The 72089-nt window shown below is 42.6% G+C and overlaps 3 protein-coding genes across 4 annotated transcripts in view; all 3 read left to right on the top strand.

Annotated features, from left to right (window-relative positions):
- The window catches only part of LOC140134963 (nicotinamide N-methyltransferase-like), a 13202-nt gene extending 10128 nt beyond the window's left edge, over positions 1-3074 (top strand). For both annotated transcript variants that reach the window (XM_072155817.1, XM_072155816.1), the window contains exons 3-4: positions 1118-1325; positions 2429-3074. In XM_072155817.1, the coding sequence (XP_072011918.1) occupies positions 1118-1325; positions 2429-2858 (638 nt within the window). In that variant the 3' untranslated portion in view covers positions 2859-3074. The remainder of the gene's footprint in view (positions 1-1117; positions 1326-2428) is intronic.
- Positions 3075-24315: 21241 nt separating this feature from the next.
- Positions 24316-32422, top strand: LOC140065889 (nicotinamide N-methyltransferase-like). Its single transcript, XM_072113450.1, has 6 exons — positions 24316-24454; positions 26623-26682; positions 30121-30244; positions 31512-31672; positions 32094-32292; positions 32407-32422. The coding sequence occupies exons 1-6, from the start codon at positions 24316-24318 to the stop codon at positions 32420-32422; spliced, it is 699 nt and encodes a 232-aa protein (XP_071969551.1).
- Positions 32423-46031: 13609 nt separating this feature from the next.
- Positions 46032-51573, top strand: LOC140065661 (lymphocyte antigen 6E-like). The gene is made up of 3 exons (XM_072113241.1): positions 46032-46125; positions 49917-50045; positions 50761-51573. Exons 1-3 carry the CDS (start codon positions 46068-46070, stop codon positions 50964-50966), a joined length of 393 nt encoding a protein of 130 aa, XP_071969342.1. The 5' UTR covers positions 46032-46067; the 3' UTR covers positions 50967-51573.
- The last annotated feature ends 20516 nt before the right edge of the window (positions 51574-72089 follow it).

Raw genomic sequence — 72089 nt, 5'->3', positions numbered from 1 at the left:
GTAGTAAATAATTTAAAGGGGTCTGAATACTTTCTATAGCCACTGTACCTACATAAAAGGGGTATCCCTAGAATATGAGCTTCTGATTAAAAAAAAAAACAAAAAAAAACGTAATGCTTTAAATAAATGAATATAACAAAACTCATTGTCATTAGTCACAAAATGGAGCTTGAATAGTTTGATTTCATGATTCATAAAATTTTATGGACTTTTTAAAGTAGGTGGAATTATCACCAAGATGGCCATCACTGGAAACTACAAGTCCCATGATCCTTCAGTTCTCAAGAACAGCTTCTACGTCTTATGCTCTGTTCCCAGTGATGATGTAACAGAATTTCTTGCTCTGTTACCATAGAAATGACGTGTGTAACTGCCGTCACTGCACATTATCACACTGAGATGACGTGGAGAAAATCAACGGACTAATTTAAGGGCCAGTAGCATTTTAATTTTTCTTATTACAGTGTATGTCAACAGCATTTTCTGCTAAGGGGAGCAAAATTTTAAATAACAACTAATTAAATATTAGCTTATATTTTAAGAGCCTATTTGTATGTGACTTATGCTTATTCCTGGAATACCCCTTTAAGTGTTAGGCTTCACTCGGTACATTGGAAAGGGCTTTTCTATACAGCCCAGTCCTCTTACTGCATCAATTATTTGCATGTTTTCTATGTATGTCAAACAAATTTGAATGTAACAACAAATGTTAAGGAGGATATTAGGTCTTTAAGATTCAACTCTAGGATATTGTATTTCTGGGGTTTTAATGTTTTAAACATTACAATTACTCAATAAATGATGAAATTTACAAAAAGTAGACACCTTCATGGACTTTGTCAAGTGGATTAGCATCTTCTCAAACTGTTTTTGCAATGAGTCACGGTTAACACGTTTTTTTGAACTCAACATTGCTTTGGTATCTTTTGGAAAACTAACTGTAATTGTCATAGATCTGGAACAACCTAACATCTTCCTTTTCGCTGGTCTTTATCTCAAAATGGTCTTTACCCGGGTGAACATTTCTCTTTCCATTATGTGTAATAGTTTTTGCTCTGATTGATATTTTTAATAATATAATTTATTAATAGATTTTTTTTACCTCTTTTCTTTTAAGGTGGAGTAAAGGGAGATACACTGCTTGATTTTGGCACTGGACCCTCCATTTATCAGCTCCTATCGGCTTGTGAAGTATTTGATAAAATCATTGTCTCAGACTTTCTGGAACAAAACCGGGCTGAATTCCAAAAATGGCTAAAGAAGGATCCAGATGCTTTTGACTGGACTCACATTATCAAACATGTTTGTGAGCTGGAAGGAAACAGGTATACCTTTTTATTTTACAGTCTATGGCAACTTAACCCCGTTAACTGCCATAATAGTATGTCAGGGGGTGGCATGAGTATTATGGAGAGGGCTAACAGGATGACTGGCCTGGGGCATCTGCAAACCGCCAAATTGGTTTGGATCGACACTCCTCCTGATGTTATCGGGGATTGTCACATTGTTACAGATGCTTAGCAAAACTGCTATATACAGTAATATTGCAGTATATGGTAGGAAGGATCAGACACATTGGGGTTACAGTACATTTAAAGGGGCTGAAAAACTTAAAAATAAAAGAATACATTTTCAATTTCAAATCCCCTCCCTTTACCCACAGCTGATATAAAAATAAACAAGTAAAATCGTAAATGTGTTGGTATCGCCAAAGTCCAGATCTATCAAAATATAAAAGGGTTATTCTCAGTGGTCCTTAGAAGAAATGGCGATGTAGCAGCGCTCCGTTAAAAAACAAGTGTTTCTTTTATTCCACCATAATCAACAAGCGACTTATCGCCCTCTCTATAAAGGTCTTATCAAACTTGATAATGCCCTCCTACAGAGGGTGAAACATCGCTTGTTGATTTTATAATGGATTGCTGCTGGCTATGTCAGAACTTACTTACTTGTCCCGTATTTTAGGGTATGATCCCGCTTTTATGAAGTCCTGGGACATCGGCATTGTTCTAAAAAAGAGTTTTGTAAACCTATTCAAATGAATCAATCCACTGACGGCACAATCGGTGGGTGGGGCCAGGTGGGAGTGTGTGCATATATTAGCAGGAGGCGGAGCGAAGTGGCACTCGGGTGACTAGCCCTGAGCAACTCCAGCTCATTTGAATATCTTTTTAAAGTCTTTTTTTAGAACAATGTTGATGTCCCATAACATCATAAAAGCGAGATCATCCTGACAGATGGGACAAGTAAGTAAGTTTGGGACATCTACCATCAGTTAATCTTTATTAGAATACAAATTACACTGCAATTTGGGGAAGCATTGGAAGTGTGTGATCGATGTATAACTTTGTGTCCAGTCCATTATCCTGTTCCCCTCTTCGGTTTTCTAATACAAATTATGTTGTGTAAATTTTTTTTCTTTTTTCAGGGAAGATCCTGAAAAAAAGGCTGAGAAGCTCCGCAATAAGGTGAAAGAAGTCCTGAAATGTGATGCGCTCAAAAAAAAACCTTATGATCCAGTGGTTGTGCCACCAGTGGATTGTCTCTTGTCTTGTCTCTGCCTTGAATGTCCATGCAAGGATATAAAAACACTTTGTGAAGTTCTGAATAATTTTCAGTCCTTGATAAAACCTGGAGGTCACCTTTTACTTTTAAGTGGACTGAACGCTACTTTTTATTATGTTGGGAAAACTTATTTTGGTGCGTTGACCACAAGAAAGGAGGAGCTTGAGATGACAATTAAAGTAGCTGGTTACAATATTGAAAAAGCTGTGTATGTTCCAAGAGCTGACAAATCAAGGATGGACGTTGCTGATCATGACACTTTTTATTTTATTCATGCCCGTAAACCATTGTAAGGACGAATTGGAAATTGTTAAGTGTTTGGTTGAGTCTGAAAACTCAAAAATAAATCCAAAATAAGTGTTGGATACATTTAGCAGAGAGATGATGTCAGATAAACAATCCATGTGTAATAATAACTACAATCTAGCATAACACTGAAGATAAAATATTGCATACTGGAAACAATCTACATCTTAAATTAAACAATCAATTTTTCTTTTTAATTTAAATTTTAAAAAGACAAAAAAAAACATATTTGAGTGCTCTAAATCTTTCATTTGTGGCCTTTATCTTTTCATAAGTTATTGGTGTTACACATATTTATACATTCCAATACACACAAATTAGTTACCGCAGGAAGGTGTGGAGAAGTGGACGCAGCCAGCGGGGGAGTGGTCCAGCACGGGGACAGGAACCCACACTAGCTGCACACATGAAAAGGACCTGGCGTAGAAATAAGATCCGCCATAGCCATACACCAAATACATCAAGAGGCCTAAGCAACGTGACGTTATTGGATGGAGCGAGCCATGATGTGGTATTCAGGTCTGGGAAACAAGCAGGCCCGTCCATAGCTTTAATGCCTTCATCTTGCAGGAACTTCTAACACACTCCAGCCGCAAGAGGTCTAACATTGTCCTGGATTAGGAGGAATCCAGGACCAACCGCAGCAGTTTATGGTCTCACAAGGGCTGTCCAAAATGCCACCACACACCATTACTGACCACTGCCAAACCGGTCATGCTGAAGGATGTTGCAGGCAGCTTATTGCTCTCCATGGGGTCTCCAGATTTTATCACATGTGCTCAGTGTGAACCTGCTTTCATCTGTGAAGAGCACAGGGCGCCAGTGGTCAATTAGCCAATCCTGGTGTTCTCTGGCAAATGTCAAGCATCCTGCACGGAGTTGGGCTGTGAGCACAACCCCCATCTGTGGACGTCGGGCCCTCATACCATCCTCATGGAGTCGATTTCTAACTGTTTGTGCAGACACGTGCACATGTGTGGTTGCTGGAGGTCATTTTGCAGGGCTCTGGCAGTGCTCCTCCTGTTACTCCTTGCACAAAGGCAAGGGTAGCGATCCTGCTGCTGTGGAGGGTTTTGATGCTCTGCCGGGCCCGCAAATCATTGGGCAGAGGGGTAGGGATAAATCAAAGGACAGTGGGATCATGCCACCATACAGCAAGTTTACACAGGCTGCACACATTTGTGTACAACAGCCGTAAGTTTGAAGACGATAAATGAATAGTAAAAGCTTTAAGAATTCAATATTAGAAGAAAAAATAGTTGTGTCCTGATAATCATTGTGGCCAATACCTGCTGGGTTCTGTCTTCAAAGGGATTGTTCCTATATTAGTGAGTCCATCGACTAGTCCCATATATATGGGCCAACACCAGTATACATGTAATCACAATATATCGAAACAGAGCTGGTGTCAAAAAACCACTGCAATATTTGAGATATAAAAACCAAGTTTTTATTGATATACTCTAAAACACACTTAAAAAACACACCCAATGTGTGTTATATCTCTCCATTGACTAAAATAAAGTCACATGGACTCCTATCAGCTGCCACAAAGTAAGGCTATCTGTAAACATGGATTGGCAAAGTGCAAACAAATGTGCAAATGCCAAACAGATTATTATAGCAAATAAGCCCCAACACTCCGCATGCGTGCGGGATCCGGAAAGCAGACGGGGCCTGACCACGAACGGAGGCCAAAGGCTGAGAGGCTCCAGTCCCCTCCCCATTGGTGAGTATCCCTGAATTGTCCCATTGTCCTCCTCCTCATCCCCGTTCGCCCCATCTGTGGCAGCTGGTCCCAATGTCATGAATTCTCTATCCTGTCCATATACTGGAGCAGGGGTGACTCATGTCACCATCTTGATCTCTGTTGTTCTGGTCCAATCATGTCATCAATGTTCCCTCTTGCCTTCTTTTGTTCACTGACATCCGGATAGTAGGTTTGTAATACTGATCGGCAAATATTGTATTAGGTCAAGGATGCACATCATCGCCTAGAATCATCAGTAAGGTCGTCACTTCTCGAACCACTGGTCAAATCATCACTTCTATGCTGCTGAGGAGCTCCATCTGGTATCAGGTTCGACCTTTCTGCTCAGAATAAGGATAAAACATTATGAATATTCAATTGCACACAAGTAAGGCAGCTACTGACATACCTGATTAACAAAAGTAAACATGTTCCCCACCTATGTAATAAATGGTCACGAACATTACTATATGCGATATTTCTGCATTATATGTAATAAACAGATCCCTCTAGCGCTGTGAATATAATCATATCTATTACCCTGTGAAGTGTCTTTATTGTGAAGAAGTATACTGTAAGAAGGAAAAGGCGTGAACTGTGTACCCAAGTGTGTGCTGTGAAATGCTAGCGAAATAATAAAGGTGAAATATAATGTGTGTGAGATGTGTGTAATGACATTGTTAATATTATGGAGGCACTATGCGATTTTGAGGTAGACTGAGAATGCTGGATAAAAATCATAGCAATGTACCTTTAGAATACAAATGCCCAATAAATCAAGTGAAAACATCACAATTCTGCACTGATTCTTCCAGCGTTCTGACTCCCTCTAGAGGCAAGTATGCAGATTACTTGATGAACTCCCTCTAGGGCAGTGATGGCTAACCTATGGCACTGGTGCCAGAGGTGGCACTCAGAGCCCTTTCTGTGGGCACTCAGGCCATCACCAGAGAGGACTCCAGGCATCTTCCTGCAGTCCCAGACGGCCCAGGACTTGCTGTGCACAGAGCTATATTAAAGTGACAGCTCAACCTGGGACTATTTTCTGCTTTATTGGTGTCCTCAGTGCTGGTATCAATGAAAACTGTGACAGAGAAGGGAGTATAAATCACAAATTAAGTTTCTGTGTTGGCACTTTGCGATAAATAAGCGGGTCTATGTTGTAGTTTGGGCACTCGGCCTCTAAAAGGTTCGCCATCACTGCTCTAGGGGTTGGTTCAGAGCACTACAGACATATCCTTGAACTTCCTCCTTTGGTCAATTGATCTTCTCTGTGGGATGGTCTGTAAATCTCATTCCAGAACTCAAACCAGCGCTACAGTATCAAGTCTATTCCATGTGCTCCAGCCCATCTGTTTACTACATGAATCTGAGTCTGTTTATCCCAGACCTCAACATTTGTGACATCTACTCTGCAACTTGTTTGTGACCCTGACTTGTTTCTTGCTCTGCTCTCTGTTTGAACTCCCATCCTCGGCTTGATCCAGTCACTATGTGTCCAGCTTTGTACCAACTGCCACATACCTGCAAGTCTCTGGCAGCCAAATCCATCCTGCCTCATAGCAGGCTCTGGTGAAGCCCAGGGGGGCATGTTAGGCTCTGCACACCAGTATTTATAAGTACCAGCCAGCAAACTAAGGAGTCCGCTAGTGCACTAACTGCTGCTGACCTCCTGCAGAAAGTACTAGATAGGTGGATAAACAGGAGTAAAACCAACTACAGCTGCTCCAGTCCCTTTACAAGCCCCTGGATTCACTTCTAACGACCCAAGTCTGGCACCTTCCATAAATATTGTTCCTACGCCCCATCAACTTTGGGTTCTACTCCCTGCAAAGTATGATGGGGATCCCAAGATTCATTGTGGGTTCCTAAATCAGTGTTCCGTTCATTTTGTGCTGCTTCCAAGAAACTTTGTGACAAAACTAAAGTAGCCTTTAATATTTATCTACTACATGATATGAAAAATTGGCCTCAACCCACAGGTATAAAGGTATTTAGGTATAAAGGTATTTATATTTATCACTACTATTACCCAAAAATCTCTTTAGTTTTGGAAAAGGCCTCCAGAGGGTACCCAAGCCTTCAAATGGCTTAAACAAGCCTTCATCGCTGCTCCTATTCTCACCCATCCAAATTCAGCCATACCATTCTCCCTAGAAGTGGGTGCATCGTCATACAAGGAGACATGTCGAAAGATTATCTTCCACAATGTCAGTCACATATATGCCTTTTGGTCCTACATGCCTTATCCAGGGGCATAACTTGAGCGGGTGCAGAAGGTTTTAATTACCCATATGAGAAGATAAGTACTATAATCCATATATCATAGTCAGGAGCCTTACATAGACTTTGCACTGGGGCCCATCAACTTCATGTTACATCACTGGCCCTACCCATTGGTAGTGAAGTTTGAGGCATATGGCATTCCACATTTAGGCCATGCTAACTCTCCGTCCCGGGTGATGATGGTGCTCCTGCTGCATAGGCAACTTCTTCCTTCTTGTGCTGTTGCTAAGTTCTTAATGTCGGATGGGAATTGCACCAGTAGGGCCTCCACCAAAGTACACTTGTATTCCCTTATTTTTCTCTCATACTGCTGCAATAAAGGATGCTTTGCTATCCTTGTAGCATGGATTTAGAGTAGTGGTCACCTACTATTCAGAACTGTTGACTATCCAGTTGTTGTTGCACAGGCATTGTGGCATATATTGGCTTGTGTAAGAAAGTCTGCTGAAAGACAAGGATAAACTTGTCTTTCCCTCCTTACCCCCCAGCCATGCTTCAGTGAGGGGAGCCATGTGTGTACTGCCCTGACACATGTTCCTCCTCTTCCTGTTGTTGCACAATAACTTCCTCCGTCTTGGTATTAACGGCTTTGTGGAGCAGGCAAATGATGGGGATGGTTGCACTGACAATGGTGACAAGCAATGCTGACCATACGCATGACACATTGAAAGTAGTGCAGCAGGCAACAAATGTTCATCATGGAAAGCTAGTCGTGGGTGGTCAAGTGCCACTGATTACTACTTCAACTTGACTGGGTATTCTTGAGCTGGAATTGAACTACTGGCTGCTGCTGCTCACATGCTTTCCAGCATATGTAAAGTTGAATAATACCTAGTTGGTACATCAAATATGAGTCCCTCTGCTATGCAGATAAGCAAGCAGCAGGGCGTGATTGCCGAAAATGCGCACACATGTGCCCCACTTTGTCGGGCTTGAGGTTCACTAGCAGCAGCCACTCATCTGTTTGCAGTCCACACTTCGTGGGTGGTCTTTTACTCAGACAAATGTGTTTCCGCACAGCCTGCTGCTCTTTCCCCATGGTTTTGCTAACACTGGTAGTGCAGGCTCAGCGCTGAATAGAATAAAACAGTAGAGGAGGAAGCAGTCCGGCAATCGTGGGTGGTGGCAGAAAAACAGCCAAAGCGCTTCATGCCCTGCTGCCACCACTACATTCACCCAGTACCTTCAAACGGCACGGTCAGGTGCGGGTACATGGAGAGGGCTCATGGGCCCTGTTAATACCCGCCCATCAGCCGCTGCAGGGCCAATAACTGGAAGGAATCATAACTGATTTAATAAACCATTCGCAGCTTCACCATAAAGAATGAGCCCTCTCCATAGCCGGTAAATCTTTGCTGCATATTGCATTGCATATATTGCATATTACTGGTAACACCCGCGATCTTGGTGGCGATCGTCACTCCCCATGACGTAATCGGGAAGCGGCGATCAGTTGCCATGACAGGCTCGGGTCCTCCAAAGACTAGAAAAATCCCCATATACTGCCATACTCTAGTATGGCAGTATGTGGTAGGATCAATCAGACAACCATAGGATAAGTACCCTAAGGGTCTGAAAAACAGTAAAAGTAAAAATAAAAAAAAGTTTAAAAAAATTATAATTAAAAACCTAAAAATTCTAATCACCCCCCGCTTTCCTAGAACTGATAGAAATAAATAGTAAAAATCATAAACACATTAGTTATCGCCACTTCCAAAAATGCCCGATCTATAAAAATATAATAATGATTTTTCACTGTGTTTAACCCCGAAACGGGAAATAGCGGCCGAAGTTAAAAATGGCACTTTTTTGCCAATTTGAAAAATATAAAAAAAATTCAATAAAAATGTACAGTCCGAAAAATTGTAGATAAAAAATGACACCACCCACAAATCCGTACACTGAAATATAAAAAAGTTATTAGCGCCAGAAAATGGCAAAATCCCCCCAAAAAATTTTGTACAGGAGGTTTTAATTTTTGTAAATGTATGAAAAATTATAAAACCTATATAAATTTGGTATACCTGTGATCGCACCAACCCAAAGAATAAAGTAAACATGTCATTTGGGGGCGCACAGTGAAAGCTGTAAAATCCAAGCCCACAAGAAAATGGTGCAAATCACCATTTTCACTGTATTTGACATTTTTTCCAGCTTCCCAATGCATGGCATGGAATAATAAATACTGTCACTATGAAGTGCAATTTGTTACTCAGAAAACAAGCCCTCACGTGTAAAAATGAAAAAGGTTATATAGAATAAAAAATGGAAATGAAAAAACAAAAAAGGGCCAGGCCGTTAAGGGGTTAAGAAGTGTCCGTGCCACATATGTGTCACATGTGACCCTTCTGTGTCTCCGCTGCACTACTCTTCAAGTGGCACAAATTTCGTCACTGAAATGGCCGTTCTGGTGCTCAGTGCAGTTCGCACTGATTTTAGTAAATGTGCCCCCTTGTTCTGTGAACCCGCTTTTGATTTTCTACCACTGGAAATCAGCAGAAGACACAAGGCGTGTGGACTGAGCTGATATCAGTGCAGGGTTTAATTTCAGGGAAATAACCAAACATTACAATTCATGTTATTTTGGCTGCAGCTCTGCCACTTATGGCATCAGATTAGAGATGAGCGAGCACTAAAATGCTCGGGTACTCGTTATTCGAGACGAACTTTTCCCGATGCTCGAGTGCTCGTCTCGAATAACGAGCCCCATTGAAGTCAATGGGAGACTCGAGCATTTTTCAAGGGGACCAAGGCTCTGCACAGGGAAGCTTGGCCAAACACCTGGGAACCTCAGAAAAGGATGGAAACACCACGGAAATGGACAGGAAACAGCAGGGGCAGCATGCATGGATGCCTCTGAGGCTGCTTAATCGCACCATTATGCCAAAATTATGGGCAACAGCATGGCCATGACAGAATGACAGAATGAAGCTAGATAGCATGTAAAACATCCAATAATTGACCCTGACACTATAGGGGACTATGCAGAGGCAGCGGCAGCAGGCTAGAGAGTGGCATGGCGACATACTCTAAATGGACTCAGGCTTCAAACCAATGGGTGGCAGAGAGGAACCAAAGGAGGTGAGCAAGAAGCGCTCAAATAATATTGGTACATGATAAAAGTTTGCCAGTATATTTTGTGGATTACACAGCAGGGTGGCGACAAAGTTAACATGGAAGCCATGAAAACAACCCAAAATTCTGCCTGACACAGCTCGTTTGATAAGGGGACCATGTATGGAGGCAGTGAACTAGTAGTAGATTAAAGGTGCTGCAGTTAAAACTATGTTAGTTGGATCTTGGCATGGAGCTGGCGCTCCGCTGCCAGGCGAGCTTTCGCCAATCCAAGCCCCTGTCTCTAGGCTACTCCCCAAACAGCACTTCTAAGAACCTTTTGTATAAGATCAAGTGTAGTAGCGTTCTTATAAGTTTAGGATATGGCGGGTGAGGGGAATGTAAACAGATGCGCAAGAAGCGCTGAAATAATATTGGTAAATGATAAAAGTTTGCCAGTATATTTTGTGGATAACACAGCAGGGTGGCGACAAAGTTAACAACTTTGATGTGGAATCCATGAAAACAACCCAAATTTCTGCCTGACACACCTCGTTTGATAAGGGGACGATGTATGGAGGCAGCTATATGGACGACTTTTGGAGGTAGCAATGGAGACAACGTGTGGAGGCTGCTATGGAGACAATTTAATTTGGATAGTGCCTGTATGTGGCAGTCCAAAAAAGTTTTCAAACCAGAGGAGCAGGTAGGTGGCCCTCCAGAAAAATGAAATAGATTGAGTGCCTGTATGTGGCAGTCCAAAAAAGTTTTCAAACCAGAGGAGCGGGTAGGTGGCCCTCCAGAAAAATGAAATAGATTGAGTGCCTGTATGTGGCAGTCCAAAAAAGTTTTCAAACCAGAGGAGCAGGTAGGTGGCCCTCCAGAAAAATTGAATAGATTGAGTGCCTGTATGTGGCAGTCCAAAAAAGTTTTCAAACCAGAGGAGCAGGTAGGTGGCCCTCCAGAAAAATTGAATAGATTGAGTGCCTGTATGTGGCAGTCCAAAAAACTTTTCAAACCAGAGGAGCAGGTAGGTGGCCCTCCAGTAAAATGGAATAGATTGAGTGCCTGTATACGGCAGTCCAAAAAAGTTTTCAAACCAGAGGAGCAGGTAGGTGGCCCTCCAGAAAAATTGAATAGATTGAGTGCCTGTATGTGGCACTCCCAAAAATTGTTTAAAACAGAGGACCGGGTAGGTGGCCCTCCAGAAAAATTAAATGCATAAAGTACTATAGCTAGAGCCAGTGGGCCCTGTCAAAAAATAGCCAGTTTCCTCTGCTTTAGTGTACAAAGAGGAGGAGAAGGAGGAAAATGAGGAGGAGGAGGAGTGCATAAATTATTCAGGTTGAGCTTCCTTCACCTGGTGGAGATTGGAAATTATGAGAAATCCAGGCTTTATTCATCTTAATAAGCGTCAGCCTGTCAGCGCTGTCAGTCGACAGGCGTGTACGCTTATCGGTGATGATGCCACCAGCTGCACTGAAAACCCGCTCGGACAACACGCTAGCGGCAGGGCAGGCAAGAACCTCCAAGGCGTACAGCGCCAGTTCGTGGCACATGTCCAGCTTTGAAACCCAGTAGTTGTAGGGAGCTGTGTGATCATTTAGGACGATGGTATGGTCAGCTACGTACTCCCTCACCATCTTTCTGTAAAGATCAGCCCTACTCTGCCGAGACTGGGGACAGGTGACAGTGTCTTGCTGGGGTGACATAAAGCTGGCAAAAGCCTTGTAAAGCGTACCCTTGCCAGTGCTGGACAAGCTGCCTGCTCGCCTACTCTCCCTCGCTACTTGTCCCGCAGAACTACGCACTCTGCCGCTAGCGCTGTCAGAAGGGAAATACTGTTTCAGCTTGTGCACCAGGGCCTGCTGGTATTCATGCATTCTCACACTCCTTTCCTCTCCAGGGATGAGAGTGGAAAGATTTTGCTTGTACCGTGGGTCCAGGAGAGTGAATACCCAGTAATCGGTGCTGGAATAAATTCTTTGAACGCGAGGGTCACGGGATAGGCAGCCTAGCATGAAATCTGCCATATGCGCCAGAGTACCAACACGTAAGAATTCACTCCCCTCACTGGCCTGACTGTCCATTTCCTCCTCCTCCAACTCCTCCAACTCCTCTTCTTCTGCCCATACACGCTGAACAGTGAAGGACTCAACAATGGTCCCCTCTTGTGTCTCACCAACATTCTCCTCCTCATCCTCCTCATCCTCCTCCACCTCCACCTCCTCCGATATGCGCTGAGAAACAGACCTAAGGGTGCTTTGGCTATCAACAAGGGAATCTTCTTCCCCCGTCTCTTGTGACGAGCGCAAAGCTTCCGACTTCATGCCGATCAGAGAGTTTTTCAACAGGCCAAGCAACGGGATGGTGAGGCTGATGATGGCGGCATCGCCACTGACCATCTGTGTTGACTCCTCAAAGTTACTCAGCACCTGACAGATATCAGACATCCACGTCCACTCCTCATTGTAGACTTGAGGAAGCTGACTGACCTGACTACCAGTTCTGGTGGAAGTTGACATCTGGCAGTCTACAATCGCTCTGCGCTGCTGGTAAACTCTGGATAACATGGTTAATGTTGAATTCCACCTCGTGGGCACGTCGCACAACAGTCGGTGAGCGGGCAGTTGGAGGCGGCGCTGCGCTGCCCTGAGAGTGGCAGCATCTGTGCTGGACTTCCTGAAATGCGCACAGATGCGGCGCACCTTCGTGAGCAAATCAGACAGATTGGGGTATGTCTTGAGGAAACGCTGAACTATCAGATTTAACAGATGGGCCAGGCATGGCACATGTGTCAGTCTGCCGAGTTGCAGAGCCGCCACCAGGTTACGGCCGTTGTCACACACAACCATGCCTGGCTTCAGGTTCAGCGGTGCCAGCCACAGATCAGTCTGCGCCGTGATGCCCTGTAATAGCTCTTGGGCGGTGTGCCTTTTATCGCCTAGGCTCAGCAGTTTGAGCACCGCCTGCTGTCGCTTAGCGACGGCACTGCTGCTGTGCCTAGAGCTACCGACTGATGGCGGCATGGCCACGGATGGTAGTTCGGAGGAGGAGGTGGAGGAGGGGTGGGAGGAGGAGGAGGCATAGTAGGCCTGAAAGACCTGGACCGAGGTAGGCCCCGCAATCCTCGGCGTCGGCAGTATATGACCAGCCGCAGGGTCAGACTCGGTCCCAGCCTCCACCAAGTTAACCCAATGTGCCGTCAGCGATATATAGTGTCCCTGCCCGGCAGCACTCGTCCACGTGTCCGTGGTCAGGTGGACCATGTCAGAAACGGCGTTGTTCAGGGCACGGATGATGTTGTCTGACACGTGCTGGTGCAGGGCTGGGACGGCACATCGGGAAAAGTAGTGGCGGCTGTGGACCGAATACCGAGGGGCGGCTGCCGCCATGAGGTTGCGAAAGGCCTCGGTCTCTACTAGCCTATAGGGCGGCATCTCCAGACTAAGCAATCTGGAGATGTGGACATTAAGGGCTTGGGCGTGCGGGTGGGTTGCACTATATTTACGTTTCCACTCCAGCGTCTGGGGTATAGAGAGCTGAACGCTGGTGGATGCTGTGGAGGATCGTGGAGGCGACGATGGGGTTTTTGTGCCAGGGTCCTGGGCAGGGGGCTGACTATCAGCTGACACAGGGGAAGGAGCAGTGGTGTGCACGGCCGGAGGTGAACGGGCTTGGTGCCACTGAGTGGGGTGTTTAGCATTCATATGCCTGCGCATACTGGTGGTAGTTAAGCTAGTAGTGGTGGAACCCCTGCTGATCCTGGTTTGGCAAAGGTTGCACACCACAGTCCGTCGGTCATCCGGTGTTTCCTTAAAGAACTTCCAGACTTCTGAAAATCTAGCCCTCGCCGCGGGAGCCCTGGCCACGGGAGCTTCACTACGTGACACATTTGGCGCTGATGCACCTGCTCTGGCCCTGCCTCTCCGTCTGGCCCCACCACTGCCTCTTCCAACCTGTTCTGGTCGAGGACTCTCCTCCGTCACAGAAGCACTGTGTTCACCCGGCCTCTCAACCCAGCTTGGGTCTGTCACCTCATCATCCTCCGATCCCTCAGTCTGCTCCCCCCTCGGACTTCCTGCCCTGACAACAACTTCACCACTGTCTGACAACCGTGTCTCCTCAGCGTCGGACACCTCTTTACACACTTCTTCCACTACGTCAAGAAGGTCATCATCACCCACAGACTGCGACTGGTGGAAAACCTGGGCATCGGAAAATTGCTCAGCAGCAACCGGACAAGTGGTTTGTGACTGTGGGAAGGGTCCAGAAAACAGTTCCTCAGAGTATGCCAGTTCAAATGGCAAATTTTCCTGGGAGGGGGCAGACTGGGGGGGAGGAGGCTGAGGTGCAGGAGCTGGAGGAGTGCCGATTTCGGTGACATGGGTGGACTGCGTGGAAGACTGACTGGTGGACAAATTGCTCGAAGCATTGTCGGCAATCCACGACATCACCTGTTCGCACTGTTCTGGCCTCAACAGTGCTCTACCACGAGTCCCAGTAACTTGAGACATGAACCTAGGGAGTGTAGCTCTGCGGCGTTCCCCTGCTCCCTCATCAGCAGGTGGTGTCTCACCCCGCCCAGGACCACGGCCTCTGACCCCTGCAGTAGTTGGACGCCCACGTCCCCGCCCTCGTCCTCTACCCCTAGCCCTCGGGTTAAACATTTTGAAAATGAGAGTTATAACTTTAATTTTTTTTTTACTTTTTTTTGTGTTTTTTTGTGTTTTTTAGTTTTTTTTTGTGTTTTTTAGTTTTTAAAACCAAACAATGCTATCCTATTGCTATGGCTATTTTCTAGCCAAGTATGAAAGCACACTGCTATGCCAGATGAGATGACGCTGAGTTATGAAAAAATAAACGTAAAATAAAAAGGAAATGGCAGACTGTGCCTAATTGAAATCCAACCCCTAATAAATTTTCCCACTTTGGTCTTTGCGATGGATATGTGCGTCACTAAGCGCTAAACACAGCGGTCACAAGTCTCACTCCAAATTCCTGACAATTGGCTAGTATATGCACTGCAGCAAGGACAGCCACCAGCAGATCAACCAGAAATAAAATATATATAACGCTATTGTAGGCGTAAGTAAGCCGTTTGGATTCTCCTTTGGCTATTTTCTAGCCAAGTATGAAAGCACACTGATGAGATGACGCTGAGTTAAGAAAAAATAAACGTAAAATAAAAAGAAACTGCCAGACTGTGCCTAATTAAAATCCAACCCCTAATAAATTTTCCCACTTCAGTCTTTGCGATGGATATGTGCGTCACTAAGCGCTAAACACAGCGGTCACAAGTCTCACTCCAAATTCCTGACAATTGGCTAGTAGATGCACTGCAGCAAGGACAGCCACCAGCAGATCAACCAGAAATAAAATATATATAACGCTATTGTAGGCGTAAGTAAGCCGTTTGGATTCTCCTTTGGCTATTTTCTAGCCAAGTATGAAAGCACACTGATGAGATGACGCTGAGTTATGAAAAAATAAACGTAAAATAAAAAGAAACTGCCAGACTGTGCCTAATTGAAATCCAACCCCTAATAAATTTTCCCACTTCAGTCTTTGCGATGGATATGTGCGTCACTAAGCGCTAAACACAGCGGTCGCAAGTCTCACTCCAAATTCCTGACAATTGGCTAGTAGATGCACTGCAGCAAGGACAGCCACCAGCAGATCAACCAGAAATAAAATATATATAACGCTATTGTAGGCGTAAGTAAGCCGTTTGGATTCTCCTTTGGCTATTTTCTAGCCAAGTATGAAAGCACACTGATGAGATGACGCTGAGTTATGAAAAAATAAACGTAAAATAAAAAGAAACTGCCAGACTGTGCCTAATTGAAATCCAACCCCTAATAAATTTTCCCACTTCAGTCTTTGCGATGGATATGTGCGTCACTAAGCGCTAAACACAGCGGTCGCAAGTCTCACTCCAAATTCCTGACAATTGGCTAGTAGATGCACTGCAGCAAGGACAGCCACCAGCAGATCAACCAGAAATAAAATATATATAACGCTATTGTAGGCGTAAGTAAGCCGTTTGGATTCTCCTTTGGCTATTTTCTAGCCAAGTATGAAAGCACACTGATGAGATGACGCTGAGTTATGAAAAAATAAACGTAAAATAAAAAGAAACTGCCAGACTGTGCCTAATTGAAATCCAACCCCTAATAAATTTTCCCACTTCAGTCTTTGCGATGGATATGTGCGTCACTAAGCGCTAAACACAGCGGTCGCAAGTCTCACTCCAAATTCCTGACAATTGGCTAGTAGATGCACTGCAGCAAGGACAGCCACCAGCAGATCAACCAGAAATAAAATATATATAACGCTATTGTAGGCGTAAGTAAGCCGTTTGGATTCTCCTTTGGCTATTTTCTAGCCAAGTATGAAAGCACACTGATGAGATGACGCTGAGTTATGAAAAAATAAACGTAAAATAAAAAGAAACTGCCAGACTGTGCCTAATTGAAATCCAACCCCTAATAAATTTTCCCACTTCAGTCTTTGCGATGGATATGTGCGTCACTAAGCGCTAAACACAGCGGTCGCAAGTCTCACTCCAAATTCCTGACAATTGGCTAGTATATGCACTGCAGCAAGGACAGCCACCAACAGATCAACCAGAAATAAAATATATATAACGCTATTGTAGGCGTAAGTAAGCCGTTTGGATTCTCCTTTGGCTATTTTCTAGCCAAGTATGAAAGCACACTGATGAGATGACGCTGAGTTATGAAAAAATAAACGTAAAATAAAAAGGAAATGGCAGACTGTGCCTAATTGAAATCAAACCCCTAATAAATTTTCCCACTTTGGTGTTTGAGGTGGATATGTGTGTCACTAAGAGCTAAACACAACGGTAGCAAGTCCCCCTGAAAATTCCTCACAATATGGTACTAGCTGCACTACTAGTGCCAGCAAGCCCAGCCACAAGCAAACAAAAAAAAAAAAAGTATAACGTTATTGTAGCCCTAAGAAGGGCTGTTGGGTTCTTGTTGAATCACTCCTGCCTAACACTATTTTAATAGAACACCCTAACGCTTTCCCTGACCAGCAGCAGCTCTCTCCCTAGCGGCATCCAGACACAGAATGATCCGAGCAGCGCGGGCAGCGGCTAGTCTATCCCAGGGTCACCTGATCTGGCCAGCCAACCACTGCTATCGACGTGTAAGGGTACCACGTCATGCTGGGTGGAGTGCAGAGTCTCCTGGCTTGTGATTGGCTCTGTTTCTGGCCGCCAAAAAGCAAAACGGCGGGAGCTGCCATTTTCTCGAGCGGGCGAAGTATTCATCCGAGCAACGAGCAGTTTCGAGTACGCTAATGCTCGAACGAGCATCAAGCTCGGACGAGTATGTTCGCTCATCTCTACATCAGATGCATCTTATATAACCATGACACACCATCTATACATGTTTAGATCTGTTGAGAAACAAGGGCAATTTATGTCATATAACTGGGACTGTTGAATTAATTTGTAGAAACAGCAAAAGATTTATCATGTTTTGTACCCTAGTTTGCACACCGTCAGGAATTGTAACCAGGGTCAGATTAAGACCACCATGGGCCCTGGGCTGTATGAATATTATTGCCCCTACAAGTCTGGAGTCACTTCCTACATATGGGGCTAGAATCAAGCACCTTGGGGAATGGAGGATGTGTCTTTTCTGTCTGCTTTCAGTCTGTGGTCTCAGGACCTTTGGTGGACCTAAAATAGCTCTTGTGTACATATGTATCAAGGGCAGGAACAGATGTATTAGGATTTTATAGTTGAAGGACTTTCTGAGTTTAAAATTATAGGTTACTGCTCAACCCTATAATCCACTATTGATTGCGACCCCCCCCCCCTACACCTCCCTCTTGCCAGGGTGTGCTGGGCCAGGATGCAATTGCTATAGCTTGCACCTGCATGTGTCCTGGCTTTGTGTAGAATTCAGGCACCTGATTCAGATTGTGCACTTGATTTAACAATTTTGTGTCAGCAAGGAGAATATTGCAGATGCACCTGCACCCATAACAGGAGGGGTTGGAATCAAACCTGGACCCAGTCCAAAACTTCTAATGGAGTCCAGGGTCAGGTCCAGGAGAAACAAACTTGCATTATACATTATCAACAGTTCCATATAAATGGAATATTAGGAACATAGCCTATGATATACTCTACAAAGCCAATAACTATAATCGTGTTAAGGCACTTGTATATTCAACTGCAGGTGGAAGGTATATAGATTTTACTTTTGGGCCCAGAATCTGTCACCAGATTTTACCTCATTATATTACATATGCGGAGAGTATGAAATGTCCTTTCTAGGATTTCTAGAAACGACACTTCATACTGTAAAAGATCTTTATCTAGGGCTAAAACAGCCCTTATCAGTTGTAAGGTGACTTCTGTTTTAACTGTTATAGTCAAAAAAAGACTATCGGTACGGGGATGAGAGCAGACACTAAGACACACCAGTCTCTTAGAAACCGCAGGCTCACAATCTTTATTAGTGCGCAGCCGCATATATAAAATACAGAAAATCATCTGCATAGGGGCGTGAAAAGGTAATCAAATACTGCAATGCTATAAGCCAGCTTCAATATACCAAAACCTTCCCTTTAAGAGACTCTCCCAAAATTTTGATGAACTATGCACCATTTTTTCCAGAGGCCTTGTTCTCATATAAACAGAGGGGCAGACTTACTGCGGCGTGATGTCCGACGAGGATTCGGGTCCGGTGCGATTCATTTATGTGATCGTGTGCGCCAAAATCCTGGGGCAATTCAGCGAAAAACGGAAATCTTCGGGAAACCCGACAAAAGTGCGGCGTTCGGACCCTTAGTAAATGAGCCCGAGAATGTTTATACGAATTGTCCTTGTGTTAGCTTTGTATAAGTCACAACATGGCCTTCAAACAGAGAAGCTGCAGAAAGACAAGGTAAACAACAGCGAGGTCACAGTCATTCCTAGACAGTTCACACAAAATGATGTTTGAATCATGACATGACTGGACAGTGGTCAGCATGACCCCCGGCTAAGACAAGATGGCTTCCGCATGGAACAAAATGGCATCTATAGAGAAATATATCTCTCACACATACCCTATATGAGGGGGCAAGTAGTCTAATGAGGTAAAATGTAGAAACAAAATAGCACAGGACACTGGCTCACCCCTCTCCATGAGTCGACACTTTCATCAGCCAGATCTTGCAGATGATTAACACCGTCCGGAGTCCACAGACCACCAATAGCAAAAAATGTACATCAAGTGTCCAGCACTTAAACCTCACAGAGATCTGGTTAAACCAGTTTTCTTCTTTATTGGATATAATGCAACACGCAGCATGAACAAACAGGTATATGATCATGTGGAGGTAAAATTTAGTGACAATTGACAAGTGAGATGTACGGTTTTTGTCATACCACATGTGGGCTGCTGTGTCTCCTGGATACCGTCTCAATGTAGAGTTGGTAGATCAATGGCTTGTTAAATGGTTGAAAAAGAAGAAAACAGTTTTAGGGTAAAGACACACGTGGCGTTTTTGGGCCATTTTGGGGATGTTTTTAGTTAGTGCGTTTTCAGATCGTAAAAAACGCATGCGTTTTTGACTGGTTTGACCAATTAAAAACCGTTTTTTTCCGGTCTGAAAACGCTCTACTAAAAATGGCCCAAAAACGGCCTAAAAGCGCCACGTGTGTCTTCACCCTTAGTCTGGATGTGCTGTCACATGAATCCATAAAAGAACTTAGTGGTACAGTTAAGTTGGGGATTTTTATAGTTTGTAAGCAGAATACAAATATCGGACTAAGCATTTCGGGGATGATCCATCCCCTTCATCATGTCCAAAGAAAAAAATACACTTAAAACATATCATAAAATATAATAGAGAAAACTAAAAATAAAACTTTAGTCTTAAAAATAATGGACGTATAGCAAGGTGATAAATACAGAAAGTATTCACACTCCTTTAAATTTTTGACTCTTTTTTTTCATTGCAGCCAATTGGTAAGATTAAAAAGTTCTTTTTTTTGCTCATTATTGTACACACTGCACCCCATCTTGCTGTGATTCATATTTAACTCACATGCTGTCCATTTCCTTCTAATCCTTGTTGAAATTTTTCTACTCCTTCATTGGAGTCCACTTTAACTGTGTTTAATTAAATTGAATGGACTTGATTAGGAAAGGCACACACCTGTCTATATAAGACCTCACAGCTCACAGTGCATGTCAGAGCACATGAGAATCATGAAGTCTAAGGGACTGCCCAAGGAGCTCAGAGACAGAATTGTGGCAAGGCACAGATCTAGCCAAGGTTACAAAAGAGCACAGTGGCCTTCATAATCCTTAATGGAAGAAGTTTGAGACAAACAGAACAATTCCTCTAACCGGGTCATCCAGCCAAACTAAGCGATTGTGGGAGAAGAGCCTTGATGAGAGAGGTAAAGAAGAACCCCAAGATAACTGTAGCTTAGCTCCAGAGATGAAGTTGGCAGATGTGAAAAGTTCCACAAAGTAACTATCACTGCAACCCTCCACCAGTTGGGGTTTTATGGCAGAGTGTGCCGACAGAAGCCTTTCCTATGAGAAATAAGATTATCTGGTCTGATGAGATGAAGATTGGACTTTTTGGTGTTCTAAGCAGTATGTGTGGAGAAAATCAGGCGCTGCTCATCACCTGAGCAATACAATCTCTACAGTGAAACCTGGGTGCCTGTGTGTCCCCGTGCAGACCATCGCAGGCATCATGATGTCAGCAGCTCACTGACCTCATAGTGTGTGCCGATGCTGGTGCATGTAGTAGAATGTCAGCGAGCGGCTGACGTCACGATCCATGTGATGGACAGCACAGGGACACACAGCCGATGCCAGAGCATTGCCGTATGTAAGAGGACTTCCAAGGGGGGAAGGGGTGTCAGAAGGTGAGTACACTGTTTGTTTTTTTTCTTGACTCAAGTATAAGCCGATATGAAGTTTTTCAGCACATTTTTGCTGAAAAACTCGGCTTATACTCGAGTATATACAGTATATTGGAATAAACTAACTTTCCTTAGGCTGCCAGACCTTATTTAACCTTACCTAAAAAGAATCCCATAATCACCCATTTGTTATACAAGACATTAATATGTTGGCAGCACAGCAGGACCCTTAAGCAGATAAATATGGCAGGTACAGACATACTGTAAAAATGTGCATTTCTTAGAATGCCAATTGTAAGCAGCAGACTCTATTATTCACTCAAGAAGAGGGATTGTTCCCCTATTATATAATACACAATGTTTAACATGCAAATCAGAAAGGGCACATGGGGACATCAGTGGAATCAAGTCAAGTTAAAAGCCATTGCACTTTACTATTTACTTTATTCAGATGATAGAAAGCAGAGGAGCAGAGGTAAGTGACCTTGAGATACTAAAAATCTATTAAAAAAATTCAATGCTGCATAATAAATTGTAAGTCAACTATCCCAAAACACATATTTAATTTTTGGTCTTAATATCTGCACAGTGGGAGCTTTTTATGGAAATAACAATCTAAACTATTTTATCCCAAAGCTGCAGAAGCCTAGCGATCAGCTCATAGAAAGCTTGGGAAATGCGGTCAGAGGACAAAAGGAACTCCAAAAAAACATCTTATTGTAGAAGTAGTACTACAAAGTTGACTAATGAAGTGTTGACTACAGGATTACCTGGTTGAATGTAGCAAACCCTTGTAGTCTATTGGTACTCCAGAACTTCTTGGTTTTTCTAACTCTTCAAACTATCATCACTTACTGATAAGTTTATGGTTCGCAGTAGTGGTGGCTCTCTATGCACAAAAAGGTAAGCACCAATGTAAAAGTTAAAGGACATCTACCACCAGCTGTACACCAAGCACACTGACATACTGGTGTGTGCCCCCTCTGGCAGGATCTGCTCTTCTTTTAGCTTCTTATTGCCCTTGTTTTTACAAAAAAAAGGACTTTAAAATTATGCAAATATGCATGAGGGCTCATTTGCATAGTTTTTAATGCCTTTTTTTCTTAAAAACAAGGACTTAGGAAGCTTGAAGAAGAGCGGATCCTTGCAGAAGGGGCACACACCAGTATGTCAGTGTTCTTGGTGTACAATCCTTTATTCTGCTGGTAGATTTCCTTTAAGATGAAAAACTACAACATTATAATCTCTGTGCTAAGATCATGAAAAAGTCTACTTTTATGTGATGAGCTTATATGTGAAATTCTCCTCTGGTTCCAACTGGGTTGATAAATTCAACCACCTATTCATTTAAATGGCTTCCAATTATCATAATAGGACATCTGAAAGTCCAAAACTGCTCTAGGTTTTTTTTCTATTAAAATACTACATGCTAGTCAAGTCTCTTATGTTTAACTGCTTTGATGAAGTAAATTGGTTGATCAGTGGATTAACATAAAAGTTTTTTTCTGCTTGACCTTTTAGCAATGGTTGTAGTAACTCTCACAACCATTGTACAGAAACATCTGTACTTGCTTCATTTCTGTAATGATCAGCGAGTTGTAGACCCCTCCAGTTTTCATCCTTTCACCCCTATACAGGGATCTGGACTTCCCTGCAGAGCGTTCGCAAGGATGCTACTACCTCTTGTGGTGGTCCTAATTTTGGATAGCAGCTGGCCTAGTGGGTAAAGAGACAACAGTGTGTAATATCTAGGGATCAGGCACAGTCCGCAGTCAGGGCAGCCGATAAAATAGCAGAATTCAATAAGAGGAAGAGGGTCGTGGCAAGCAGCACAGGTTCAGGAACAAGCCAGGGGCATACATAGGGAATAATGGATAAGAATTGTGGTCAGAGGACAAAGGCAAGGGTCAAACACAAAAAATAAATGGGCACCTTAACTGGGAGAGCACAGGAACCTTGATGCTTAGGAACTTTCCAAGGTGGAAGGGTGCTTTTTATTACCAGAGTTACACATCAGAGGTGTGGCCAGGGGCATTTTGACAGAAGACACACAGGCCCACACACTGGCTAGTAGCAGCAGGATAGCGGTATCCTTGCCTACTAAAACAGGTGCCATCGACAATTGGCCCGTCACCGTTAAGATTTCAGATATAGTAGAGAGATTTATCTTCTCTACTTGGCCCAGACTGGCATGATGACTTCTTTTAGCTAAAATTTTTGCTTCTACAGTTTGAAAGACAAACATCTGAGAATCTCTAATGTGTCCAACATGATGCTTAAAGAGATATGTTGCATACACAACACTTTTTAGGACTAAACAGTTAATAATGATACAATATACTAGTAAGGAACAGGTAAAAAACTTGGGAAATGGCTTTGTGCATATATATTTCTAAAGTTGCTACAGAGTGCAGTATATGGTCCAGAGCTTACCTCTAGCATGAAAGATCAGCAACCACAGCAGAATTAAGTCAACACTGCAAAGCAATGGAGATTATCATGGTGAAACAAAGTGAAGCGCAGCCGGAACACCAGCACGCACAAGGAAGTTCCCTGGCTCAAATGTATGGTGAAAGGTTCCAGAATCTTGTGTTTTTTGTGGTGTACATATGTATGAATTAATAAAGAGATAGGTGTTTCTGGACGTCATGTAATTTATTTCATAGTATCATGGTTTATTTGGTTGAAAAAAGACACATGTCCATCAAGTTCAAACAAGGAAGGGAAGGGATTGGATGAGGAAGGGATTTAGGGGAAACAATTCTATATAACATAACCATCAATGTTATTTAGGTGTAAAAAGGCATCTTGACCCTTCTTGAAGCTCTCTGCTGTCCCTGCTGTGACCAGCGCCTGAGGCAGGCTATTCCACAGATTGACAGGTCTCATAGTAAAGAAGCCCTGTCGCCTCTGGTGATTAAACCTTGATTTCTCCAGACGGAGACAGTGCCCCCTCGTCTTTTGATTTGATTTAATCTGAAATAACTTACCACCATATTTTTTGTATGGACCATTCATATATTTATATAAATGAATCATGTCCCCTTGTAGTCGTCTCTTTTCCAGACTAAATAAATCTAGTTGTTTTAATCTTTCCTCATAATTGAGACCCTCCATACCCCTTATCATTTTTTTGGCTCTTCTTTGAACCCTCTCCAGCTCCAGGGCATCCCCTGGATCATTATTTGATGGTATTATACTGTATGCCTTGTCATATTTGATTGATTTTGTTAGTGTTGATCCTTTCATAGTTGTTGTAAAGGTCACACATCCATTCACATTTTCATACTTTACCAAGAAGAGAAGACATGGTAATGCCATGTCATTATACATAAAGTTATATATGATTTGTTTGCGCTAAAGGGTAAATGGCTTTATTTTACAATTAAGGATATATTTTTTAGGCTACTAAAATCCCTCTAAGGACAATCTGTAGGCCAGCATGGGCACTCAGCAAACCTACATTGATGAATTTAACCCTAAAGATTACTTACAGACATCCTATGTGGCTGGAAACGGTCTCCTTTATGGAGAGTGGACAGATTTTGCACTGTGCCACCTATATGAAACATTCACCAAAAGTAAGAAATAAGTAAGATTTCATTTTATATTAATGTGCATTTCATCATAAATGATGTGAAATAAAAGAAAGATAGAGCCACTGTCCACCCAATAAGGAGAGTCTGTGGTGCTCAGAGCATCAGCGAGTATGAGGTCAAAAAATGAATAAAATAAATTATAGACATGGCAAAGATGGTCTCTCTATAAAACTATTTATTAAAGCACAAAAAAAAAGAAAATACAAACCTCATGTCAGCAATGTTCAATAAAATAGTAATATATCATTAATAATAGATCATTCATAATGGGGCACATTTACTTACCCGATCCAGTCACGATCCCGCGGCGCGTTGTCTGATGCTGATTCGGGTCTGCTGGGATTCACTAAGGTCTTGCGCCCGCTATCCAGCAGGTGTCACTGCTGCGCCGAGGTCTGCCGGAGTTCAGAGATTAAATTAATAAAATGTATGCCCTAGCACAGTGATGGCGAACCTATGGCACGGGTGCCAGAGGTGGCACTCAGAGCCCTTTCTATCGGCACCAGAGCCATCAACCCAGCACAGAGTTCGCCAGACAGGACTCAAGGGCTCTTACAGTCCCAGAACGCCCAGGACCCTAGAAGACAGCTACAATGATAATCCAAATGTCATCTTCTTTCTACTGTATTGGTGTCCTCAGGTTCCTATATACTTTAAACCTGTGAAAGAGCAGGGAGTAATATTTTACTGCTTAAATTGACGCATTGGCACTTTGCGAAAAATATGTGGGTTTTGGTTGTAGTTTGGGCACTCTGTGTCTAAAAGGTTTGCCATCACTGCCCTAGCAGCTGTAGCACACAGTAAAAGTAGCTTCTATTTTGGTATATACCTGCCGTTTACAGTATATCTACTGTGCAACTTAAAATAACAAGTTGTGGCAAATTCTGCATGTTGATAGTAATATGCACAGAGGACATCAGGACATTTTAGTCCAGTCGTCTTCCAGTCTCTTCCACAGTTTTGTGACTGTTATGATCAGGTTTCTTGGCCATAACTTTGTCACCATCGACAATTGGCCCGTCACCGTTAAGATTTCAGATATAGTAGAGAGATTTATCTTCTCTACTTGGCCCAGACTGCCATGATGACTTCTTTTAGCTAAAATTTTTGCTTCTACAGTTTGAAAGACAAACATCTGAGAATCTCTAATGTGTCCAACATGATGCTTAAAGAGATATGTTGCATACACAACACTTTTTAGGGCTAAACAGTTAATAATGATACAATAAACTAGTAAGCAACAGGTAAAAAACTTGGGAAATGGCTTTGTGCTTATATATTTCTAAAGTTGCTACAGAGTGCAGTATATGGTCCAGAGCTTACCTGTAGGAAGAAAGATGAGCAACCACAGCAGAATTAAGTCAACACTGCAAAGCAATGGAGATTATCATGGTGAAACAAAGCGACGCGCAGCCGGAACACCAGCACGCACAAGGAAGTTCCCTGGCTCAAATGTATGGTGAAAGGTTCCAGAATCTTGTGTTTTTTGTGGTGTACATATGTATGAATTAATAAAGAGATAGGTGTTTCTGGACTTACGTCATGACGTCATGTAATTTATTTCATAGTATCATGGTTTATTTGGTAGAAAAAAGACACATGTCCATCAAGTTCAAACAAGGAAGGGAAGGGATTGGATGAGGAAGGGATTTAGGGGAAACAATTCTATATAACATAACCATCAATGTTATTTAGGTGTAAAAAAGGCATCTTGACCCTGAAGCTCTCTGCTGTCCCTGCTGTGACTAGCGCCTGAGGCAGGCTATTCCACAGATTGACAGGTCTCATAGTAAAGAAGCCCTGTCGCCTCTGGTGATTAAACCTTGATTTCTCCAGACGGAGACAGTGCCCCTTCGTCTTTTGATTTGATTTCATCTGAAACAACTTACCGCCATATTTTTTGTATGGACCATTCATATATTTATATAAATGAATCATGTCCCCTTGTAGTCGTCTCTTTTCCAGACTAAATAAATCTAGTTGTTTTAATCTTTCCTCATAATTGAGACCCTCCATACCCCTTATCATTTTTTTGGCTCTTCTTTGAACCCTCTCCAGCTCCAGGGCATCCCCTGGATCATTATTTGATGGTATTATACTGTATGCCTTGTCATATTTGATTGATTTTGTTAGTGTTGATCCTTTCATAGTTGTTGTAAAGGTCACACATCCATTCACATTTTCATACTTTACCAAGAAGAGAAGACATGGTAATGCCGTGTCATTATACATAAAGTTATATATGATTTGTTTGCGCTAAAGGGTAAATGGCTTTATTTTACAATTAAGGATATTTTTTTTAGGCTACTAAAATCCCTCTAAGGACAATCTGTAGGCCAGCATGGGCACTCAGCAAACCTACATTGATGAATTTAACCCTAAAGATTACTTACAGACATCCTATGTGGCTGGAAACGGTCTCCTTTATGGAGAGTGGACAGATTTTGCACTGTGCCACCTATATGAAACATTCACCAAAAGTAATGTGCATTTCATCATAAATGATGTAAAATAAAAGAAAGATAGAGCCACTGTCCACCCAATAAGGAGAGTCTGTGGTGCTCAGAGCATCAGCGAGTATGAGGTCAAAAAATGAATAAAATAAATTATAGACATGGCAAAGATGGTCTCTCTATAAAACTATTTATTAAAGCACAAAAAAAAAGAAAATACAAACCTCATGTCAGCAATGTTCAATAAAATAGTAATATATCATTAATAATAGATCATTCATAATGGGGCACATTTACTTACCCGATCCAGTCACGATCCCGCGGCGCGTTGTCTGATGCTGATTCGGGTCTGCTGGGATTCACTAAGGTCGTGCGCCCGCTATCCAGCAGGTGTCACTGCTGCGCCGAGGTCTGCCGAAGTTCAGAGATTAAATTAATAAAATGTATGCCCTAGCACAGTGATGGCGAACCTATGGCACGGGTGCCAGAGGTGGCACTCAGAGCCCTTTCTATCGGCACCAGAGCCATCAACCCAGCACAGAGTTCGCCAGACAGGACTCAAGGGCTCTTACAGTCCCAGAACGCCCAGGACCCTAGAAGACAGCTACAATGATAATCCAAATGTCATCTTCTTTCTACTGTATTGGTGTCCTCAGGTTCCTATATACTTTAAACCTGTGAAAGAGCAGGGAGTAATATTTTACTGCTTAAATTGACGCATTGGCACTTTGCGAAAAATATGTGGGTTTTGGTTGTAGTTTGGGCACTCTGTGTCTAAAAGGTTTGCCATCACTGCCCTAGCAGCTGTAGCACACAGTAAAAGTAGCTTCTATTTTGGTATATACCTGCCGTTTACAGTATATCTACTGTGCAACTTAAAATAACAAGTTGTGGCAAATTCTGCATGTTGATAGTAATATGCACAGAGGACATCAGGACATTTTAGTCCAGTCGTCTTCCAGTCTCTTCCACAGTTTTGTGACTGTTATGATCAGGTTTCTTGGCCATAACTTTGTCACCAAGGATTTTCCAGAGTTTTTTTTATTGGGTTTAGATCGCAAGGAAGGAACCATGCGTTGTTGAAGAAGGTTCTTATACACACTAGCATTCACTCTGCCATTCATCTTTATGAAAAGTCCAACCTGACCATTGGACTACACAATGATCTTGACATTTAGGAAATTGTGTTTCGTTCTATAATTTAGATCTCCAGTATGTATATATATATATATATATATATATATATATATATATATATATATATATACACTCACCGGCCACTTTATTAGGTACACCATGCTAGTAACAGGTTGGACCCCCTTTTGCCTTCAGAACTGCCTCAATTCTTCGTGGCATAGATTCAACAAGGTGCTGGAAGCATTCCTCAGAGATTTTGGTCCATATTGACATGATGGCATCACACAGTTGCCGCAGATATGTCGGCTGCACATCCATGATGCGAATCTCCCGTTCCACCAAATCCCAAAGATGCTCTATTGGATTGAGATCTGGTGACTGTGGAGGCCATTTGAGTACAGTGACCTCATTGTCATGTTCAACAAACCAGTCTGAGATGATTCCAGCTTTATGACATGGCGCATTATCCTGCTGAAAGTAGCCATCAGATGTTGGGTACATTGTGGTCATAAAGGGATGGACATGGTCAGCAACAATACTCAGGTAGGCTGTGGCGTTGCAACGATGCTCAATTGGTACCAAGGGGCCCAAAGAGTGCCAAGAAAATATTCCCCACACCATGACATCACCACCACCAGCCTGAACCGTTGATACAAGGCAGGATGGATCCATGCTTTCATGTTGTTGACGCCAAATTCTGACCCTACCATCCGAGTGTCGCAGCAGAAATCGAGACTCATCAGACCAGGCAACGTTTTTCCAATCTTCTACTGTCCAATTTCAATGAGCTTGTGCAAATTGTAGCCTCAGTTTCCTGTTCTTAGCTGAAAGGAGTGGCCCTCGGTGTGGTCTTCTGCTGCTGTAGCCCATCTGCCTCAAAGTTCGACGTACTGTGCGTTCAGAGATGCTCTTCTGCCTACCTTAGTTGTAACGGGTGGCGATTTGAGTCACTGTTGCCTTTCTATCAGCTCGAACCAGTCTGCCCACAGAACTGCCGCTCACTGGATGTTTTTTCTTTTTCGGACCATTCTCTGTAAACCCTAGAGATGGTTGTGCGTGAAAATCCCAGTAGATCAGCAGTTTCTGAAATACTCAGACCAGCCCTTCTGGCACCAACAACCATGCCACGTTCAAAGGCATCAAATCACCTTTCTTCCCCATACTGATGCTCGGTTTGAACTGCAGGAGATTGTCTTGACCATGTCTACATGCCTAAATGCACTGAGTTGCTGCCATGTGATTGGCTGATTAGAAATTAAGTGTTAACGAGCAGTTGGACAGGTGTACCTAATAAAGTGGCCGGTGAGTGTATATACATATCACTTTGCTCTCCAGTGTTCACATGCTGTATAGACTGTCTTGCCACTTATGAGTTAGCTACATAGCTTATAATTAACAGTACACATTAACAATGGTTTTAACGATGGGTGGTGTCACTAGTGTGTGTCTTTTTTTGTGTTTTAATAAATTCTTTAATATAGAATCTATCTGTACTGTAACTTAATGTATTACATCATTTATCATGCATATGCCAGACATATGTCCCATAGAGTCCACATCAACTTTAGTGCTTTGGAGGGAACTTACCACGGCCACTATGCTATGTTGTAAAATAGTCCAACAAGTTCTTGTTCAAAAATTTGTGTTGTTTTACCAATTTAATGCCATGAAAATTTTCTGTATTATGGGGCTTCCCATCAGCCTGACATACTGTTTATAGTATAAGCCTAGTTTTTCAGCACAATTTTTGTACTGTAAATTCCCCATTCGGCTTATACTCGATTATATACAGTAGTTACTATAACTTACTCCAGACACTGGTGAAAAGTATAGATGGGATATAAATTTCTGGAGCAAAGAGATTAAAGAAGAGATTAAGATTGGTGTATGAAGTGCCAATTTTGATAAATCCCTACCACTATGTTTGTGCCGTTGCTGGGCTGCTAAATGGTTATGGTGGTACAAGTTAATACCTCCTCTGATCTAATGTTGGTGACCTTAGAAAATATTATATGAAACTCGTGGATATCTAGGTTGATATTTATGTTTTCTTCTTAGTTGGAGATACCCTGCTAGATTTTGGCACTGGATCCTCCATTTACCATCTCCTCTCGGCCTGTGAAGTGTTTGATAAAATCATTGCATCAGATCTCCTAGACCAAAATCGGGCTGAATTCCAATTTAATAAATGATATAATGGGGGGGATTTACTAATTTTGCCGCAAGGACGACTGACGGCATCGGAGATCAGCCTCCGCAAAGCACAGCACTATGTATTAAAGTGGTGCACGGCTGTTAGTGATTACTGGGTAGACAGAATTAATAAGTTGTGCGCCAGAAAAATGCCAACAGTAATGAAGTGTGTACCAAAATCTTTCATGGACTACGCCTTAATTTTCCTCTCAGACCAATTTTTCTCCTGGTCTAACGTGCGCCAAAAATTGCGCCTAAAAATGCCGACAAAATACACATAAATGTGGAGGATAATGTGGAAATGTTAGGCCACGCCCACTTGCCCCAAAAAAAGATGGAGGTGTCGGGATATTCGGAAAAATCTATTCTTTCTGGCGCAAACTCATTATAAATGATCCGCAACAATTCTGTGCCAAAGAATAAATTAAAATCCCGGCATGATAATACATGTCCCCCAATGTGTGAGAGAATATTACGGTATATCATTGTGTAGCATGCCACAATCTTGTAAGTTAGACTAGTTGAAGAGCAGAATAGAGACACAGAATATTTTACTAGAACTAGGAATTATTCAGAAGGAAAGAAACTAAGAAAGATGGAACATTTCTTACAAAAGAAAAACGAGATCAAAATTGCCATCCGCACAGTTGAGAGACTTTGTCAACAGTTAGAAGCCTATAGAGGATCCTAGGTGTGAATTAACTGTAACAAAAGGCCAGATAGACTATGTTGCATCTCAAAGGGAATAGAACATTTGTAGAACCTGTTCTAGTATGCTAGGGGCACCAGACAAAAGATAAAGAGGGAGATATGAGCAATACCCTAGCTCTAAAGTGGCTTGGGATTTACTGGTGCACAATGGACAGTGAATTGAAGAATCTCTCACTTTACTGTGCCCCTTGGTCTTTTAGCGAGAGCATTCCAACTAGCCATTTCATTCCTATCTGGAAACTACTGCCACCACCATACAGCCTGATGTTCTCCACACCGAAGTGTTGTCCCAGCTCTTGCCTTGTGAAGAAGCCATAGGTTAGACAACAAGCCACTATGACACATGAGCACATTAACCAATACCATTAAACGGTCTCCACTTCCTCCTACCTAATGGACAACCATATGCACTGTGGTAGTGGGTAAGGAGGGATTACTCTCCTCTATGATATCCATGTAACTTTAATTAGCATACAGACAAGAGATATATTTTTGTGGCAATTCCTTCTTTATATCCCTTAATTTGTACTCTTCTATGTTTAAAGGCAGGATTGTGAGAAAAAGTCTAAAAAGCTCCGAAGTAAGGTGAAAGAAGTCCTGAAATGTGATGTTCTGAAAAGAAACCCTTACGCTCCTGCTGTGGTTCCCCCGGCTGACTGCCTCCTGGCTTGTCTTTGTCTTGAAACCCCATGTAAAGACATAGGGGGTCATTTACTAAGGGCCCGATTTGCGTTTTCCCGACGAGTTACCCAAATATTTCCGATTTGCGCCGATTTTCCCTGTATTGCCCTGGGATTTCGGCGCACGCGATCGGATTGTGGCGCATCGGCGGATCGACGGAAATCGGGGGCGTGGCTGAGCAAAAACCCAACAGATTCGGAAAAACCACCGCATTTAAAACAAAAAAGTGTCACTTGGGATGCGCGCTTACCTTCACTTGGTCTGGCTCGGTGGACGGCGGAGGAACTGCCTTTATGAATCCCGGACGGATCCGAATCCACCGCAGAGAACGCGCCGATGGATCGCGAACGGACCGGGTAAGTAAATCTGCCCCATAAAGTCGTATTGTAATGTTCTCAAAAATTTTAAGGAATTGATAATACCTGGAGGACACCTTTTTATTTTAGGTGCACTGAATGCTACTTTTTATCATGCTGGAAAAAAGCGTTTTAGTGCAATGACTACCAGAAAAGAAGAGGTGGAGAAGGCTTTCAAAGAAGCTGGTTACGTCATTGAAAAGGTTGTGTATGCTCCATGTGCTGATAAGTCAAGGATGGATGTGACATATTATGATGGGAAATACTTCATTCATGCCCGTAAACCAAAGTGAGGAAGTTCCCAGCCTCCCTCTATATATATATATACTGTCTATATTGATATTTTTATATTTTTTATATTGCTTTAGTTTGTAAACATATAATCCTACATATTCCCTTTTAGTTGCATTGCCTTTTAACGACCTCTTCATTGATACCTAGGGGATATGTTATAGTACCGAATATTATAGGATATAAACTCATTAATGTTTACCAATGTCTTGGGTATCCCACAATAAGACCAGGGCCTGTTCCATCCATAGTATGAAGCAGTATGAGCATAGTATGACACTCGATATCTTGACCCTTCAAATCCACAATCAACCTGGAGGTATTATGCATGAGCTTTACCCCTCACTACCCATCCACAAGTCTGATACCTCGCAGTTTAGCTCAGGGACACACCTACGCTCATGAGGGTTGAGAACTCAGGCGAGAATCCAACCCATTAAAACATACGTGATTGGACTAAAGACGGAACCAGTAGGCCCCTCCTTATGTTGCAACAACTATTTCAAACTTGATATTTTAACCATGCACCCATGTGTCTTCACTTTGTATTGATATGTTTTGTTGTTATTTCTTGTACTTTGTTTGTCCGTTTGGTCCAATAAACTTGTACTGATTAAGTGTTGGGTTGAGTTTAAAAGCCCCAAAATAAGCAAATGTTAGAGGACGGCGCCTCGGGTGATAACGTTTGGTGGTCCGTGTAGGGGAGAGATCAAGGGTGCTCACCTGATGAATTCTTGAAATCGAGCTCGTAAGATATAATTACGCAATCAGGACTCAAGCTGGACTCCTTTGTAGTCAAATGGATGACAAGATAGCGGAAAAAAATCCACTTGACTAGATGTATTTGTAGGGAGTATTAGCGTTAAAGTAGCTCCCACAGCCCAGGTAGCCTGGAACACCACTAGGTGTCCAGTATGTAGAACATAATAGGAGAGAAAAAAAGGGCTATCGTGGGGCGCCCCACGATAGCCCTTTTTTTCTTTCCTATTATGCAATACAATATTGGGACATGCTGTCAATCCTGACTGGTCAATATCACAAGCCGAGAAAACTCCTTTATGACAAGTTACAGATGGTCTCATTCTTATTATACCATTATATACACCTGACATTACAAATAGCAGGCAAACGTGTATCCATCAGCATTATTATCCAGGCTTACCATTATCTGGGTGGGATTGAAGGTGTGGACCTCAGTATTCATTAATCATTATCATTGGCAGGATGAGACATGTCCCCTTGTCTATAAAGAACAGAAATGAGAAACAAGAAGGGAGGACTTCCTGTATGTCTGATGTCGAACCAGTTCTCAATCCGCAATCGTCCTCCAAGCTAATGTAAGATGATGTAATTGGAGTGTAAGATTGTTCTCTTTGCCTTTACTTTGTTCTATTATTGCAATAGAACATCCAATGACTTTTTTGCAGGTCAAAGCTTTTTTCAGCAATGTTTGTTACAATTGGGAGTGATTGGGAGAGACCATCTCCCTTCCCTCTGCCTTAGAGTATTGCCAAAAAAGCAAAAAGAAAAACGTCCATACCTGAAAATAAGCAATGCAATATTACCCTATCCCGAAAGGTGTAGAAACAAGAAAACAGGAGCACAGTATGTATGGCCACACCCTTAGAGCACACTTAAATTAAGTTAAAAATCAAATTTTTCCCTACAGAGATTGTTATAAAACAAGAAATCCCATGAAAAAACTGAAAATTCATTCTTTTTCATTTCAATTTTGTATTACAACTATTTGATTGTGTACAAGTTCATTATAATTGTCCTTGTAAATAACAAGACAGCACATTTAGAGTTAATAACTACACCTTTCCCTTTTCATTGTTATAAAACGAAGCACAAAATGTACCTTTTTCTTTAATAACCATCATAAAGTTTGGTGAAGTGTCCTCCCTTTTTTATGACCAGTCATATAATGTTCATGTGATATAATGTGTGAGTCATCCAGGAGCAGCCGCCTGCAAATAGAGTAAGATAGACAAACATATGATGGGGAAAATGTATCGGTTTCTGGCGTACAAGTATAATCAGAACGCCTTGCAAACCGCCAATCATTACAATTATTCTGCCCACCTGCAAGCCATGTGGACGTGAAGAAGGCATGACCGGTGGTGGAGTGGCATGGGCGGTCGCCTCAACCACTGCCCATGCCACTCCGCCACCGGTCATGCCCCCTTCACTTCCACATGGCTTGCAGGTGGGCAGAATAATTGTAATATTGGTAGTTCTGTTGACTTGCCCACAATTAACTGCTATTTTACCTATAATTTGGCAAATTAACATTTAATAATCAGCTTATTGTTAAGAACTTTAGTAATAATGTCTAAAAGTTAAACAGGGGTAGAACAGACAACTGTGGACCATGTAGTGTCCTGTTTCATGGACCAACCACACTGCAGAGGATGGAACTCCATCATGGCTATCTGTTTTGCGAGGAAGCAGGGACTCTTTGTATCATATACAGTATAACCATGACTCACCTTTGCTGAGTCTATTTGGGTCTGAAGGAAAACATTATGTCTGTCAACAAATTGGGGAAAGACCAAACCCAAAGTGTGTATAGAAGTTAGTGAATGTTGGTGGAGGAAGTGTCATGCTTTGTGGAATGTTTTCTGCTCCAGTAAATTAATCTCTCATAGAGCTACATGGCAGAGCGAATGGAAATGTATATCAGAATCTTCAACAACATGTGGTTCCTTCCTTGTGTTCATCACTCAATCATTCAGTAATTTTCATACAGGGCTATGCCCACTATCACACAGAAAACGGAGAAACAATGAAATGACAGCTCTAAGTCCTGATCTAAGTCCAAAATAAAACCTCTGGAAAATTTTTGGTGATGAAGTTATGGCCAAGAAACCAACAACAGTCACAGAACTATGGAAGAGACTGGAAGAAGAGTGGACCAAAATCACACAGAGCAGTGTGATGCAGTCACAAAGCAAAGTCCTGTGCACTTCCTAAGGATTGGTGACTGGTGTATACTTCAGAAAATGTAAATATAATCTTTCTTCATGCTACAGCCATTGCTGTTCTCTAATTTTGATCATCACATTTTTACAAAATAAAGGTTTTTTGTTAATATGCTTTGGTTATTTTGTAAAACACGGTTCTAGTGGCATGGTATACTCCATACGAAAAATCCATAAAATGTTGATGAATGGAGATCACATTATTTATGAAAAAAAGTAAAGTGCTCATACATTGGGCCACATTAACCAAAAACGTTGTTCTTCTTGGTGCACCTGTTTCAGAGCGTGCAACACAATTCTGTCGGGCACTGTATGATAAATGTGGCGCACGGTCCGATTCTGTACCGAAACACCTACTTCAATGCAGAATTTTATGTCACTTCGGGTATGGTGCAGATGTGACACCATAAATACACTTTATAAATACTTGTACAAGCAGTTTTTACTGAAAAGAACAAAAACTGGTGCAGGGGCTTTAATAAATATGGGCTATTGATCTCTAATTTTTATCCACAGTGTACATGGTACATGCATATCATGTTTTTTTCTCCAAGAAAAAGATCTTTACAGCTGAAGTAGATTCTGGTGCTTGTAACGTTTTCAACAGCTATTACAAATGAACTGAATTCTAATGCATGTGAATTATCTCTAAGCTTCCAATTAAAGGGAAGATATGATGTAAAATTATGCCATCCATTATCTGTTATAAGGATGTTATATAGGATGACAAGTTGCAATTTGTGAAAGTAAAATGGTGAGAGGTTGCTTTAAAGGATACCTGGAAAACCTGGCGGAGATTTACCCTACTCTGGCTCCTGGATACAGTGTTGTGGTTGTCTTTTGGACTTCGGCGCGGAGGGATAGTAGTGGGTCACAGGGCCTTGTTTGATTCTTGGACAACACTTCCTCTACAACACAAATACAACCCCAGCAACAAGCCGCCAGTGCCAAAGTTGTAGAGATAATCGGGATGGGACCGCAAAATGGAGCAGGATAAGGACCCTTTCTTTTTTTGGTCATCCCAACTTCATTTCGCAGTGGTGTTTTAAGTTTTCCTGGAAAATAACTTAAATTTTTTAAGTTATCCCCTGTCCACTGTTAAACTGTCTCACCCTCCCCTCTGCTCTCTGGACCTTATCCCCTCGTGCTTACTGCTATATTGTAACAACAGCAACAGTCGGAGTTCCTCACAGTGTAACAGCCTATGAAGCCAGAGCACAGATGGGCTCTAATAGAGCCCTTCTGTCTCATATGCATTATTTTAAAAGTTGATTTCAGAAGCAAGGAGGCCATGAATAACAAATATAAGTAAATTACCATAGTCACAGTGCCTGAATCTATGAGTAAGTGTCCCTGGTTTATCATGATCGGTTTTGATGGCAGATTTCCTTTATATAAAATCTTTCAGCTAAAGATGCTAAGTGCTTAAGGTACTAGATAAAAAGAGTATTGCAAAAATAATGTGTTGCGGGGCCTACGAGTAAGTGTTCAATTTCTGCAAAAGAACAAAACCAGTTGGTTCTTCAATGAATAGATGAGCAGTGTTCTTCCAAAAAAGCCATCAAAAACATTTCCAGGGCAACACCCTATAAACCTAGATTCTTAGTGCAAATTTCGCTCTCTTGAAATTAATGCACAACCCTTTCAATTCACTGTGGCTTCTCCAATCCTTAGGCCTCTTGCACACTAGCGTTGCGTTTCACATCAGGGTGCAATGCGTGAAAAACTGACGTTTTGGCTGCGTTTTTGTTCCATTTTTCCTTGGAGTAATTTGCGTTTTTTTTGCGTTTTCGGCGCATTTTTGACGCGCGATTCAATGGGAGACTCGAGCATTTTTCAAAGGGACCATGGTTTGGGATTAAAATGTGTTATTTAATTGAAAAATAATGTCTTCTGATAATTTGCAAACATCTGCGATCTATTCTTCACTGTTCCGCGCGTATATTATCTCCCGACAATTTAGCAGATGTGAAGAACAGTGAAGAATAGAATAAAAACAGTGAACACAGTGAACACAGGATCATTTAAGATAAAAACACAGTGCAGAACACAGTGCAGAATAGATTACAGATGTTCGGCACATCTGCTTACTTGTCGGGAGATACGCGCGGAACGGCGCGAACAAAATAGCATGTGAAGAACAATATATATGTGTGTGAAGAACACATTGCAGATGTTTAAATACATCTGCAATGTGTTCTTCACACATATATATTGTGTGCAAACGAACGCAAGCACGCGCGTCAAAAACAACGCTAATGGAGAAAGACCCATTGAATACAATGGGACAGAGTGCAATGCGAGTTCTGAGCGTCAAATGCACGCGCAGAACTCGCGCGTGAAAAACGCCAGTGGAGAAGGGACCTTAGGGAGAAACTGCACTTTGAATTGGGGGTTGCCCAAAGTGTGTGGGATCTCACCGTATAGTGAGGCTGCGTTCACACACTGAATTGCATTTAGAAACACAATTCAAACCAAGCCAGGAGGAGCTTGTCCTGAAACGCTTGCGATTGGGAATGAGTAACACGCTTTTTGCAATGTTCGCAGTTAAACACTTGTTGCTTGTTCCCAATCACAAGTGTTTAGGTCTAAACGCATCTAAAAGCTCCTCCCCTCTGTGCTTGAATTGTGTTTCTAAATGAATTTGAAACGCATAGGGGGACATTTAATAAGGATCCGCGGACCGCATTTCCATCCAGTTTCCCAAATATTTCCTTTTCGTGTCGCATTTAACACGGGTTTTTGGTGCACACATTTGTATTTTGGCACCGACTTTCATGTGACACAAATCGGGGGCGTGGCCATCGGATAGCCCGACTGATTCGGAATAAGCGCAGTATTTAAAATGAAAATCGTGTCGCAAGACATACACTCACATACACCATGAAGAAGAAGGTGAACTCCGGCAGACCTCAGTGGTGAAGCGACACATGCAGGATCTCGGGCGCACAATCTTCTTGAATCGTGGCAGACTACAGATGCTTTTTTTTCCTCGCCGGACAACGCACCTCAGGGATCGCGCAGGGACCAGGTAAGTAAATGTGCCCCATTGTGTGAATTCAACCTCATATAATAAAACCTCTTCGGCATACACATCCTGACTACACCCTGTAGATGTAGATGCTGTATCAGTAAAAATAGTGGAGTCTCATCAGTAAAGGTGACTGTAAAAACGTAGTGTCACACCCATCTACACCCGCTAAATACTTGGAAGTATCTTTGGTTGTTGTTATGTTTTCACTTTATATTCACAGTATATTATGCTGACTGTAGTAAATGGCAAGAAACTAGGGATTTTGCCAATCAAATAAAAGCACAAGAACAGTGCAAATCTGCTTTGGAAAGTCCATCAGTGCATTATCATTTCATCTTCAGTGTCCTAGTCTCTCCCATGCAAGTCTATGGAGCTGTGACATAAAATATGTAATATATAAGGTACATTCATCAGTCACAGCATAGAAACTAGTTGCCAACTACACTGTAAATCCGCTTCGTGCTGCAAAAACATCTCAGCTCAGACCTGTTCAAGCAGTTTCTTTAGTTCCAAGGTGTGGCCCATAGGTATCAGACTTATTTTTCCCACACATGCTAGTTTGGATCAAAATTTAAGAAATCTGGTGTCCAATCAGGGTAAAACTGAAAGGGCTAGGGCCCACAAGTGAAATTGATTTTGGGTGCCCACCTACATCTACATGGAAATATTACCTGTATATTTCTATGCCAAGTTTATAGAATGTGTTTTGATTGTGTTAACAGCTAATGCATAGCTCCCAACCGTCCCGATTTTGCCGGGACTTTCCCGCTTTTCGTACCCCTGTCCCGCGTCCCGGGCAGCTATGATATTGTCACGAATTTTCCCCCCAGGTCCCGCTTTGTCCCGGCGCTGTGTCCGCATAGTAAATACTTTGAAAGTCTGAACTCACAGTACAGAATGGCTTCTACAGACATCGGGAAGGGAATCCTTTTCAGAGAAGTGTCGGGCTTAGCGCAGAGCAGGGACCACGTCATCAGCTTCAGATCTGTCCATATATGGTCGCTGCATCTCCTAGGGTTCCCCAGAGCAGACATCGGGCAGGGAATCCTTTTCAGAGAAGTGTCGGCTCAGCCGGAGAGCAGGGACCACGTCATCAGGTTCAGATCTGTCCATATATGGTCGCTGCATCTCCTAGGGTTCCCCAGAGCAGACATCGGGCAGGGAATCCTTTTCAGAGAAGTGTCGGCTCAGCCGGAGAGCAGGGACCACGTCATCAGCTCAGATCTCTATCTGTCCATATATGGTCTCCAGGGATTCCCCAGACACAAGCTCTTTATATAATTAAATTAAATAAAGTTGTGGCCAGGCTGAGATTCGAACCTGGGACCCTGTGCACTGCAGACAGGAGCTTAACTAACTGAGCTATAAGCCCAGTGATACAGAGCTGGGGATTTCTGGTAAGTAAGACATGTTATCTGCCATTTACACTGTGACACAGACTAATGCACTGATATATAGAGAGGGATCTTCTCAGAGATTATTATTGTAATTATTCAGACTATTATTATTATTATTATTATAAATTTTATTATTATGGAGATGATTATTAATAATGGTAAAAATAATAATAATCATCTCAATAATAATAATAATAATAATAGTCTCAATAATTACAATAATCTGAGAAGATCCCTCCCTATATACCAAGGCAGTATATAGTTCTTAGTTACCAAAATTCTCCACTTGTTAATCACTGAGGTTATAGCTCAGTGGGTTGAGGCGCTGTGTTATTATTGTACATGGACACTGCAGGTTCTGGGTTCAAATCCCAATGAGGACAATTTTTTTTTTTTTTTTTTAAATTATGATTTTTATTATTTTTAATATGGTTAAAATTTGGGGCGTGGCCAGGGAGTGATTGGGGGTGTGGCTTAGGGGGATCGCCGCGGCACGCTACGCGTGCCGCCATTTTGTCCCTCTTTCCTTTTCCCAAATGTTGGGAGGTATGGCTAATGCATTAGGTAAGATGCATCACAAAACACATCGGGGGTCATTTACTAAGGGCCCGATTCGCGTTTTCCCGACGTGTTACCCGAATATTTCCGATTTGCGCCGCTTGTACATGAATTGCCCCGGGTTTTTGGCGCACGCGATCGGATTGTGGCGCATCGGGGCCGGCATGCGCGCGACAGAAATCGGGGGGGCGTGGCCGAACGAAAACCCGACGTATTCGGAAAAACCGCCGCATTTAAAAACCGAAAATGTGTCGCTTGGGGAGCGCTCACCTTCACCTTCTATGGGATGGTGCATTCCGGGGCGTTAAGATTATTTTCGGCGCTGCAGCGCCACCTGGTGGACGGCGGAGGAACTACCATCTTAAATCCCAGCCGGACCCGAATCCTGTGCAGAGAATGCGCCGCTGGATCGCGAATGGGCCGGGTAAGTAAATGTGCCCCAATATTAGTAATCACATCTCTATTAATGACAGATTTTGAGATTGTTTTTTCCAATGTGTTTCTAATGTATTTTAAAATGCAATGCAAACGCATAATATAAATGCAGCTTAAGACCATGTGCACAAGACACAATTAAACTGTGTTTTAAAGTGCATTTTAAGCCCATCTGGAGAATCTCCCCCCGTAACATCATAGTATCATAGTATCATAGTATATAAGGCTGGAAGGAGACTCAAGTCCATCAAGTCCAACCTTCAAGAATTAAATAAATGTTTTATCCACATAACCTGTGATATTTTTTCTCTCCAGAAAGTCATCCAGGCCTCTCTTGAACATGTACATAGAGTCCGCCATAACAACCTCCTGCGGCAGAGAGTTCCATAGTCTCACTGCTCTTACAGTAAAGAACCTTTGTCTATGGTGATGGTAGAATCGCCTCTCTTCTAGGCGTAGAGGATGCCCCCTTGTTCTGGTCACAGGCCTAGGTATAAAAAGATCTTTGGAGAGATCCTTGTACTGTCCGTTCAGGTATTTGTACATTGTAATGAGGTCTCCCCTCAGTCGTCTTTTTTCTAAACTGAATAATCCCAAATTTTGTAATCTGTCATTGTATTCTAGTCCCCCCATTCCCCTAATAATCCTGGTTGCTCTCCTCTGCACCCGTTCCAGCTCTACTATATCCTTTTTATATACTGGTGCCCAAAACTGTACACAATATTCCATGTGTGGTCTGACCAGGGATTTGTATAAGGGCAGAACTATGTCTTTATCATGAGAATCTATTCCTCTCTTGATACATCCCATTACTTTATTTGCTTTAGCAGCAGCCGCCTGGCTCTGGTCACTAAAATTAAGTTTACCATCCACCAATACGCCCAAGTCCTTTTCAGCTTCAGTTTTACTAAGTAATTGACCGTTTAGAACATAATTATACTTTTTGTTTCCATGGCCCAAGTGCATAACTTTACATTTATCTACATTAAACCTCATCAACCATTTCTCTGCCCATCCCTCAAGCTTCCACAAATCCCTCTGTAATGCTAAACTATCGACCTCAGTATTTATAACTTTACACAGCTTAGTATCATCTGCAAATATTGAAACTTGACTGTGTAAACCCACTACAAGGTCATTAATAAAAATATTAAAAAGAAGTGGCCCCAATACTGACCCCTGTGGCACTCCACTGGTAACATCAACCCAATCTGACAATGTGCCATTAATGACCACCCTCTGTTTTCTATCACTAAGCCAATTACTTACCCAGATACACAGATTTTCTCCTACTCCCAGCAGTCTCATTTTATATACCAACCTTTTATGTGGCACGGTGTCAAATGCCTTTGAAAAGTCCAGATATACAACATCCACAGCGTCCCCCAGATCCAGTCTTGAACTTACCTCCTCGTAGAAACCAATCAGATTAGTCTGACAGGACCGATCTCTCATAAACCCATGCTGACGCTGGGTTATAAGGTTGTGCACAGTGAGATACTCCAGGATAGCATCTCTAATAAACCCCTCAAATATTTTCCCCACCACAGCAGTTAGACTTACGGGTCTGTAGTTTCCAGGATCGCTATTTGATCCTTTTTTGTATATTGGTACCACATTTGCTATGCGCCATTCCTGTGGAACATAACCAGTCCTCAGTGAATCTTCAAATATTAAAAATAACGGTCTGTCTATCACCGTACATAATTCATGCAGAACCCGGGGGTGTATGCCATCTGGCCCAGGTGATTTATCTATCTTAGTGGATGCGAGGCGGCGCCGTACCTCTTCCTGGGTTAAACTGTTGACATTATAAAAAGAATTTACATTATTCCTCATTGTGTCTTCCACCAGGGGATTTTCCTGGGTAAAGACAGTTGAGAAGGCGACATTCAGTAGATTGGCCCTTTCCTCATCTCCTTCCACCATGACCCCCATGTTATTTCTAAGGGGACCCACACTCTCTGTTTTTAGTTTCTTATCATTTATATACTTGAAAAATAATTTGGGATTATTTTTGCTCTCCCTGGCAATATTTCTCTCAGTCTCTATTTTTGCGGCCTTTATCTGCTTTTTACAGGATTTATTTTTCTCTCTATAATCCTGTAATGCCTCATCGCTACCTTCACGTTTTAGCACCTTAAACGCTTTATCTTTCTCGCTTATTGCTTTCCTTACAAGACTAGTTAGCCACATAGGCTTTTTCTTGTTCCTTTTATGCTTTTTCCCATAAGGTATGTGTTTCTCACAGGACTTTTTCAGAATATATGAGAAAAAGTCCCATTTTTGGGGGGGGCTTTTGTCTTTGAGAGCATTATCCCAGTCTATGCCTTTAAGGTCTTCCCTTAGTTGATGAAAATTTGCCCTCCTGAAGTTTAGAGTGTTGGTTGCCCCTTCACTAACGTGCTTAGTAAAGCGTAATACAAAATCAATGATATTATGATCACTATTCCCCAGGTTCCCCCCAACCTGTAGTTTTGATACCCTATCAGGTCTGTTGGTAAGGATAAGGTCCAGCAGTGCCCCCCCTCTTGTTGGCTCCAGGACTAGTTGCGACAGGTAATTGTCTTTTGTTGTTGACAAGAACCTGCTACCTTTGAAGGACCTGCAGGTTTCTGCCCCCCAGTCGATATCTGGGTAATTGAAGTCTCCCATGATAAGTACTTCACCATGCTTTGAAGCCGCATCCATTTCACTTATCAGCATTTCCTCTGCTGCCTCCATTATATTTGGAGCCTTATAACAAACCCCTAGTAATATTTTATTATTCTTTTTCCCTCCTCTTATCTCCACCCATAGGGACTCCACATTTGCGTTACTGATGTCATCTCGCAGGACGGGCTTGAGGCAAGAATTCACATATAAACAAACCCCTCCCCCTTTTTTATTTATACGATCCTTTCTAAAAAGACTATAACCATCTATAGTAACAGCCCAGTCATAGCTACTGTCCAGCCATGTCTCGCTGATACCCACTATATCATATTTCCGTTCCAACATCAAGAGTTCCAGTTCCTCCATTTTGTTTGTGAGGCTTCTGGCATTTGTGTACATACACTTTATATGGTTTTCCCTGTCCGTATTCCTTTTGTCCTTATTCCCCAATCTCATTCCAGCCCCCCTTCCTCCCCCATGCACTATGGCTCTTCCCAGCTCTCTATGTACACCGTCTATTTGCCCTGCACAAGTGTAGTTGCCCTCCCCCCAGGTCTCTAGTTTAAACACTCCTCCAACCTTCTAGCCATTTTTTCCCCTAAAACAGCAGCCCCCTCCCCATTGAGGTGCAGCCCATCCCTACTGTAGAGCCTGTAGCCCACAGAAAAGTCAGCCCAGTTCTCCATGAACCCAAACCCCTCATTCCTACACCAACTTTTGAGCCACTTATTTACCTCCCTGATCTCCCGCTGCCTTTCTGGTGTGGCACGTGGTACAGGCAGTATCTCGGAGAAAATTACCTTTGAGGTCCTTGCCCTGAGCTTATGGCCTAAATCTCTGAAATCATTTTTAAGGACCTTCCACCTACCTGTTACTTTGTCATTAGTGCCAATGTGGACCATGACCGCTGCTTCCTCACCAGCCCCTCCCAGCAACCCGATCCGCAACATGCCGAACCCGAGCACCCGGCAAACAACACACTGTTCGGTATGCACGGTCTTTGTGACAGATTGCCCTGTGCGTTCCCCTAATAATCGAATCTCCCACTATCAGCACCTGTCTGACCTTGCCTCTGCTCCCATTACCCTTCTTACTGGAGCACACATTCCCCTGGTTGCTAGTGGCCACATCTTTCTGCAGCATTGCTACCCCAGAGCTGATATCCCCCTCATCCGCCAGCCTGGCAAACTTATTGGGGTGCACCAGATCAGGACTAGACTCTCTACAACTCTTCCCTCTACCCCGCCTTCTACATGTTACCCAACTAGCTGCCCCTTCACTCTGCACCTCCATACTTCCCTCCCCACACCCATCTTCCCCAGAGAGTTTGTGCTCCAGGAGCAGCAAACTTCGTTCCATATTATCAATTGCCCGCAGCCTTGAAACTTGCTCATTTAGATCCAGAATCTGGGCTTCCAGGTGAGCAATTTTCACACACCCCACACAGCAGTATTCCCCCTCGAACGGCTGTCAGATGCACCTAAAATGTAATTGAATCCTGTGAACATTAATGTAAGTTTTAGCATTAGGTAGGACCTATTGAAAGCAATCAGTACCTCTGACAGCTCATATTGTGGCCCCTCATCTCCCCCTCATATTTTTGCCTATTCTCATCTCGCCCTCATATTGTGGCCCCTCTCACATCCCCCTCATATTGTTTCATCCAATCTCCTCCTCGTATTGTGACTTCTCACCTCCCCCTCATATTGTGGCATCCAATCTCCTCCTCATATTGTGACTTCTCACATCCCCTTATATTGTGGCTTCTCATCTCCTCTCATATTTTTGCCTATTCTCATCTCCCCCTGATATTGTTGCCCCTCTCACCTCCCCCTCATATTGTGACTTCTCACATCCCCCTTATATTGTGGCATCCAATCTCTCCCTCATATTGTGACTTCTCCCAACCCCCTCATATTGTGGCCTCTCATCTCCTCTCATATTGTTACCTTTCACCCCCCCCCCCTCATATTGTGTACCCTCTCATCTTTTCCTCAAATTGTGTCCTTTCTCATCCTCCTTTATATTGTGGACCCCCTCTTATACCCCCCATATTTTGCGCCCCTCTCATACACCCCATTTGTTTGGGTCCCTCTCATAACCCCTAGTTGCCCAGTTGCCCAAATGTATCTATTGCTAGTCTGGTTACCCTTCTTTTGACAGGTACCATTGTAAACACTGGACACCAGATTGACCCAGCTATCCGTATTAATAGGGCATTTGTGTAAGTTGTTATTATCCTTACACTTCCACATATTCTCTTCTTCAGCATGACTTACTACCTAATGTATTCCACCCCATAACAGTTCTCACAAGCTCATGTTATGGCTGATCTGAGTAAATACTCACACACATACAGTAGGTATCACTGGTACCCTGTAGAGATAGTTGTACCTCTCAGCCACCGTATGAATAATACTTTTACTTGTGGGAATAAGTTCAGGATCCTTGAGTAATATTGACAAGTCACATAAATGATTGTGATGACTGATATGTTTTGTAGTGTAGGAGAGACTCGGCTTCAAATTGTGGCTTAAGTGTAAAATTAGAAACCTTTTAACAACTTCTCGCTGTGGAACATATCCCTACTCCACCTTGTCTATGGGAGGCTCCCCTCTAAATCCATATAAAAAGACTAGTTCTTCCAAGATTCAGATTTGTGCATTGGATTTATACAGAGAGGTTACATCATCCCATAACACTCACTACAATGAATATCATCACTGCGGCGCTCATAGCTATTTCTGTACTATGGGGCATTCTGGAAGGTAAGTAGTTACTGATGCTGGGACACATCACACTAAAGATAGGATTTAGTAACTTCTAGTGATCAATATAATTATATACATTGTTCATATATATAATGGGATATTATTCAGAAATAAATAAATACATACATATATATATATATATATATATATATATATATATATATATATATATATATATATATTATACAGGCAGTTCCTTATTTAAGGACATCGGACTTACAGACGACCCCTAGTTACAGTCGGACCTCTCTGCTCCCTGTGACCTCTAGTGAAGCTCCCTGGATGCTTTACTCCCAGGATGCAATGGTCAGCTGTAAGGTGTTTGTAATGAAGCTTCATTAATAACTTGTTCCCATGAAAGCACAAAAATTGTCACAGGGGCAAAAAAAAAAAAAATTTCTCTGGATTTATTATTTTAAAATATTCATGTTCCGACTTACATTCAAATTCAACTTTAGTATAAGCCTAAAGAGCCCATCATGTATGTAACCTGGGGACTGCATGTATATATACAGGCGGTTCCCTACTTAAGAACACCCGACTTGCAGACGACCCCCCTAGTTACAAATGGACCTCTGGGTGTTGGTAATTTACTGCACTTTTACAGCTGTAACAGTTACAAAAGTGTCTGCAATGAAGATTTATTGTTAATCCTGGTTCTTATGGCAACCCAACATTTTTAAAATCCAATTGTCACAGAGACCAAAAAAAAAATTGTCTGGGGTTATAATTAGAAAATATACAGTCCTGACTTACATATAAATTCAACTTAAGAACAAACCTACAGAACCTCAGAACCTATCTTGTACGTAACCCGAGGGCTGTGTGTATATATATTCTCACAATTTATAGAAACTTGAATTTCAACTACTTAGCATTATAATTTAGCATACATTTAACCTTTAAAGGGGTGTTTCCCATTTGAGCAAATACATGTTTATGTTTGTATAATGGAAAGTTATACAATATTCCAATATACGTTCTGTATCAATTCCTCATGGTTTTCTAGATCTCTGCTTGCTGTCATTCTATAGAAAGCTTCTATGTTTACTTCCTGTAGACAGAAACCTGACCATGGTCACACAGGTGCACGGCTCGTTAGTATCACAAACAGTAATCAGAGCTGTGTGTTATAAAGATCTGTGCACCTGTGTGACCATATTCAGATTTCTGTCCACAGGAAGAAAACATAGAAGGTTTCTATAAAAGGACAGCAAACAGGGACCCTATAAACCATGAGGAATTGATACAGAAAGTATATAGGAAAATTGCATAACTTTTCAGTATTCAAACAGTAACATTTAAAGGAAACCTACCACTTAAAAGTGGTAGGTTTAGACACATATACATGGCACCAGCTCAGGGTGAGCTGGTGCCAGAACATATTTTTGTTAGGGGAACAAAGCCCCTATCGCCGTTTTATAAGTTATATTAACTTATAACTCAGCGCACCGCACTTGGGCATGGCGCACCATGCGCGTGCCCGTGCGTGCGCCGGATTCTAAAGTGCTGGAGAGTCGGTGACGTCACCGAGCTCTCCGGCACACACGCGCCTGCGCAACTTAGCACGGGGAAACAGGCGCCGAGTTATAAGTTAATATAACTTATACAACGGCGATAGGGGCTTTGTTCCCCTAACAAAAATATGCTCTGGCACTAGCTCACCCTGAGCTGGTGCCATGTATATGTGTCTAAACCTACCACTTGTAAGTGGTAGGTTTCCTTTAATTGCTGAAATGGGAATACCCCTTTAATGCACCATAATTTTTCTTGATTGTAATGTAAAAGCCATAACCTTTTTCTTATCTTTTCTGCTGATGCAGGTCTTTTTTTGTGATCAGCTTTGCAATTTTCAATACCTCTTTTTGAGGTACACCACTTTTATTGACCTCTTACGGTGAAAAAACAGCAACCTTGCTTATTTTTTGTTAAGTAACTATTTACCGTGTGACATAAATAAAGTATTACCTTAAAGGGCTATTCTCACAAAACCGTGATTCTTAAAAAAAAAACCAGGATAACAAAATAGCATACTCTCTAATTCAATGATATTAACAAAAATAAAAGTGGTGCAAACACTTCATTAATACATGTGCAAGCTCCAAAAACCTTATTTTTAGTGCAAACAGACAAAAAAAATGGCACAGGCACAATGATATATCTGGGCCATACTGCTTGTAAACATGAAAAATACGCCTGGAAAGCTTTTATAAGGTTATACCAGTAGAGGCATTTATGAGCTGTAAACACCCTTTAAAACACATTAAAGAAATTTACCATCACAATCCATCATGATAAACCAGAGATACTTCCTCATAGATCCAGGCACTGTGACTGTGGTATCTCCTTATATATATTATCCATGGCCTCCTTGCTTCTAACATCATCTTTTATAATTAAACTATTGAGCCAGAAAGGCTCTGGCCGTGTTAACAGAGCCCCTCCATGCTTCAGATTCACAGGCTACTACACAGTGTTACATCAGCTTGTGAAGCCAGGGCTTCTGTAACCTGGCAAATAGATTATTGAAACTAAAACAGTGAAGGTGTGACCTTTAAGAAACATAATATAGATAGCTTTATGGTACTTTGTCTGTCCCTGTGCATATTTGTGTGTGTATGTTATGTATTTATTGTGCTTCTCCCCAGAAAGGAGATTCAAATCCAACAAAATGCACTAAGTAGAAACAATGGGGCAGATTTACTTACCCGGTCCATTCGCGATCCAGCGGCGCGTTCTCTGCGCTGGATTCGGGTCCGGCCGGGATTTAATAAGGTAGTTCCTCCACCGTTCACCAGGTGGCGCTGCTGCGCTGATAGGCATCTGAACGCGCCGGAATTCACCAAGGCCGGCTGAGTGCAGGTAAGCGCGTCCCGAGCGACACATTTTCAGTTTTTAAATGCGGCGTTTTTTCCGAATACATCGGGTTTCGTTCGGTCATGCCCCCCGATTTCCGTTGTGTGCATGCCGGCGCCGATGCGCCACAATCCGATCGGGTGCGCCAAAATCCCGGGGCAATTCAGGTACAATCGGCGCAAATCAGAAATATTCGGGTAACAATTCGGGAAAACGCGAATCGGGCCCTTAGTAAATGACCCCCACTATGCTTGTTTATAAATAATATGTACTTTATTAAATAACAATTGTGTACAACCAGTTAAAATGATGCTGTCCCAAGTTATGGAACATAAGGAAAAATTCCATCCCGGATGACAATCGGGGATCATGAACATAACATGAGTCTACATGGACAACAAAGCCATATGAGTAAAGTGTATATATGGTGAGATCTTAATTCTTACATCCTGTAACTATAAGTCTCAGAAAACAAAGGCTGTATGATAGTTTTATATGAAGAACCGCTCATCCATCATGATGATCATGGATACCCGGGATGACAGCAGCCCCGACACACATTTCGGCTGTATTACAGACTTTGTTTTCGTAGACTTCTAGTTACAGCATGTTACCGCTGTTACCGCTCGTCATGTACCACCTCCATGGGAGCCAGACAGCCACAACGCAACACAGGACCTGCTCTATACATAGCGGTTCGGTAACGGTACGGTAAGACATGATATGATCCGTACTGTGACCATGCACAGTAGACCTCTATGTGGTCCAAGAGCTTATGCTAATTTGTGCGGCCTGGTGACAGCTTAATGGGACTAAACTACAGTAATATGTTCTTCTTATTGTGGTTATAATGCATCCTTTTCTTTATTTTACACATTCCTTGGCCTCCCCCTCTGGACTCAGAGTAAACATTTTTCTTCTTATTTTTCTAGTGAATTCTTTGCAGTGCTATTCATGTACAGACATGAAGAACAACACTGAATGCAACCAGCTCCCACCAGTGACCTGCAGCTCCAGCTCCAACTCCACTTATTGCTTTACACATGTAGAGAAAACATATAGTAAGTATATACCCATTACTTGTAGCATTGAGTACACCAGAAGTATAATTTATAGTTGCCACACCTTAATACAAAATTTATACCAGGGCCCCAAAAAGTTAGTGCTGACTTCAGGGAATGCTGTGGGCTTCTACTTCTGCAGTAAATCCCACAGGTTATCAAACGTCTTGTATCATATTGCGACTTGAGCCATTTTGTGCATTATTAGTTACATGTAAATTAAATCTGGAGGGGTCTGATACTGGTGGGGGGCAAGGTACAGGAAAGGAAGCAGAGGGGCGACTTCAGAAAAAGGGACATTGGAAGCGTGGCAGCCACAGGAAAAGGGCACATTAGAAGCAGCTATAGGTAAGAGAAAGCTTAGAAGCTTGGAAGCAGAGGATGGGGGTAGCTACATAAAAGGTGACATTGGAATTGGGGAGGGGGCAACTACAGGAAATGGGACACTATAAGTGGGAGGGCACTTCTTCAGGAAATGGGACAATATAAACTAGACACACAGGAAGTAACTGTGCGGCTTGCAAACATACATTTTTGGCTAGACACCAGACCCCCTCCTTCCACCCACCAGTCCTTGGAGAAAATGTATTATTCACAGCCGGTCCCTGGGTAAAATAAGGTTGGGGGTTACTGCTGTATTGGTTTGATTCAATACCACTGAGGATTATGAGTTTCTCAGTACTTCTCCCACCCTGATTTTTTTCTTTCTGTTTAGTGAATGATGTGAAGATAACTAAGAGATGCGCACAAGGCAATGAATGCGGCAAAGGAGACTTCAGTATGTGGGTGGCTTCGAAGCACACATCTTGTTGTTCCAAGGACCTATGCAATGAAATTGGCAGCGGGAAGACCAATCTTACATACAACTCTTTTCTAATAATAGCCGCATTTCTGGCTCTTTGTACATCCAAGAACATATAAATTTGAAGAATTTCAACGTCAAAAGACTTTGCATAAAAAAATTACATGCTGGCACTAACATATTCCCAGGTTCCCAGTCGTGTGGCTCTGAGTGTTTTAAGAGGTTTTTTTTTACTATATGTCCTCCTTACTGCATATCGGGTTCCTTTTAGTTTGGGGCATATCTGTCTAGAAAAATTTTTAAAATTTGTACAGACATATTTTCATTAGGATTTTACAGATATCCGTGGCCCCCGGGAGATAAAAGCGGAAAACGGGTAATTATGTAGGGTTCCTACCACAAATGGTCTCCACCTTCAAAGTTCTCACAGCTTCCATGGAGGAGAAAATGTTAATTTTGCAATTAATTTTGCCCCCAAACCCATTAAAATTTAGCAGTTCTTCCAAACACCGCTGAGACTTCATCTGTGACTTTCAACCATGTAACATATATCAACTAGAAGGTTTACTTAACCAAACACTACCTATGGGGTTCACACCAAATAAATTTCTAAGGTTCTATTCAGATCCAGCTGTGAATTTCACATAGTAATATGAAATAGAGAACCTTAACTCACAGAAATAGCACATTATCAGAAAATGCTAAATTATTCCAATTCAAAGTGAAAGAGCTAACAATAAAATTATGTGTTTGACATTTTTGTGAAGTCTGTTTTTGGAAAAAAACTCTTTGTTTTTACCACATCTCACTTTCTGATAAAGAGGTGTCCAAGATATAAATTATAAAGGGCTTGGCCACTTCAAATAAACGTTTGGGGTTGGTTTAGGGACAGGCTGATAGACATTTGTCTCACTTATCTTTATAAAGAATTGTCCCTTGTTGTCCTGATCCTCCTGCGTGGTCCTGCGTGGTCCTGCTGTCCCTGGTCTGTGACCTTCTGTGACGCCTCACTCATCGGAGGAACAAATGATCTTCCTCCCGTCCATTGCCAACACTTTCATGTTCCAACCTGCTGTTCCGTCCTTAAGTATAAGGACTGTGCCTCTTCTCCCTCTGTCTTCTCCATTGGCAGTGTGCACAGCAACATATGAGGCCCCCGATGTGCACAGGGTGCCCAGTCGTGGATGCGGCAGGAAGCCATCGAAGGGACCCCATGAAGAGAACAGGTGAGTTGCTTCATCACCCAAAATTGGGAGTCGGAGAACAATAAATACATTTTAATGGAGTGGGGTTTTTAAAAAAAAATTTTTTATTAATCTATATATGCAAGGTGTACAACAGTATAAAGCATGACAACGAATATCTTAGTTATTACTTACATTGTAAAATATTTAGTAAGTTTACAATTGTATAAACTACTAATAAATACATAAAGCTTAAGACTTAAAAATTATTAAACACTTTTTACTCCTTATATCATTTTTTTTTTTTTTAATGGAGTGGGTTTAATAAAGGTTTAATATGAAGATGGTCAACTGCTTCAAGAAATAGTGGATGCATTTCTGGGTTTTTGACTTTCTTCTGTTCCTAGGGTGTATCATATGACTAATTCTTCAAGGAGCATAGTGTTATAGTGTCAATGCACATGATAGGAAGTGGGAAGGGGGAGGGAGCTGCATGAGTGTGGAGGAGAGGAGACTGACACAGGCACACACAGGCTGCAGCTTACCTCCCCCACCCCCAGCATTTACCACATTATGCTGCTATGGGCAGGGAGCCAGGTAATGTGAACTAAACTTTTATAAACTACTGAAATTATTCATGATGCTGCCAAAAGCCATTTTACATATCAGCATATCAGAGGTTATTGGAACCTGCTAAAAATGACATTCCTGGTGACAGAGAATACAATAGACTGGCTAGCACAGCCAAATAGTCAGAGGAGCCCGTGCAAACAAACATGCATTAGCCCATGAAGAGATAAAGAAATGTACGAAAATGGCTCGACAATGGGGTATATTTATCAAGCTGTCTGAAAGTCAGAATATTTCTAGCTGCCCATGGCAACCAATCACAGCTCCCCTTTAAAATATTCATGAGCACTGGTAAAATGAAAGCTGAGCTGTGATTGGTTGCCATGGGCAACTAGAAATATTCTGACTTTCAGACAACTTGATAAATCTGCCCCAATGACTTTTTAGTACACAAAAATCTTCAATTTTGTTTAGAAACAAACCACAACAGAACCATTGGAGGTCCAGTTAGAGTTTTAAGGTGTCAAAAGATACTCCTAAAAGACTGTAATAAGAGGGTAAGTAAGAACGTTGGTGGAAAGCTCCCCACGTGCATCGTCATGCAGGACAACTTCCTCAGCAACTCTTAAATTTTTCACTTCGTATTGAAAAATGATCTTATGTAAAAGTCCAACTTGCAGGACTACCAGGGGTGGATAAGAACACCATGGGTCCTGGGCTGTATGTATATTATAGGCCCTACAAGTGTGGAATCACATGCTACATATGGTACTAGAATCAGCTTCTTGAGGTATGGAGGATGCGTCTCTTCTGTCTGCTTTTAATCTGTGGTTTTAGGTCATTTGGGGGACCTTCGAAGGTCCTTAACCCCTTCCCGACATTTGACGTAATAGTACTGCATCGCGGGAGGTTCGTTCCCGCAAAATGCAGTATTATTACGTCAAGCTTCTGGCGCCAGAAGCTGTGGGTGTCGGCTATATATTATAGCCGACACCTGCCTCTAACACCCTGTTAACCCCTAACACGCCGCGGTCGCGCTGACCGCGGCGTGTCAGAGGCATTTAAATCTAATGTAGGGTGAATCGGCCCAACCCGCCCCCCCCCCCCCGCGACGCTTACCGGGGGGGTTCGCTGCTCCGATCGCGAGATCTTGATCCGGAAGCCGGGTCCGTGCCTCCTGGCAGGACCCGGCTGTAAGACACTGGGCATGCGCAGTGTCACAGTGCAACACATTACACAGTGCAACGCCCCACTTTCCCTTCTGAGCTTCACTGCGTACCCATACAACATTTTATTTGCATGTGTGGGGCAATTTTATACTCGGGAGAAATGCTAGTACACATTTTTTGGGGTTGTTTCATCTTTAATGCCTTATGGGATACAAAAATTAGCCGTAAAAGTGACTTTTTTGGGAAAATGTTCATCTTTTTCCTTTTAGGGACCTAATTGAAGCAAACACCTGTGGGGGAAAATACACATATTACACCTTGCTAAATTCTCCAAAGGGTGCACTTTCCAAAATGGTGACACTTGTTGGGGTTCCCCTCTGTTTTGGTACCACTAGGGCTCTCCAAATGCATCCTGACACTTGTAAAGGATGATTGACAAATCTGGCTTCTAAAAGGCCAAAGCCCCTCTTTCCCTTCTGAGCCCTACTGTGTACCCATACAACACTTTATATGCACAAGTGGTGCAATTCTGTGCTTAGGAGAAATAGTTGTACACATTTATGGGGTTGTTTCATCTTTTATCCCTTGTGGCTTACAAAAATTTGGGGTAAAAGTGACTTTTTTGAGAACATTTTCACCTTTTTTCCCTTTTGGGGCCTAATTGAATCAAACACCTGTTGGGGCAACTACACAAATTACACCTTGCTAAACTCTCCAAGGGGTGTACTTTCCAGAATGGTGTCTCTTGTTGGGGCTTTCCTCTGTTTTGGTACCACTATGGCTCTCCAAATGCATCCTGACACATGAAAACTTTTTCAGCCATATTTGCCCTGCAAAAGCGAAACAACGCTCTTTGCATTCCAAGTGACCCCCTGTGCCCGTACAGCGGGGTACAGTGACGAAATGGGTATTGGCATACTCAGGAGGAATTGCCCTCAACATTGTAAAATGCATTTTCCTTTTTAACCCATTGTGAAGGTGCAAATTTTAGTGTTCAATGAATCTATAGTAAGATAAAATTACATTTCTGTAATTTCACTTTCATTTATCTTTCACCCTCATGAAACGCTCATAGGGTTAACAAAATTCCCAAAGGTTGTTTTGAATATTTTGAGGGGTGTAGTTTCTAAAATGGTGTCATTTGTTGGGGTTCTCTGTCATGTAGGCCTTATAAAGTCACTTCTAACTAAACTGACCCTCCAAAAGTAGGTTTTGATGATTTTCGTGAAAATCTGAAAAATTGCACCTAAAGTTATAAGCCTCCTAGCATCCTAAAAAAAGGAAAAGATGTTTGAAAAATGTTGCCAAATTAAAGCAGACATATGGAAAATGTTAGTTATCAAGTTATTTTAGTGATATGACTAACTTTCCAAAAAGTAGAAAATTCTGAATTTTGGAAACATTGTTTTTTTCAAAATTTTTGGCAAATTTCCATTTATTTCATAAATAAATACTAAATATATTGATTAAATTTCTCGACCAACATGAAGTACAATGTGTCACAAAAAAACAATCTCAAAATCAACTGGATATGTTAAAGCGTTCCAAAGTTATAACCACTTAAATAACCATGTCAGATTTTAAAAAATGGGCCGTGTCAGGAAGGTGAAAAGTGGCTTCAGCGTTAAGGGGTTAAATGGCTCTTGTGTACTTATCATTTGGGGGACCTTCAAAGGTCCTTAAATGGCTCTTTTGTATTTATGTATTGAGAGCAGGAACAGATATACAAGAATTTCATGGGTGAAGTTCCTTCTCAGTATAAAACTTGGTGGGTGGTTTGGGCAGGGTCGGCGCTAGCACCCAGCAAACCCAGGCAAGTGCCAGGGCCCACAGCTGTGGGGAGGGCCCATTCGTGGCCACATGCCTGTCCCCAGCAGCCTGGCCATTTGCTGCAGGATAGTGTCGTGCTTCTCTGCATGTGAAGCATTGTGCGGCTGCCGGCAGGAGGAGGAAGAAGGCGAAGGTGAGTACTATTCTTTTATTGGGAAGGTTCACATTTATTAGTCCATGGGGGGAGAAGAGGGGGCTGTATATAATGAATGGGGGTGAGGAAGGGGCTGTATATAATGAATGGGGGGTGAGGATGGGGCTTTATATAATGAATGGGGGTGAGGATGGGGCTTTATATAATGAATAGGGGATGAGCATGGGCAGGGCCGGATTAAAGGAGGGGCTCCCGGGGCTTGAGCCCCTTGGCCCCCACCAGTTTCACTTTTAAAGGGGCTCCCACCAGTTTCCGACTGAGGTTGGCAGGTTATATACTACAGGAGCTGAAGGGCTATATAATCAGTCTGGCAGGCTGTATACTACAGAGGCTGGCTATATACTTCCTAAAACATGGTTGGAAGGGCCCCCACCAGTTTGCGCCCAGGGGCCCCCACCCCCCTTTATCCGGCCCTGAGCATGGGGCTTTATATAATGAATGGGGGATGAATAGGGGGCTGTATATTGCAAATGGGGGGTGAAGAGGGGGCTGTATATAATGAATGGGGGGTGAGGAGGGGACTGTATATAATAAATGGGTGAGGAGGAGACTTTATATAATGAATGGGGGGTGAGGATGGGGCTGTATATAATGAATGGGGAATGAAGAGGGGGCTGTATATAATGAATGAGGGTGAGGAGGGGTCTGTATATAATAAATGGGGGGGTGAAGAGGGGACTATATATAATGAATGGGGGTGAGGAGGGGGCTATATACAATAAATGTGGGGTTAGGAGGGGCTGTATATAATGAATGGGGGATGAAGAGGGGGCTGTATATAATGAATGAGGGTGAGGAGGGGGCTCTATATGAATAATATGTATGGGCATGAGGAAGGGGCTGTATATTGTGAATGGGGGATGAAGAGGGGGCAGTATATTATGAATGGGGGTGAGGAAGGGGGTGTATATAATGAATGGCTGATGAGTATGGGGCTATATATAAAGAATGGGGGCTGAGGAGGGGTCTGTATATAATAAATGGGGGTTGAGGAGGGGACTGTATATAATGAATAAGGGTGAGGAGGGGGCTCTATATGAATAATATGTATGGGCATGAGGAAGGGGCTGTATATTGTGAATGGGGGATGAAGAGGGGGCAGTATATTATGAATGGGGGTGAGGAAGGGGGTGTATATAATGAATGGCTGATGAGTATGGGGCTATATATAAAGAATGGGGGCTGAGGAGGGGTCTGTATATAATAAATGGGGGTTGAGGAGGGGACTATATATAATGAATGGCGGATGAGGATTGGGGCTGTATGTAATGAACGGAGGGTGAGGAGGGGGCTGTATATAATGTATGGAGTTAGAAGGGGCTGTATATAATAAATGGGGGTGAGGAGGGGGCTGCATATAATGTCAAAGGTCCTTAAATGGCTCTTGTATACAAGAATTTCATGGGTGAAGGTCCTACTCACCATGTGCCGGGGCCCACAGCCGCGGGGAGGACCCATTTGTGGCCACAGCCTGGCCATTTGCTGCAGGACGGTGCCGGGATTCTCTGCATGTGAAGCGTTGTGCGGCTACCGGCAGGAGGAGAAAGAAGGCGAAGGGGAAGCTCCGGACCTGAGCAGAAGACTTAGGTGAGTACTATTCTTTTATTGTGAATGGTCATATTTACTAGTCCATAAGGGTAGAGGAGGGGGCTGTATATAATGAATGGGGGGGGGGGGGTGAAGAGGGTGCTGTATATTATGAATGGGGGTTGAGGAGGGGCTGTATATAATGAATTGGGGGTGAGAAGGGGGCTGTATATAATGAATGGGGGGTTAGGAGGGGGCTGCATATAATCCATGTGGGGGAAGGGGGCTGCATATAATGTATGTGGGGTGAGGAGGCGGGCTGCATATAATGAATAGGGGATGAAGAGGGGCTGTATATTATGACTGGGGGTGAGGAAGGGGCTGTATATAAGGAGTGGGGGATGAGGAGCGGGCTGTATATAACGAATGGGGTGTGAGGAGGGGGCTGTATATAATGAATGGGGGGTGAAGAGGGTGCTGTATATTATAGATGGGGGGGATGAGGAGAGGCCTATATATAATGAATGGGGGGATGAGGAGGGGGCTGTATATAATAACTGGGGGTTAGGATGGACGGTATATAATGAATGGAGGGTGAGGATGGGCTGTATATAATGAATGGGGGGTGAGAAGGGGCTGTATATAATAACTGGGGGTTAGGATGGACTGTATATAATGAATGGAGGGTGAGGAGGGGCTGTGTATAATGAATGGAGGGTGAGGAGGGGCTGTATATAATGAATGGAGGGTGAGGAGGGGCTTTATATAATGAATGGGGGGTGGGGAGGGGCTTTATATAATGAATGGGGGGTGAGGAGGGGGCTGCATATAATGTTTGGGGGGAGAAAAGGGGCTGCATATAATCCATGTGGAGGAGGGGGACTGCATATAATCCATGTGGAGGAGGGGGGCTGCATATAATTAAACTATGGTTGGTGAAATGGGCCTGGTCTGTATATAATTAATCCATGAGGGGTGCATAAAATGAATGGGGGGTGAAGAGGCTGTATATAATGAATCTGTGCCGCTATGCAAGTTTAATCCAAAAGGGCCCACTGAAACCTGGAGCCCTGGGTTTGGGAGACCATCGGCCCCGGGCTTCCACCCAAGCCATCTATATTATAATCTACTATTGAGGAGCACAGGGAAGTATTTGGTAACAATGTAGCTTAGTGCTTATATGGTTGATCTGTGAATCACAGACTGTGCAGTGACTGGATTTCATTGGCCGGCGGAGGAGAGGATTGCCAGGGACAGAACTTTGTGCATCATAGTTATATACAGTACTTTTCTTCTCATGGAACAGCAGAACTGAATTGTATCATGCATCGAGTATACTTAGGCTACATTCACACTGACGTATGGAGGACGTATATACGGCCTCCTCCTCCTCTCCCCGTGCACTGCCGTTGCCCGGTACGGTACGGGCGGGCAACGGCAGTGTGAATATAGCTTACAGTTCTGTCCTGTCAACTGTGCTCGGCCCATTATATCCGGCCATGGCACACAATCATCTGAATGAGCCCTTGTTCAGACAAATTTACTACTTAATGTAATAATGAAGATTAGACAGCAGGTGTCACTATTATTCAACTTTTTACACGCATAAGAACAGTAAATCCAGACAGTATCCCATCATTTTAGTACCTGTACAATAAGGTCAGTCTCATACATAGAACCATTTATAAATGTTGCCGATTTTCTTTTATCCTCTTACTACAATAGTGAGAAGTTCAGTAATAGTACATTTATAGGTGTCAATGTACGGCCGTATTTACGTGGCCATGTGCCTGCCCGGACCAGATGCCAGGTGTATCACATGTCCAGGTGGAGAAAAGAGGGCAAGTGAGCGTTCCTCAACCCTCTTGATAATGGTGCAGTAAGACACCAGGTGACAGCACTCTGCGGCCGGATGCCATAGACTTCTATTGTGGCCACGGTTTTGGCAGGCGGATCACAGCCACGATTATGGCCGTGTGAATAAGGTCTAAAAGAAATAATTTGAAAGAACTCTATGATTTCATTTACATTGGTAGAATACCTAATGTCTATTCATAGGAAGATTTAACCACACAATGTGAAATGGTTACCCAGGATGTAAAGTTGATGGCAGGAAGGAGGGGGAAAAGACAAAGCCACGGGAAGAACCTGGTGATCTTCATATAGGGCCTGGGTACCGCCTATAGGAAGATCCACCATTGTGCCCAGATGTTGAGTGCTAATACTAAGCTGTGACATATACCCACGCTCGGCTCCTCTGGTGTCTTTACAAAAAACTGCCACACCGCTGAGGTGGTAATTTTACCGCCAACACTCTGCACTGAGCGACTACTACAGCCACTGCCTCGCTGAGCCCCTGTGCCACTGCTTATTTGTGCCTCTGCGAATCGGGATTTGTACCCCGCGGACGTTTGGCTCCTGTCCTCGCACTGCTGCCACCCTGCTGACTCACAGCCACAGTAGCGACTTGCTGCCTGCTCCGCAAGCTGACACTCTCTTCGCCCAACGATGATGAATCCCCTGCTACACCCGGCTCCCAAGTGCGATCGGCTACATCATCGTCAATTTGCGTTTCCCGGTCACTGCTACTCTCCTCACCGATGTCAGTATGCACAGCCTGCCTACTGCAGGAAGCAGCGGAAGTCTGCCCCACCTCTTCACTGCAAAGCAGCTGCTGACTGTCCTCAAACACTTCGTCCTTGCTGAATAGTGGCGCTGAGCCCAGACCACCTAGTAGCTCTCTGGCTGCCGGAAAGGAACAGGACAGAGCCTGGTTGAGGACAGGTGAGGGCCGCTGACCTGCTCCTGGGCCATGCCAACTAATTGTTGTATCAGAGGAACCTACGGACTCTTGGATGGAGTTGTCAGATGTTATATTTGAGGAATTGGATGACATAGTCAACCATTTCAACAACCTTTGGGTTTTTGATCAACACACTGCCACTAGATGACAACGGCAGTTCTGGCCTCACAGAGTCACCCCTGCTGCGACATCCCCTTACTGTGCTGCCACCTCTGCCTGCTCCACCTGCCACCTTTCTGTCTGACATAGTGGTTTATAAACTACGTGGATTTGACACGTAAATCTGGCTGTAAACTAGAGCACCCAAAAGGTATTGTAATGTGCGTTATACAGATACCCCACAACTGACAGCTCAGTACTGCAGATGCATGAATGTCAAACAGATTTCTTCCTATTCGATTTTGTCACTAAATAGAACTGCTATTTGGGGTATACAGATCCCCCTTAAAGAACAACCAGGGATTAGTTCACCAATCACTACTGCAGATGCATGAAAGTCAAACAGATTTCTTCCTATTCGAATTTGTCACTAAATAGAACTGCTATTTGGAGTATACAGATCCCCCTTAGAGAACAGCGAGGGATTGCAGCAAGAATCGCACAGTACAATAGCAGCAGCTGGACGCTACAACATGAAGTGTGAAGTGCTGAGATAGAAAATGGCTGGGTTTTATAGGGCTGTGTGACATCACATAAGCCTGCCGGTCACTGATTGGCTTACAGGTCTGCAGATGTCATCGGGGGTGTTCCTTTCTCCTTCCCAGACTTCTCTGCCCCATGTAACACGTTGTTCTTGCGCCCATTTAGCAGAAACATGAGGGGAAAAAAACAACTTTGTTCCCGCAAATCAGCATAAACTTCGGCTTCGTGGCGGATCTAATTTTTCCTGAAATTCTAACCAAAGTTAGAATCATTAGAATCGATTCACCCATCTCTAGTCCCTATAGACGGCAATGGCGGGCCGGTGACAGCGGTACGGTGCCACACATGCTCTATCTTTCCCCGTGTCCGCAGCCGTGCAGCACTTTTTTCTATGGAGGGGGGAGGGGCACCTTCTCTGCAGCGCACAGCTGTATGCCCACCCGGCTGTGATCGGGCGGGCATACCGCTGTATGAATGTACCCTAATAGATCAGCTAAAATCAGACAGGTGTGTAATTGCTTAGGAACCACCAAACTTCAGCCATGAAAGTTCACATGTTATAGCGAGGGCACAGGCACCACTGTCTGCATCTCCTTCATGCTCTCTTGGGGTGGAGAAGACGTGAAGGGAAAAATAATCGCAATGTATGGTGAACCGCAAGGTATTGTGATTATTTCATGGCTTGTATGGCACAACTTAGAAAAACCAAATATGTTTGTAGCTCACCAGTTCGTGTAAGCAGCGTTTCCTCAGCCCGGATTCCGCACCGACCAATGCGTTGTAATCACTGAAGAACACGAAAATGAATCCAGCGTGTTTCCTCCTGTAAAAAACAATGCAACCTGCCTAAGATCCAGTATGCCTGGATATATATCATATTGGAATAAAGTTGGATGTTTTTATGAAATGGACTACCTTCCATGCTGAATTCATTTTCGTGTTCTTCACTTGTATGGCACAAAACTGATACACAAGCAATGATGACAGGTTGTCCTCCCCCATGCCTGCTCTGGAGCTGCCCAGTGTAGACGTCTGAAGCTGCTGGAAGGAGGGAGGGGGCACATCACACAAGGTGCTATCTAACTTATGTCTGTGCTGCCAACCTCCCCCTGCACCTCCACAATCAGATGGAACAGAGCAGTTTCTGGAGTTGTTGGCCGAGTCACCTCTCCTGAGGTGGCCGGGGGAGGAGAAAGAGCTCTGAGGTCAAGTATCCGGGCTGCTCCCAACCCTGTGTCTCTGCAGCTAGTGTGTACCGAGACCAGGAGACGGGACTCCGCCTCTTGGTCCGGGACAATGCAGGGCACAGCAGGACAATCTCCTGATTGCCCAGGGCGGCGGACCAGCAAAGAAACAAGATTATCCCGCAAAATCTGGGGTTGGTTGGGAGGTTTGTTTTCACACGTGTCCCTGTCCCAGTGGGAGACTGGGACTCCAAGCATTGGAATATTGATGGCCTATCCTGTGTACAGGTCATCAGTAGTCCGGGCCAGTACAACATTTTTAATATAAAACCTCAGATACAGGTTCCTTTTGCAACATATCACATGAAAGAGACAATAGTAGAAAAACAAGCTTTAGATATTTGTCCCTAGGAGAACTGCAGTGATAAATGCTTTAGGTATTTGTTGTCTAAACTAATTTAATTAAAATTTCACAAGAAGTGTGAAACCTATGTATCATAACTATACTAGGGACAAAATCAAGGCCCAATTATCTTTAACTTCTTCACAACTGCCATGCGGCTATATACATACTGCAATTACCCTGTTTAGATGCATGTGTATAGGCATCATGACAGTGGTACAATTCAAATGGTTATATCTTCTGAAGCATAGCACCAAGAAACACAGTAGTTTTGGTGTCACTTTAAAGACTACATTAAAGGAAACCTACCACTTGAAGTGGCAGGTTTCAGATGGAAATACCGAGCACCAGCTCAGGGTGAGCTGGTGCCGGAGCTTATTTTTGTTAGTGTTTTCAACCGCTATATTGCGGTTTAAAACACTTTTTAAACTTTATAGCCGGCGCAGGGAGGTACGCGCTCGGCGCTTACCATGTGCGCGACCGTGCCCGCGGCTACATAGGAAGTGAAGGAGAGCCGCGCGCATGGTAAGCGCCGAGCGCGTACCTCCCTGCACTGGCTATAAAGTTTAAAAAGTGTTTTAAACCGCAATATAGCGGTTGAAAACACTAACAAAAATAAGCTCCGGCACCAGCTCACCCTGAGCTGGTGCTCGGTATTTCCATCTGAAACCTGCCACTTCAACTGGTAGGTTTCCTTTAAGTACTATTTAATTCTAAGTTCTGAGAATGTTAGGTGCTTTAGTTTAGTCGAATGCACATGGCAGTGAATGACCTTCTGCCTTCACTGCCTTAAAGATACATTCTCAATAAGACACGTAAATACGGCCGTACATTGACACCTATAAATGTACTATTACTGAACTTCTCACTATTGTAGTAAGAGGGTAAAAGAAAATCGGCAACATTTATAAATGGTTCTATATATGAGACTGACCTTATTGTACAGGTACTAAAATGATGGGATACTGTCTGGATTTACTGTTCTTATGCGTGTAAAAAGTTGAATAATAGCGACACCTGCTGTCTAGTCTACAATACTCCACAAAAGGAAGATAGTGACTTGCCTGGAAAGGTGGTCCCAAGTGTACAAGTTCTACATGCTGCAACAATCTTTAGCATTAACAATCAATAGATTATGTTAAACTGTCTTCATCACTTCATCAGCTTAGTATGTAGTAGGGCTCCTAGCTAGGTGGGTATTGGAAAAGTATTGGAAAAATTGTCCTTATTCCCAAACCAGTCTGAATTCTATTTCCTAAAGTCAGGAAAGTTTACCTTCCACTATATTTTCGAATGTGAAGGTTCTGTAACCATATCCAAGGACGTCCAGAACCCAAATTAAAAGTAGGAAAGGCAGTGTATACAATCAACACTAAATGTTTTAGAAGAACTGAGACTGTCTGCAGGGGGTAAAGGAGCATAGCGAAGGACATCATCAACACAATCCGGCCTTTATTTTATCCTTCCCATACCTAAGCCCAAATTTAATGGAGGAATTGTTCACAGTCACTGGGACCATTAGTTCTAGAACACAGGTCTAGCATTTGTATTTAGCAACGTTCCCCTTGAGTATCTATAGAAATTGTATAAATGGTCAGAAATAATTCTATTTTGTTTGTGAGCTAAATGAGATGAAATATAGAAAACCCTACAGAATTAGGTGTCAGTCTAATGTAAGCTGAGGGCTGAAGTGAAAATTGTGAACTTTTTTTAACCTCACAAAGGGCACAACCCAAATATGACAGATATGGCATCACTTCATGTGGTAATAACTTTGGAATGCTTTTACCTAGAGGCTGAAAATGTTTTCTCCATGACACTTTAGGGTAATGTACAGTATCATTGTTGTGACATCAATTTTTTTGTCTTTAAAATGTCCAAAATAATCAATCTGTTTTTGGAGTAAACCAACCTACTCTGACATTTTACTCTAGATTTAACATGCAAATCCAGATGTAGCAGACGGGTCAAAAAGTTGCAAATTTAGGCACAAATCCACTTCAGTCAACCAAAGTTACTAGAAAAATCTGTAATACAAGTGGACCCCTACTTAGGGACACCCGACTTATAGACGACCCCTAGTTACAGACGGACCCCTCTGCCCTCTGTGACCTCTGGTGAAGCTCTCTGGATGCTTTACTATAGTCCCAGACTGCAATGATCAGCTGTAAGGTGTCTGTAATAAAGCTTTATTGATAATCCTTGGTCCAATTATAGCAAAAGATTTTGAAAATCCAGTTGTCACTGGGGCAAAAAAAATTGTCTGAATCAACAATTATAAAATATACAGTTTTGACTTACATACAAATTCAACCTAAGAACAAACCTATGGAACCTATCTTGTACGTAACCTGGGGACTGCCTGTACTGCCCATTACATAGAAATATTTGATAACCTACTTTGGAAAAATTAATCAATAATAATACTACACAAAGATGTTTCAATATAACCAAGACTTGCTGCAATCCGAAAAGTCACTCGATCCATCTGTGCCCGAAACCTGGATGGGATTCCATAGGGGACATGTATCATAAGTCTGGCTTAGTCCATCAGTTTTTGGGACTTTTCTTGGCTTTTCTGCTGGTCGGATGTATCTTGGAAGTTTTTCCTTATTGATAAATGTGCAGTTTGGTCTTTAGTGAATTTGTGACTTTTTAAAACAAAAAGTTCCAAAAAGTCTCCAAAAGTTGCAATCAGCTCTAATCTAATTTCTACGCCTGGACAGATGCAACCGTAGATTTGCATCAAAATATGCGACTTTGTTTAAAAAGTCTCAACTTTCACATCTGGATTTAGGGAACACTGCAGAAAACTAGACAATGGTGAACTTTAAAGGGAGACTGTCTAAGGCGCAAATGAACACAAAGTGCTCAAAAATTAAAGAAAAAGGCAAGCCAAATATTTGATACATATGCCCCCGTGACTTTATATTATTTACGCCTTCTCCCGACCTCAGTTCTCAAATCTTGTTCAGCCCCCGTTTTGCTTGCTTCTAGTACTGTTGCCATCTCTATCCGTTCTGGTACGCCAGTAACAACACTAGTACTAGAAGTAGGTGCAATGGCATCTGTAAAAGATTTACGACCTGAGGTGGCTAGAAGTCACACATTGAGGGAACTGTGTTTTTCACCCCACACACCTTAAAATTTTTTAATAAAAGCAGTGGTTTAGTTTTCTGATTTGTCATTATGATTTATTGAGATGCCCAATGTTTCAATAAGGATGCTACAAAGAGATTGTGCAAGCATAGAAGGAACTAGAGGTGTGGTGACATGATTATTCAGGGTATTAAAGGCATATCTGTCACTGACCGAGAAGCCACTTTCAGATATCTCCCGATGCTCAGCATCACACTGAATCCAGCCACTGCCAATGATGGGCTCTCGCTTGGTGATTACGCATCTGGCTACATTTTTATGCTTAGCTATACTGGGAAATGTGCAAGGTAAGTGCACTGACGTACAACTGTATTTTTTGGTATGGGGCAAATGTACTTGATTCTTTGGTGACCACTGGCAGAAATGGAATACCAGTCTATAGCAGTATATAGTATATGACCAATAAACTAGTGATGCTGCTGCAGCTTCCCTGGAGAGAAGAAGCCGTGTAGATCATGTCCCCATTTTATTGCATGGGTAAAAGTCTGCACATAGATGAGATCTCATTTAGGAAAATGAAGAAGGTGCAGTAGAGGTGGTGGAGCCACAAAAAAAATGGATGAAGACCACTTGTCACTTGCTTTTAGTAACACTTTATACAGGACTTATTTTTTCTTTACTCAACCCTTCAAGTGAATCATTGATTGTGTGATTTAGTGGTTTCTAATTGATCCATTGTAGAATATATATATATCCCGGTTCGGATACGACAAAAATTCTAGTAGTTAATCCAACAAGATCTTGTTTCTTCCTTCGTGCTGATCTTTTGTTTGACACTTATATTTCACGTTCTTCTACTTCATCAATAATAAATTATCATTAATAAAGAAGATGATAATGGCACAATTCCAGGAATTATCCTGCACTACCATGTACTCATCATTAGAGAAATGAATATTCAGCAAAAATAAAATGCAGAACAACATATACTGTACTGCAAATCCTGGTCCACTTGAAGAAATTCTCAGAACGTTGTCTAAGAAGAAAACAATCTACATGAGGGAGAAGAATGTATTTATCCCTTCAAATTTCTCAAATGTTCACAAAGGGAAACACTCATTATTTGTGTAGCAGGTTCTGTATTCTTGCATGACTCATGCAGATTTTGCGACAGTGATTTTAGATTGTGTTGAATGGCCTTGATAACTTGGCACAGGGCAGACAATGTTTGAAATGACTCTCGAGATTCATAAAGGTGTTATATAGTAGATTCTGATTTCCCACCAAGAGGAAGATTGGAACTTGGCGCTCAAAGGAACCATATATTTCACATAGAGTAGTAGAATCATCCAATGGTTTTATTTGAAATGCTATGCATTTCGGTCCTGAATGTGGACCTTCGTCAGGCTTACAAACATAATACCACAAATACCTTACTTATATACATATGTTTACTATAAAACTGGGAGCACTGAATTCTGACAAGTTGGCTTTACCAGGTGTAAAGAGCAAAGGCACCTCCCGCTTACCTCGTAAAGTCGCGATCATCTCGTAAAATCATTTCACCGGGTTACAAAATTGGTCTCTCTTGGACTCTGTACCACCGATCGCCATGGTCCACGGAGGAACGTTTGCATACTTGTAAGTCATTCTGCCGATTTACAAAATTGGTCCCCTTTGGACTCTGCAGAGCCATCGAGGTTACCACCAAGCGCAGTTGTCAATGGAGGAACGAGAAATCATGTAGCCTCAGGTGATATATGATATATTTGTGCTTTGTAATAACGAACATTATCCACCAAGGTACAACTAGTAGAAATAGAAAGCTGAACGATTGTATATATTATAACAACATGTTGAGTACCGGCTCCTCGGGGTAATGTGACTGGAACAGGTTAGAATTCAGTGATCATGTTTGTATTAAATAATTACTATCGCTTAAGATTATGTTATATCCTCATGCCTATGATTATTATTCTTTACGATCATGCTATATTTTATGGCCATATTTCATGTGTGCGGTCCGTTGACTTAATTTTTAATATTGTGTGTCAAGTTGTCAATTTGTGTTCAGTATTTTATGACCAAACTATTACTATATACTTACCTTATGATCATATCCTGCTGACGCGCCTATGCACGTGCGCCGCGAGCGGGCATGGGAAGTGCACAGCAACGGGATGCGTCTCCGTGGTAACGTCTCCCCGATCATGTGATGCGGGGTGGCGTTTCCGGTTGGCGTATTTCCGGTGCGCGACCTCAGGGCTACGCGCGCGTCACGTGGTGGGCGCGTCTACACGCAGGGATGCCGTGGGTAACTATAAAATGTTAGACGCAGCACTATGTCACCACCTCCTGATGAAGCATTTGTGCGAAACGCACGTCGGGGTGCATCCTTTGGCTTTCCCCTGATCTGCCCAGTGTCTGTCCATGATGTTTTCGGGTGAGTGTGCAATAGTATTTTGATATACATTTTGTTCTAACACTGGATGGTACCTCCAGTGTTGTGCATGGTTCATATTTTTTTCACTGCACTATTGCCACTTTTGCCCTATGTATTTGAGTCTAATACTTTGACCATATTACCTTGATCTACAACTATATTATTTGGACTCTGGACTAATAGGGGTAGCCATTGGTCTCCTGTGTTGCCCTTTTTCCATCTGGGGCTACTTGTGTCCCCCATATACTGTATTTACATTCTTTTCCCATTTGAGGATTATATATGTTGTATCTATGTATTTTCAATAAAGAATATTATATTTTTTATATATTGGTGTTTATTGCCGCTCTGGTTCCTTTTGGTATTCTTAGAATTCAGTGATCCCATTTTTTTTTAGTAAAACAAATGTATATAAAGTTTATTGTAGTACTGTGTATGTATGTCCGACAAAGGTCCACATCCGTAACCAAAACGCGTAATATTCCAAATAATACCATTTGATGATTTTTCTACTACTCTGTGTCACATATATGCACCGAGTTCCAACTTTACTCTTGTTTAGAAATCAGAATCTAGTACCCGACATTCATCCTCCTGTTATCCTGGAACATAGGGGATGCAGACACCAACAACCAAGACATTTAATTCAAAGGGCAAGTAGGTGAGAGACCACTCGCTACATTTATTTTGTGTAATGCAAATACATTAGGAGTGCACCTTTTTGTTAACCTCTGTGCCTTCTGTCCTTTACTGGAGATAACTACCCCCTACTGGGTCCTCCTTCCCAGGCTATAGCTCATAAAGGTGTTATAGAACTTTGCGCGGCACAAATTGCATCAGAAAAAAAAGTAGAAGTAAAGGAAAAGTGTCAGGATTCAAATCTGCCCTCAAATTGCGCAACCAACAAATAAAAGGTGCGAGTGTCGAAAATGAAGTTAAATTGTGGCACCAACATACAATTAGTATGGCGCACATGACGCAGGAAAATTTTAAATAAATGGCGGCCAAAAGACTGGCACAAAGACAGTTTTGTTTATTTCTGTATTTCATTATTCATTGCTCCTGTATCATCAATATTCCTGCACTTTGTCCTTCCTCTTGCTTGTGATACATAATACATCATTTCTACTTTGAAGAATATGACAAGAAGGGCATGCTCCACCTTAACACAGGTGCCAATTAGGGTGGAAGGTTGGGCACATTTATATATACTGTATACATACTAGGAGAAATCATTTCATCAGACGTCTTATTGATCTAACAATAGAAAGTGAGAGCCATAAAGCCACATGGATTAAGTGGAGTTATGTGTACAAGGGCTGTATGGGTCCACCCAGGATGGGTGCAAAATACATATTTGTTTTCAGGATTTATATATTGATGACGTTTTGATTTGTCATGAATATCAGATCTGTGTGGAATAACTACATAGTGGAGGAATTCAGAAACAGTGAACGGCTCAGTAGAGGTACCATGTGCTATGATAATGCAAACATATCTGAAGAATAGGTCAACTATCAAAATTTTTGAAAAACCCATTTAAAAGACATCTACCATCACAGTCAATGATGGTAGACTAGTCCGAGTCTAGTAAAAATATGCAAAACAGAGTGTGGCAATCACACTTACATCGCCTCAGCTCCTCTTTCCTCTCCGAATCCCACCTGGTGCCGTCAGTTGACATTGCAGAAAGCTGGTGACGTCACAGGCTCGGGAGGTGAAATTCGTAGAGTGACGGGGACAGGACAAAATATAAACCAGTGCAGCCAAGAGGAGCTGAGTTGATGTAAGTATGAGCGCTTGGTTTGAGAGCATGGCTTTATTTTTCTATATATCAATCCGTAATATCCAAAAATCAGGCACTTGGTATAGAATAACACAATTTTGAGCCCTGAAAGTTGAATGGCCAACCACCATCTCACATGTTCCATAATTCCACCTGCTTGAAATTAACTATAAAAAAAAGAAAAACATTTTAAAAAAAATAACATCTCAGTAACATAGGGAGGGAGGGACAGCTTGAGTGTCGCCTCAAAGAGGGAACGGGGAAGGGGGGACAGCCGCATAAACCCCCACATCCTGTAGGAGGGGAGGACGTCATGAGGTAAGAAACAGGGGAGGGGTGAGAGCCCATCTTGAAGTCACAGTTTTCCAACCCTATTAAAGTGCAACAGTAACCCAAATTTCTAACCCCTTCACATCTAATAATGTCAGCCCCCATTTTAGGGGTACCTGTCTTAATCAGTCAGTCATATTCTGTGTTTGACCAAGCCTGGTTTCAGTCCTCAATAACAACTGGTGCAAAAACAGGTGTGAACAGGCGTTGACTTATGTGAAATATATTTTGTAGAAAAAAAATTTTGTTTGTTAATGTCATTTGTAAGAGGATAGAGTAAGACAACCTGCATACGGCCTGATTTACAGGTGGAATATCTGGAATGTAGTACACTGTAGTACCATTATAGCAGCTGAGATTTTGTTAATAGAGCAGAATTTCTCAGTGTAATCTGATATATGTTACTGGATTCAGAATCCACAGGTTAAATACTACTTCCGATTCTAGGTGTGAAAATGTTTTTGTCTGGTTTCTACCACAGTCGGAATTGCTGTGGAATGTCCACTGCCAAATATTCTCAGCCTAAGGCCTCATGCACACAAGTGTTATGTGGGTTATGGTCGTGATCCCTTGTTTATGGCTCGTCTGTCTGCGGCAATAGAAAAAGACTTTTAGGGCCATGAACTTGGGAAAAAAAGGACCCTCTATCTTTTGCGGTCCAGGCACTTGGCCGTGGAAAACCCACATAAAGAAAGGTAGACTGCGCTGGACACTGGAAAAAAACAACTACAACGGCTTTGTGGATGAGGCCTGAGGCACACGACCGTATGTTTTTTTCCTGTTCTGTATATACAGCTGTATTTTTGTTGTAAATACAGGACGTTTTTTTACCCGCATGAGCACATATGGCACAGTATCCGTATAAAATACGATGGGCTGGCAAATGATGGCTGGCTATTGGCTGGCTGACAGAATGCAGCTCCAACTGGTTCTGGTCTTCCTGGATACTGCATGTATATGCGGTTGCATACGGTGCACAAATGTATGCTGGATGTACGCAACCCACATTGTATATGTTCCCATAGACTTCTGTGGGGCATATGGAACGAAAATACATGAGAAAATAGGACATTCTCTCTTTTTTTTTTTTTTATGTCTCGGTAATGGTACGATACATTGTTACGATACATTGCACAATACGGCCATTAGAATGGATGGCGTATAGCCCATTGTAATGAATAAGGCCGTATGCTACATGAAATACAGCTGTATATACAGTGGTTTTTAAACTTCATTTGTAAGAGGCCTGAGACCACTTGCACACAAACGTTATGGTAGTGTATATCCGTCCGCTCAATTTGCAACTGGGTGCCAGGCGTCCCTATGGAGAGCAGCGCCCATCCTTCTACCTCTCCAGCTAAACGTGTGCTATACCCAGATCCCGACCCAGGCGTAGCATACGTTCATGTACATGTAGCCTTAGACTTTATGGAGTAATTTTCGCTATTAATTTTGCCTTTAGGAAGTAACTATTGCATGTTAATGGAGCCCTTATATACGGCTTCAGCCTTATTGTCTAGGATTTCTAATGAGGTGACACATTTCAATTCCATTTTAACTAAACCAATATTATTCCTTGAAAATTTTTAACCTTTTTCTAAACATGTCATATTTTTTTAATTGCCAGGAGAGTTCATTACATGCCACTCATGCCAGAAATACACCAATGTCACAAAGTGTGACCTGCAGCCTCCCGAGAACTGCACCGCGGAGAAACCTTACTGTAAAATAACACTGGAGAAAACTGGTATCCCTGAAGTAGAGATGTGTGAGTATGAAACGCTACACCTAAACATATTGGGATTGAGACAATGGGGGTCATTTACTAAGGGCCCGATTCGCGTTTTCCCGGCGTGTTACCCGAATATTTGCGCCGATTGTACCTGAATTGCCCCGGGATTTTGGCGCACGCGATCGTATTGTGGCGCATCGGCGGTGGCATGCACGCGACGGAAATCGTGGGGCGTGGCCGAACGAAAACCCGACGTATTCGGAAAAACCGCCGCATTTAATAACCGAAAATGTGTCGCTTGGGAAGCGCTTACCTTCACCTGGTCCAGTTCGGTATATTCTGGCGCGTTCAGATGATTTTCAGCGCAGCAGCGCCACCTGGTGGAC

The sequence above is a fragment of the Engystomops pustulosus genome, chromosome 6 (genome assembly GCF_040894005.1).
Source record: "Engystomops pustulosus chromosome 6, aEngPut4.maternal, whole genome shotgun sequence".
Taxonomy (NCBI): domain Eukaryota; kingdom Metazoa; phylum Chordata; class Amphibia; order Anura; family Leptodactylidae; genus Engystomops; species Engystomops pustulosus.
This window is presented reverse-complemented; position numbering and strand designations above follow the sequence as displayed.

Bases quoted from the DNA above. Each gene is read 5' to 3' on its own strand.
- LOC140065889 (XM_072113450.1), top strand. From the start codon at position 24,316: ATGGGCACTCAGCAAACCTACATTGATGAATTTAACCCTAAAGATTAC. The intron at 26,683-30,120 runs GTAATGCCGTGT...TTTTCTTCTTAG, and splicing joins TACCAAGAAGAGAAGACATG to TTGGAGATACCCTGCTAGAT. The intron at 30,245-31,511 runs TAATAAATGATA...CTATGTTTAAAG, and splicing joins AATCGGGCTGAATTCCAATT to GCAGGATTGTGAGAAAAAGT.
- LOC140065661 (XM_072113241.1), top strand. From the start codon at position 46,068: ATGAATATCATCACTGCGGCGCTCATAGCTATTTCTGTACTATGGGGC. The intron at 46,126-49,916 runs GTAAGTAGTTAC...TTATTTTTCTAG, and splicing joins ACTATGGGGCATTCTGGAAG to TGAATTCTTTGCAGTGCTAT. The intron at 50,046-50,760 runs GTAAGTATATAC...CTTTCTGTTTAG, and splicing joins ACATGTAGAGAAAACATATA to TGAATGATGTGAAGATAACT.